General features: G+C 38.6%; 1 pseudogene and 13 gene segments (V, D, J or C); all 14 read left to right on the plus strand.

Annotated features, from left to right (window-relative positions):
- Positions 1 to 2855: 2855 nt before the first annotated feature.
- On the plus strand, positions 2856 to 4487 carry LOC115363709 (immunoglobulin heavy variable 3-43-like). The segment is given in 3 exon segments: positions 2856 to 2904; positions 2994 to 3292; positions 4299 to 4487. Coding segments are annotated over 3 exon segments (537 nt in total).
- A 1865-nt stretch (positions 4488 to 6352) lies between these two features.
- Positions 6353 to 6778, plus strand: LOC115363597 (immunoglobulin heavy variable 3-23-like; the record flags this gene model as incomplete). The annotated part of the segment is given in 2 exon segments: positions 6353 to 6395; positions 6498 to 6778. Coding segments are annotated over 2 exon segments (324 nt in total), but the record flags the coding sequence as incomplete, so codon positions are not given.
- A 2408-nt stretch (positions 6779 to 9186) lies between these two features.
- On the plus strand, positions 9187 to 9703 carry LOC115363574 (immunoglobulin heavy variable 3-30-3-like). The segment is given in 2 exon segments: positions 9187 to 9264; positions 9384 to 9703. Coding segments are annotated over 2 exon segments (366 nt in total).
- A 6294-nt stretch (positions 9704 to 15997) lies between these two features.
- LOC115363710 (immunoglobulin heavy variable 3-48-like) lies at positions 15998 to 16545 on the plus strand. The segment is given in 3 exon segments: positions 15998 to 16046; positions 16136 to 16434; positions 16513 to 16545. Coding segments are annotated over 3 exon segments (381 nt in total).
- A 2063-nt stretch (positions 16546 to 18608) lies between these two features.
- On the plus strand, positions 18609 to 19058 carry LOC115363590 (Ig heavy chain V region XIG14-like). The segment is given in 2 exon segments: positions 18609 to 18651; positions 18754 to 19058. Coding segments are annotated over 2 exon segments (348 nt in total).
- Positions 19059 to 20198: 1140 nt separating this feature from the next.
- LOC115363712 (Ig heavy chain V region 914-like) lies at positions 20199 to 21525 on the plus strand. The segment is given in 3 exon segments: positions 20199 to 20269; positions 20366 to 20701; positions 21518 to 21525. Coding segments are annotated over 3 exon segments (387 nt in total).
- A 501-nt stretch (positions 21526 to 22026) lies between these two features.
- On the plus strand, positions 22027 to 22514 carry LOC115363581 (immunoglobulin heavy variable 3-43D-like). The segment is given in 2 exon segments: positions 22027 to 22072; positions 22195 to 22514. Coding segments are annotated over 2 exon segments (366 nt in total).
- A 2123-nt stretch (positions 22515 to 24637) lies between these two features.
- On the plus strand, positions 24638 to 25086 carry LOC115363585 (Ig heavy chain V region 6.96-like; the record flags this gene model as incomplete). The annotated part of the segment is given in 2 exon segments: positions 24638 to 24686; positions 24776 to 25086. Coding segments are annotated over 2 exon segments (360 nt in total), but the record flags the coding sequence as incomplete, so codon positions are not given.
- Positions 25087 to 26390: 1304 nt separating this feature from the next.
- LOC115363580 (Ig heavy chain V region 3-like) lies at positions 26391 to 26877 on the plus strand. The segment is given in 2 exon segments: positions 26391 to 26436; positions 26558 to 26877. Coding segments are annotated over 2 exon segments (366 nt in total).
- A 3435-nt stretch (positions 26878 to 30312) lies between these two features.
- Positions 30313 to 30854, plus strand: LOC115363713 (Ig heavy chain V region 914-like). The segment is given in 3 exon segments: positions 30313 to 30361; positions 30451 to 30743; positions 30822 to 30854. Coding segments are annotated over 3 exon segments (375 nt in total).
- A 4188-nt stretch (positions 30855 to 35042) lies between these two features.
- On the plus strand, positions 35043 to 35503 carry LOC115363586 (immunoglobulin heavy variable 3-23-like). The segment is given in 2 exon segments: positions 35043 to 35085; positions 35196 to 35503. Coding segments are annotated over 2 exon segments (351 nt in total).
- A 1664-nt stretch (positions 35504 to 37167) lies between these two features.
- LOC115363584 (immunoglobulin heavy variable 3-21-like) lies at positions 37168 to 37617 on the plus strand (annotated as a pseudogene).
- A 5224-nt stretch (positions 37618 to 42841) lies between these two features.
- Positions 42842 to 43319, plus strand: LOC115363582 (immunoglobulin heavy variable 3-30-3-like). The segment is given in 2 exon segments: positions 42842 to 42887; positions 43000 to 43319. Coding segments are annotated over 2 exon segments (366 nt in total).
- Positions 43320 to 54077: 10758 nt separating this feature from the next.
- Positions 54078 to 54535, plus strand: LOC115363591 (Ig heavy chain V region XIG14-like). The segment is given in 2 exon segments: positions 54078 to 54120; positions 54231 to 54535. Coding segments are annotated over 2 exon segments (348 nt in total).
- Positions 54536 to 59117: the final 4582 nt, after the last annotated feature.

Consider the following 59117-nt stretch of genomic DNA (forward strand, 5'->3'; position numbering starts at 1 on the left):
TTTTTCCTATATTATCATGTATTTTGCGCTCAAGGCCTTCCGTTGAAAATAGTGAATGACTGAAAAAATCAATGGATCAATGATGGAATGAATGAAGATTTTAATAATAAACAAACAAACAAACAAATTAATGAATAAATAGAAGCATTAATCACAACTGATTATAACTTAACATTATTCAGTAAAGTGTTCCCTGTTCATAAAAATGTATATGTACTCAAATGGTATGTGATCCACGTAATGCAGAGGGACATCCCAATCTGATTTGATTATTTAATAATAATAAAAAAGTGTAACTTTCAGAAACGTTCAGTCGTGTGATTGTTTTGTTCAGTCACTGGCAGTGGGTTTGAAGTGTCACATCATAACCATGTTCATCCTGCACAATAATGGACCTTTACTTGTTTGAGCCTTTACTGTACGTGTTCATACAAAGGAAGTAATTGATGCAATTTTATAGATTTCAGTGTTCACAAAAAGCAAATCATATCCACCCATGTGTAAAAAGATGGAAATGCACAGAGCCTGTGATTATTCAGAGCCAGATCCACCACTTGTGCTGCAGCGGAGTGTTTTCCACCCACATGATGCACAACTCAAAACAATTAGTTTCTAATCCCCCCTCTCTCACAGCATTTTCTCAATTCTTTGGAAATTGAATTCAAGACAAACATCTTGCCAAGATAATTCAGCTCAATCATTTGAACAAATTATGGCTTCAATTTTAAATGTTAAACTGAGTCTAGTTTTCTGGTTTTCAGTCCCGTGTCTTTCACCATTGTACCATGGAAACCACAGTATATGTGTGCTAAGATTGACTGATACACATGTCGGTGTTATCAGTGTAAATGTGATATTTTGACATGTGGTCGTTGTCATGATGAGTGCATCTGACTGCAATAAGACACACAAGGAGTTTCCTAACGGACTAATCAATCAGTCAATCACTCGATCAATTCATCAAAAAACTTCACATTCCAGTGCCACCTGATTGCAAGAATACAGCACTGTCAGCAATTCAGTGAACCATATGAAGTTACAAAGACTGCTGTTGACACATTTATGAAATTAATGAACATTTTTCTTTCACTTTTTAATGATTATTGGTAATTAGAATTCAAATTCAATTCATGACTTAAATATTTGTAACACAGTCCATCCTTCTTTTATGTCATGTGAGTGTTATGCTGTATGCAAAGCTGACTTCCTTCTAGTCTGCTATAAACACTTGATATCACACTGTCAGCTGAGGCAGACCAAGAGAAGCTCCCACCAGTTGACCTTCAACACCAAGCATGTTCTCTGTAGCTCTGCTGCTGCTGCTGGCTGCTGGATCCTGTGAGTCTCTTTGGAGGGACAAACACACACTCTATCATCACACTGCACCACTTTTTTATTATTATTCCACTGTTAAATACACTGATATGTTCAATCTTTTCTCCTCCACAGGTGTGAAATGTGAAACGTTGACACAGCCAGCGTTGTGCCAGAGAGCCACAGTGATACAAACCATTGGTAGAGCTGTACAAAAACCCCTCAGTCCCTGAACACTTGGAACATGAAGCCACCAGAGGAGGCAGCCTCACACCACCAACACATTCAAGGCCACTTCCCTGATAAGGAGGCAAAATGTTTCAAATTCAAAATATATTTATTTGGTCATTATTTTCAATCAAAGTCTGAAAATGATGGGACGTTAAGTTATTTAATTGTAATAAACCCTTTTACTGTAGCACAGTATATAATGGAATGATATGATTGCATGATATGATAAGACATCATTGTGTTTAATGATTAGTTGCTGACTTTTATCTGATTCTCTTTTATGCTGCTTCTGTTGTCCTTATTGGTTTTAGTTGCTTGTTAAATAATTTCTTTTTTTACTTTTTAATACATATTTATGTTGCCTGTATTGTTTTATTGTTTTTAATTTTATTGTTTTTAATTTATTAACACTCACCCATTTATTACACTTCATTTTTTTTATATTGTTTCTTTTTTTTCTATCCCTTTTAGTATTGATTGTATTTTACTCTGTTGTCTTTTAGTTTTTAGCTCCAGGAGCTGTGTCTGGCCTGCCTGCGGGGGGTGCCGTCCTGGGGGTTGTCCTGGCCTGGATGGTTGGGGGCCCTGCTCCAGGGCCTTATGGCCGTGGTGTGGGCTCCTGTCTGTCTGGGTTGGGGCGGTCTCTGCAGTGGCGCTCCGTGTAGTCGTGAGCTGGGACGCCTCTCGGTGTGGATGGCTCCCAAAGAATGAATGGTGTTCCCTCATCTGGTCCTTCAGCGCTCAGCCATGTTTTATTTTATTTTTGGGTTGGGTTGGGGTGGGCTGGGGTGTGGTGGGGTGTATGCCTGGGGATGTATGCATGTGCGAAATATGTTGTACTTGTGTGTGTGTGTGTGTGCGTGCGTGAGTGTGTGTGAGGAGGTGGGGGATTAGGGTTGTATGTTTTTTTAATGTAAAGCACTTTGCGTTGCATTTGTTTTATGTATGAAAGGTGCTATATAAATAAAGTTTGATTTGATTTGATTTGACTAATTACAACTTTTCTTATTCTCTTTTCTTATTGTGATGATGGGCTGTATAGGCTAAATAAATTAACTTGAACTTGATAGTATAGTATTTATCTTGGGGTTCTACAAAAAAACATGTTTTATCCAGATTAAATCCAATCCTTAGAGACTCTGCACAATGACATTCATTCTTAAATTGTACAAAATGACTGAGAAACCAATCCACTGCAGTGCTATCGTCCCTCCCCGTGAGGAGGAGTCAATGCAAAACTTTGATGTCTCCCATCTCTACTTATGTGACTGCAGAGAGGATGACAGACAACAGTGGCCACACACTTAAACATGATGGGCTATAGGACAGGACTGCTGCTTTTAACTCTCTGCTGGGCAGGTCAACATTTTCACTCACCTGGATTTGACAGCGTCTTCATTCAAATCCGTACTTCATGCATGTGATGCTTTTCTGTTTTGTGTTGCCAGGTGTTGATGGTCAGACTCCGACACAATCTGAACCAGTGGTTAAAAAGCCTGCAGAGTCCCACACATTGACCTGCACAGCCTCTGGATTCACATTCAGCAGCAACTGGATGGTCTGGATCAGACAGGCTCCTGGAAAAGGACTGGAGTGGATCACTACTATCAGATATGATGGTGGCACCACCTACTACTCCCAGTCAGTCCAAGGCCGCTTCAACATCTCCAGAGACAACAGCAGACAGAAGGTGTATCTCCAGATGAACAGTCTGAAGACTGAAGACTCTGCTGTTTATTATTGTGCTCGAGAGCCACAGTGACTGGAGTTGGTGGAGCAGCTGGACAAAATCCTCTAGTCCTCCCTGTTTGAATTAGCTCTTTGCTTCCAGTGTAAGAAAATATGAATATTTATATTCACAAACACACACACATACTCAAACCACAATTAATAACAAGATAGTTAAACGTTGAAGGGAAAAAACAAACAAACAAACAAAAAAAAAAAAAACAACTAGAGCTGAGCTCATAACATAACATGAAAGTGCTTTTCATGAAAAAACTTTGTCAACAACGATCGTGAGAAAAGACAATCAGTTAATCAAAAAGAAATTTTATTTTTAAGTTTGTTCTTCATCTCATCCACATGACAAATTCCCAGCTTTTTTATTCATCCTGAGAAGCTTGTTTTACACTTTGTACAGGAAGGAGGCTTTTATTGTATAAGTCATATGTAGAAAAAAATGTGCAAACTTTTTTTTTTTGCAAGGTAGCTCTACTGATTCATGCGTAGTTACAGTGCAATTAGATAATTAACAACAACAAAATCGTCATCGTCATCATCATCATCATCATCAACAACAACAACAGCAAGAAAAAACACCAACAATAATAATAACACAAAGATATAAACAAAAAATGCTTCTGAATATGTTCAAATTTACTCCAAACTTTTTTTTTTCTGTGCAACCACATCACAAACTTCTTAGTGTCATATCTGCAACTGTTTTTCAGTTGAATTTACACTTATAATTTTGTAAATATTACATGCAAATAAGATGCAAATAAGGAGCCAGCATCACAGTCTCCTCCCCTCCTCCTGCACAGTATATATGTTTTGTCCTCTCAGTCTCATGTTAGCCTCTCTCAGCTGACTCCACAAATTTCCACCATGGCAGCTGTAGAAAGTGTCTTCCTCCTGGCTCTCATTTCAGGTGAGTGAAGCGTACTTGTCTGTATCCAGTGGAGGAAAAGAGGAAAAGAGCTTTGATTGTCTGCTGGCTTCCCACCGTCTAAACTCTGTGTCTCTCTCAGCTGCTCAGGGCCAGTCCTTCACCTCCTCAGAGCCAGTGGTCAAGAGAGCTGGACAGTCAGTCATTCTGTCCTGCAAAGTGTCTGGACTTCCTCTTGCTTGGCTGCACTGGATTCGCCAGAAACCAGGCAGGGGACTGGAATGGATATTTTGTAGTAGAAATCATGCTGCAGTTCTTCTTTGAACATTAGAGGGCAGCAAATGTTTGTCTCTTCTTTCAGCTCCAGGTTTCTCATGAGTCTTAAATGACTTTGGAGCCTTGGAGCATAAAGACTGGCTAGAGTTTAATCCTCCGACTACAACATGATCATAACTTGACCACAGTGATGTGTGTTGACAATTTCTGATATTTGTTAAGCCTGATTGCTCCGAAACATCATGAATGGCAAAATGTGACTGATGGTTTTGACTGATGGATATTCTGTATCATTCAGTGAAGATTTCATTGTTTCGCATATCAAAGTGTCTTTTCCGACATGTTGTCACACAGATTTCAGTTCCTGAGCAGCTGCTTCCTCTACAGGCTGCAGGTTACTGTGTGTGTCCATGGCTTCCAGCAACACACAAACACTGAAACCATTAAAACTCTGTCATGCTAAACCAGCTGACTGAGAATAATTACTATCATATGCACAACAAGGTATATGGGCAAAGCATGTTGCAATATAGATAGAAAAGCATATTCAACTACTTTAGAACATGTTAAACTTAGTATGTAAATGTCCTGAACACAAAGATCTGAATGTACTGAAACAATAAATAACAATGCACATTTAATAAATATACTAATATAAATAAATATTTAAATAGGTATCAATATAGTTTCTCTATAAAAGGAACACATTACAAATAAAGTGCAACCTTTATCAGACCATGTTACTTTGGATCCACCATCGTACTGTGTTCATTCATTTGAATTGAATCAGAAACCCCAAAACTGAGGGGAGGAGCTTGCAGTAAACAAATTCTCTCAGAGATTCAGTTCATGTCATATTTATCGGAGTTTCATGGATTTGAGGACATACTGATCACACTGCAGACATGGCTCACAGAAAAGTAATGCTGCTGGTGGTTGCTGTGTTGGTTTCCATGGGTGTTGAGGCTCAAACCATAACAGAGTCTGAACCAGTGGTTAAAAAGCCTGGAAGATCCCACAAACTCACCTGCACAACCTCTGGATTTAGCTTTTCAGGCTCAGTGTGGAGCTGGATCAGGCAGGCTCCGGGTAAAGGTCTGGAGTGGATTGCCTTTATACACACAGCTAGTTCTCCTATCTACTACTCCCAGTCAGTCCAGGGTCGATTCACCATCTCCAGAGACGACTCCAGCAGTAAGGTGTATCTCCAGATGAACAGTCTGAAGACTGAGGACACAGCCGTGTATTACTGTGCCCGAACAGACACAGTGAGAGACAGTCATAGGAAAGACGTACAAAAACTACTTCCTCTATTTAGCACCAGTACACTCACACTGGGATTATTCAGATCCTGGATTATTGTTTTCATCCATGGAGCTGACTGTAGAGAAAATAACAATGATAATGAAATATAGCATCTATTAATGACATTCCCATACAACAATTAATAATAATGTAATTCTGTACTGCCCGCTTTTGAATTCAAAACATGTCAAATAATTTCAAGTGAAAAAATCAAGCACAATGAATTTCAGTGGACATGTTGGTGTGATATTAATAAAAAAAAATTTAGTAGCTCTGGAATTGTATCCTTGACAGGCTTCCATACAATTAGAACTATACAACAGGATATGTGTTGATACCAGAGCAGGAACTGATTAAGGAGAAAAAGGTGGAAAACAATGAATCACACACTGACCATTATTGCAGATGAAGACATAATTAGATTAGACGGCTGTAAGACTCGAGACAAAACGACTTCAGATTAGATCCACTGCTGAGTAGATCCTCTTCAGTCATATGTTTGATTGTATGCAAAGTGTCCTTCCTGGTTCCTCTGCTATAAAGAGTTGATATGAGGCTGTAAGTTGAAAGAAAAGAGGAAGAGCAGCTCCCACCAGTTCAGCTTCAACACAAACCATGTTGTCTGTAGCTCTGCTGCTGCTGCTGGCTGCTGGATCCTGTGAGTCTCTCTGGATTTGACATCACATTTACAAAACCAGCAGCTCTTCTGATGCCATGTAACTGGATAGTTTGTTTTAAAAAATGTTTGTGTTTTCCACAGGTGTGAAATGTGAAACACTGACACAGCCAGCGTCTCTGACTGTCCGGCCTGGTCAAACTCTGACCATCAACTGTCAGGTCTCTTATTCTGTTAGTGACTATGCCACAAATTGGATCAGACAGCCTGCAGTGAAAGGACTGGAGTGGATTGGAGAGGTTCAGGGAAGCAGCACAGCTTACAAAGATTCACTGAAAAACAAGTTCAGTATGTCCACAGCCTCTTCCAGCAACACAGTGACTCTAACTGGACAGAATGTGCAGCCTGAAGACACTGCTGTGTATTATTGTGCCAGAGAGCCACAGTGACACAAACCATTGGTAGAGCTGTACAAAAAGCCCTCAATCCCTGAACACTTGGAACATGAAGCCACCAGAGGAGGCAGCCTCAGACCACACATTAATTTAATGCCATGTGGTTCCCTGGTGGCTTCTAAAATGAATTCATGTGCCATTCAGGAGAAGTCCTTTTCACAGTGGACCAGGTTTGAGTCCAGCCAGGGCGCAACTTCATATATGTGGAACAATTATGTGCTTCTTTCCTTCAAAACATACATCAATCAGTCTGATTTCCATTATAATGACAAAGTGACAAGAATGTTTAGTGTGACCACAGACACATCCAGTCCAACACAGACACTTAGAGGACAGAGTGTGTGGACTGAAGATGCAGCTGTGTGTTTGTGTGAGCAAGAGACTCTGTCCCCTGGAGACACAGAGCTACAAACAAGTGGCTCACATGGAGAAAGAAGATCAGACAAACATGCAGCCAAACATCATATTCATGTGTTTATTAACAGAGACAGTTTGGCAGCGATGTAATGCAACAATTATATATTGATCATGAATACTGTACATCTGTGTTAGTCAATGTATTTGAAGAAAGTGGTGCCAGGAGGCTTACTTGGTATATATTGTCTTTAACTTTGCATTAGTTCCTAAATAGCTGTGTTAAGACTGTGAGTAAAAAACATTTTTACATATTAGTAAATTAGTAAGCTCAGTGGTTTGACTTCACTGAACAACTGCACAAAAATAATGTTTTTTTTTTGTTTTTTTTTCATCTCATGTGTCAATTCCTTGTTTGTCAATCACTACACTACAAAGCACCAGAAAAACAAAATTTGTTCTGAAATTTCATTTTTGTCTAAATTACAAGTATTCCTATTGTGAGAATTTGATAAGAAATTGCACTTATATTGTAACTGTATGTCATTGCGAGTTTAATTTTAGTCTATGCTGTTTATTCAAATGTAATTAAATGATCATACTTTTTCTCCTCAACACGCAAATGAGTGTGTGAGTCTGAGCACATAAGGAGGAGAAATGTGTGTCTGTGTCAGTCAGAGGACAGAAGAGTTGACATCAGATCAGCTTCAGCATAAACCATGTTCTCTGGAGCTGTGATACTGCTGCTGGCAGCTGGATCCTGTGAGTAGCTTTCAGTGGATTCCTACTAATAAACCCATCATAAAGGCTGCAGAGTGACATGAATGATGTGGATCATCCTGATGTTTGTCTCCACAGGTGTGTACAGTATTGATCTGATCCAGCCAGACTCAGTGGTTGTGCAGCCTGGACAGTCTTTGTCCATCACCTGTCAGCCCTCTGGCTATGCCTTGACAACAGGTTGGATCAGACACTGTAAAGGAAAACCAATGGAGTGGATTTTCCATCAGTGGGGTGGAGGCAACTTTCCTCAAAAAAATGCTCTGAAGAACAAGTTCAGCTACAGCAGAGACACTTCTGCTGGAACGGTGACTATGAAAGGGCAGAATCTGCAGCCTGAGGACACAGCTGTGTATTACTGTGTTCGCCGTCCCACAGAGATACAAAACACCAGCAGACCTGCACAAAAACCCAGCACACTGCATCACTCAACCACACACACAAACACATGTTGTACTGGGTATAGATCTTAGTGTATGTTGAAGAATAAGCTTCTTTTATGATTTACTCTAAAAAGATTTGTCTGAACAGAAAAGTCTTTAGCAGGAAATAAATGTGTGTGTTTTTTTTTTTTTTTTTTCTTCTAAGAGGCTTTGAACATATGATTGCTGTGTTTCTATGTTTGTGTTTTCACTGGGTATGAGATAACTAAAGTTTAATCCTATTTGAACCACATAGTTACATTTTTTAATAGACGGGCAAATAAATACACAGAGCATTTTATTTTTGTTTACGTTTTGAGCATTTCATCAAGAAATCAAAACTTAATCATGATATTTAAGTCAACAACTGAAAGTAATTGTTTTTTATTTGCCAAGCCAAATCCAATGAATAAGATAAAAGTTAGGCAATGTCACATTTGTTTTTTAGTTGAATTTAGAGGAGGTGCTTCATTCGTGAAAATTAATCCAAATATTTTGTAGCACAATGTATTTGTTGATGAACATTATTAAATATACTTGGTGTAAAACAGAGAGGGGTATCCTAAACACAATGGATTTTATATGTATTAAAATTCATCTTTATTTTAACTTTTTTTGGCCTTGTATCCATCCAACTTCCATGTGCCTTACAGTCCCTTTCTTTGCATGATGTCCCCTTCTTAGCCAAAGACAGCACAGTCACTGATACTTTTCCTCTCTCCTGATAGAGAATCTCTCCCTCCTAAATTCCCCATGCAAATCCAGAGTGTCAGAGTGTGTACTTGTGTCCTCCTGCTGACTTGTTGTCTTGTTCTTTGGGGTGGAGCAGCTGAGTTCACATCTTCAGCCTCAGGATGATGGACAAACTCTCTCTTCTGCTCACAGCTCTCTGTCTGCCATGTGAGTTGTCATGTTTCATGTTGCTATACTGATATAATGACAAATATACTGATTGTTATGTTTTACTACTTCTGACTCTCTTTCTCTCTCCCCTGTTTTTTCTCCTTGTTCTCTGTCAGGCTTGAATGGCCAGGCTCTGGAGTCCATTCCCTCCAGTCCAGTGCTGAAAAAGCCTGGGGAAACTCTCAGTCTTTCCTGCAGGGGAACTGGCTTCACTTTCAGCAGCTTTGCTATGCACTGGATAAGAAAACCTGCAGGAAAAGGACTGGAATGGATGGGGCTTATTATCTATGATGCAAGTGAAACAAATTACGCCAGCAGTGTGCAAGGGCGTATTGAAATCACCAGAGATAACAGCAACAGCATGGTGTATATGAGACTGTCCAACTTAAAGCCAGAGGACTCTGCAGTGTATTTCTGTGCCAAAGAGCCTCAGTGATGTGAATGAGCAGAGGAGCTGAACAAAAACCTCAATCAATTTATTTTTACAAAGATCACCAGGGGGCAGCAGCAGATCAGACATGTGATGATGACACTAATCACACACACTTAAAGACAGCTTACCAACATGCACTGCAGCACTGGAATGGTTAATATGTCCGACAAACTCTTTATGGAGCAGATCTGAACCCAAATGGACATATTTGAATATGATTACTGTTAGACTATTTCATTCAAGAAAAACTGAAAAAGAATCATAAGGAGATGTGATGCCAGTCTAACATCCCTTACGGAAAGAAAATATATTTACCAATATATGAAATGCAATGTATTGTAATGTATTAGAATATATTACATTTAATATGCGAACAACAATGTATAGAAATATATTATATATCTGAAAATGTCTCAGAAATAAATGGTGTAATATATAGGTGAATCATATATGTGGCATATATTTATATATTGCATCAATATATTGCAATATATGTTAATATATGGAAAAATACAGCAACAATTGCGCATTTCATATATTTGCCATATATTGCAATAAATATATAATATATGTGTTCATATATTGACTTTTATATGTATAAAAGTCCTCCATAATGTATTTACATTTATGTGATGAACACTGGGTTAATATATTTATAAATACATGATCTATGACATTCCAATTATATGGGAACATGTATTGGAAATATACGTAAAATTACAGCTGCTGCGCAGCGATGGGGTCCAGGCATTTTTAGGAAGATGCTGCTCAGTGATCAGTCACACTCACGCAGTTTCGAGCGCATGATTAAGATGTTCACATTACAATGTGGATTCTGCACCAGTCGAGGTTTGAACCTGCAACCTCTGGAGCCAAAGACAGTCACTTACCTCTCTGAGCTAATTGGTAAGTAGCAGCTCAATAGCAGCTTGACAATTTGACTAAGCCACTGGTTACATCGTGTTTTCCTGAAACTGAATAGATACCAAACATAGCAAAATAAAATTGCTCTGCTCGCTCAATCATGTTGTAACTAGAATATCTGCTGGAAAAAAAAATATTTTTTTTTCATGGACTGATAATTATACTTCTACCGACTTCTCAGTCATTTTTAACTGGCAGATGTTTCATTTCAGCTGGGGGTGTCTCATTCCAATTTAACATCAACTCATAAAGACTAAACAAATGAATAACGATTAATAGGCTAATTAATAACTGATAACAATATATAGCCGCACATCTCCGTGGAAAATCTTACAGGTAGCCTACTGTCCGTGGTGCTGACTCCACTGAGGCACTTAATTATAGAAATTAAAATTCACGGAGGCTCTTGTTTAGCTCTTGTTTACTTAAGTTGAGAAATCAGCTGTTTGCCTGGTGTTTGTCAGGTAGTCTTGTAGACATTTGACAGATTGCTCGGTCGGATCTACGCAAGGTAGTCTCGTGTTATAATTTAAAAAAATCTCAAGTACCCCCTGGAGTTCCTCTAAGTAGCCTACCCCAGGCGTACGCGTACCCCCATTTGAGAAACACTGATCTAGACAACAGGGAGATGATGTTAATTTGTTTTTAACAATGATTGATTGGCTCCATAAGTGAAAAATTGATGTTTAAAAATGCAATTTTTACATTGACTCCAATTGTTTACATGAGAGCAAAATTCAAAATGCTGTCAAAAATTCAGTTTTTGAGATACAATTCTAAAATTTGCCACACATCATCGACCATGACTCCAGAATTTTGTCATTTTTTTCATGAACATTGAAGATTTATTTAGCAAGACTTTGCAGGTAGCATTTACAGTAGCGTTTCCAGTAAAACATTTTGATGCACTGTAGGCTTAATTTTTGATAAATCAAAAATCTGTGAACATCGTTTGTGTAGGACAGTCTGAAGATGCTCCGTAGCAGGTTTGGTGACATTTGAGCAAAAATTGTGGGAGGAGATAGGTTTAAGAAGTTTTACAGTTTTTGAAAAAAAAAAACAGAGTGATGGCTTCATAATTTTCAATAGGTTTAAATGTACAAAAGTTTCTTCTATATTGAGGCTACAGTTTGATGAAAGTTATGAAGCTGTAGCACATATGGTTGATTTGTTATGAATTTTCAAAGTTTTGAACTTTAGAGGCTTGCTATAGCGCCACCATCAGGACTACTGGCTTGAGTTTGCAGCTGGGGTAATCTGCCATGGAACTGGACCTTTGTGTAAAGTTTGGTCAGTTTTCACCCATGGGAAGTATGATTTCCTTGGAAGAAAGAAGAAGAAAGAAAGAAAGAAAGAAAGAAAGAAAGAAAGAAAGAAAGAAAGAAGACCTGGGAATACAATAGTGTCCGGTGTCCTAAGCTGCCCGGACCCTAAATATATGCCATGCGTGGTCCATGCATATGTTATGGTTGTTTATTGGAAAATATGCAATGTTAAGAAAAATCCCAATATATTCTTTTATATATTATGTTGCGATATATATACATATATGGTATATGCATATATTGCAGTATATTTGAACATATAAAGACAAACTATTGCATGTAAAAATATAGTGCCGTTTTTGGTCTTGATTGCAATATATTTTTTTTATATGTATCAATATATAGACATGTATGGTCTATGCATATATTTCAATATATTGTAAAATATAAAGACTAGTTCCCATATATAGAAATGTATTATCTAATATATCACATGATATTTTCCAGTATACTGCAATATATTTTTGTATCGTAAGGGATAGCGCCACCATCAGGACTACTGGCTTGAGTTTGCAGCTGGGGTAATCTGGCATGGGACTGGACCTTTGTGCAAAGTTTGGTGAGTTTTCACCCATGGGAAGTATGATTTCCTTGGAAGAAAGAAGAAGAAAGAAAGAAAGAAAGAAAGAAAGAAAGAAAGAAGACCTGGGAATACAACAGTGTCCAGTGTCCTAAGCTGCCCGGACCCTAAATATATGCCATGTGTGGTCCATGCATATGTTATGGTTGTTTATTGGAAAATATGCAATGTTAAGAAAAATCCCAATATATTTTTTTTATATATTATGTTGCGATATATATACATATATGGTATATGCATATATTGCAGTATATTTGAACATATAAAGACAAACTATTGCATGTAAAAATATAGTGCCGTTTTTGGTCTTGATTGCAATATTTTTTTTTTATATGTATCAATATATAGACATGTATGGTCTATGCATATATTTCAATATATTGTAAAATATAAAGACTAGTTCCCATATACGGAAATGTATTATCTAATATATCACATGATATTTTCCAGTATACTGCAATATATTTTTGTTTCGTAAGGGATGATAAGGGCCTCAACAGGCACAGTCAGAGATCAGACATAAGGACATTGTAGAGCAGGTCAAAAAAAGGAAGAGAGGCTAGAAGCTGTGCATAGATGCAATGTTTTCAAAATTAAGGATGACATTAAAGCACAGGAGTGAAATTAAAACTCTCCCTATTTGCAGAAAGTTCAGGGTGTTAAAGATTCTTGTTTTCACCTCTTGATGGTGCTCTTAAAGTCTTTAACATATTCAAGTTAATTTTGTATTTTTCTTTCTAATTTTCACCACACAGCAGATTAGATACTCTAAAAAAAATTGCATTTCTACAAACTCCTCTATACATATAGAGAGTTGTATATACATACTTTTCCAGCCTCTCCTTCCTCACTTCATATTTTCTAAACTTAATTATTTTCCAAAGCATGCAAAATTTCAGCCTGTATTAGATACCAATTTATCATTTTACAAAAAAGCTAATTTTTCTGTTTAAATGTTAAAAAGTGGAGTAGCCTAAATAAACAGTTTGTCATTCACTTCATAAGAAGAGACAGCAATTGACAATTCATGATTTAAATGCTTGTAATACGACAGTCCATCCTCCTTTTATGTCATGTGAGTGTTGTGCTGTATGCAAAGCTGACTTCCTTCTAGTCTGCTATAAACACTTGATATCACACTGTCAGCTGAGGCAGACCAAGAGAAGCTCCCACCAGTTGACCTTCAACACCAAGCATGTTCTCTGTAGCTCTGCTGCTGCTGCTGGCTGCTGGATCCTGTGAGTCTCTTTGAGGGACAAACACACACTCTATCATCACACTGCACCACTTCTTTATTATTATTTCACTGTCAGTTACACTGATATGTTGAATATTTTCTCTTCCACAGGTGTGAAATGTGAAACGTTGACACAGCCAGCGTCTCTGACTGTCCGGCCAGGTCAAACTCTGACCATCACCTGTCAGGTCTCGTATTCTCTTAGCAGCTATTGGACAGCTTGGATCAGACAGCCTGCAGGGAAAGGACTGGAGTGGATTGGACAGAAATATACTGGCAATGAAATCTACAAAGATTCACTGAAAAACAAGTTCAGTATTTCCTTAGACTCTTCCAGCAAGACAGTGACTCTAACTGGACAGAATCTGCAGCCTGAAGACACTGCTGTGTATTATTGTGCCAGTGATCCACAGTGACACAAACCATTGGTAGAGCTGTACAAAAACCCCTCAATCCCTGAACACTTGGAACATGAAGCCACCAGAGGAGGCAGCCTCACACCACTAACACATTCAAGACATCTTCCCTGATGAAAAGGCAAAATGTTTCAAATTCAAAATATATTTATTTGGACATTATTCCCAATCAAAGTTGATTTAAGAAAAAAATTGATGGGTTAAATTATTTAATTGTAATAAACCATTTTACTGTAGCGCAGTATTTAATGGAATGATATATTTGCATGATATGATTACACATCATTGTGTTGTATGATTAGTGGCTGAAATATTACAACTTTTCCTATCCTCTGACACATGCTTGTGATGATGGGCTATATAAATTAAAAAAAAAAAAAAAAAAAAAAAAAAAAAAAAAAACTTGAATAGTATTCATTGTGGGGCTCTACAAAAATCCAAATTTTATCCAGATTACATCCAATCTTTAGAGTCCATTTGCACAATAAACATTCGTTCTTAAATTGTACAAAATGACTAAGAGACTAATACACTGCAGTGCTGTCGTCCCTCCCTGTGAGGAGGAGTCAATGCAAAACTTTGATGTCTCCCATCTCTACTTATGTGACTGCACAGAGGATGACAGACAACAGTGGCCACACACTTTAACATGATGGGCTATAGGACAGGACTGCTGCTTTTAACTCTCTGCTGGGCAGGTCAACATTTTCACTCACCTGGATTTGACAGCGTCTTCATTCAAATCCGTACTTCATGCATGTGATGCTGCATGTGCGTCCCACACATTGACCTGCACAGCCTCTGGATTCACATTCAGTGACTATGACATGCACTGGATCAGACAGGCTCCTGGGAAAGGACTGGAGTGGATTGCAATTATCAAATATGATAGTGGTGAGATCTACTATTCCCAGTCAGTCCAAGGCCGGTTCACCATCTCCAGAGACAACAGCAGAAAGCAGCTGTATCTCCAGATGAACAGTCTGAAGACTGAAGACTCTGCTGTTTATTATTGTGCTCGAGAGCCACAGTGACTGGAGTTGGTGGAGCAGCTGGACAAAATCCTCCAGTCCTCATCCTCACTGCTCTCTTATGGTGGCAGCATTTTATGACTGGGATTTTAAGGATTTTTCCAGAACAAATAATTATACCAAAGTTGAAAACATCATATTACCTTCATGACAGAGCATCATAAACACATTTTCGATATCACGTAAATAGGTGATGGACAAATCTAAACAATGAAAGGGAGCCTCAGACCATCAACACATTCAAGGCCACTTCCCCGCAGAAGAGGCAAAATGATAATGAATATTGAAATATATATATTTGGTCTTCATTCTCAATCAAAGTTGATCAAAAAAATACTGATGGGAGGCTAATTTATGCAATTGTAATAAATTATTTTATTGTAGCACAGTATGTAATGAAATGCTGTATTTGCATGATATGATAACACATCATTGTGTTGTATGATTAGTTGCTGACTAATTACAACTTTTCTTATCATTTGACAGATTCTTCTGATGATGGGCTGTATAAATTTAAAAAAAAAAAAAAAAAAAGAACTTGGAAAGTATTTACCTTGGGGTTCTACAAAAATCCATGTTTCATCCAGATTAAATCCAATCCTAAGAGTCCCTTTGCAAAATAAACATTCATTCTTAAATTGTACAAAATGACTGAGAGACTAATACACTGCAGTGCTGTCCTCCCTCACTGTGAGGAGGAGTCAATGCAAAACTTTGATGTCTCCCATCTCTACTTATGTGACTGCAGAGAGGATGACAGACAACAGTGGCCACACACTTGAACATGATGGGCTATAGGACAGGACTGCTGCTTTTAACTCTCTGCTGGGCAGGTCAACATTTTCACTCACCTGGATTTGACAGCGTCTTCATTCAAATCTGTACTTCATGCATGTGATGCTTTTCTGTTTTGTGTTGCCAGGTGTTGATGGTCAGACTCTGACCCAATCTGAACCAGTGGTTAAAAAGCCTGCAGAGTCCCACAGATTGACCTGCACAGCCTCTGGATTCACATTCAGTGACTACGGGATGAACTGGATCAGACAGGCTCCTGGAAAAGGACTGGAGTGGATTGCCTATATCAGCAGCAGTGGTGGCAGCACAACCTACTATTCCCAGTCAGTTCAAGGCCGGTTCACCATCTCCAGAGCCAACAGCAGAAAGCAGCTGTATCTCCAGATGAACAGTCTGAAGACTGAAGACTCTGCTGTTTATTATTGTGCTCGACAGCCACAGTGACTGGAGTTGGTGGAGCAGCTGTACAAAATCCTCCAGTCCTCATCCTCACTGCTCTGTCAGATCAACAACACTCCTACATCTGAGCAGCACTGAAAGCTTTAAATGTATGTTTACAAAAAGAAAAATAATTCATAACAAATAATTACAACAAATGATTTCAACACATCAAAATTCTTTCAAAAATTCAACAAATATTTAATGAATAAATGTAAATGATCATATGATGATGAAAAAAACAACAACAACAACAACAACAACAACAACACATAACTATCAAAACCAATACAGCACTTTGGTAACTGAAAGCATCACTGAAAAATATAAAAAAAAAGGAAACTCTTGCTTCAGTCACTACCATCTATGTACAATATGGTGGGTTGAAAGTGAGTGATGTTATTTTGAAATAGAAATGACACTACATTTCTTCTTTGAAACATTAGAGGGCAGTAAATGAATTTTCTTTTTCTTTTCTTTTTCATAACAAGAAGTTCAGCTCCAGCTTTCTTCATGAGTCTTTAATGACTTTTGAACCTTGGAGTTTAACGACTGGCTAGACTTTAATAATGAGACTATCCAAATGAAAAGGGGAAATTAACACTTTGAAGAAAATCGGACATTTTTCTTGTTACGAAAGTAGGTCCATAAGTATTTGGACAGTGACACAATATTTATAATTTTGCCCTTGTTCACCACCACAGTGGGTTTGAAATGGAGTAATCAAGACGTGATTGAAGTGCAGACTTTCAGTTTGAACAAAAATATGGCATTAACCATTAAGGAATTACAGACTTTTTCATACATTGTCACCCCATTTTCAGAGGCTCAAAAGTAATTGGACACTTGACTAAAAAGCAGTTTCATGTCCAGGTGTGGCCTTTTCCCTCATTATTTCATGACAAATTAAGAAAAGAAAAAAGAGGTCTGATGTTTATTCCAAGTGTTTGCATTTGCATTTGGTAGCTGTTTTTCAAACCCTAAACATGCGATCCAAAGAGGTGTCTATCCATGTGAGGGAGGCCATCATCAGGCTCAAAAAGCAAAAAAAAAAATAAATAAATAAATAAATAAATAAATAAAATAAATAAATAAATAAATGATCAGACAGATAGCAACAACTTAAGAGAGACCAAATCAAAAGTTTGGTGTATCCTGGAGTACGACAATGATATACCTACCTCTCGAGAAGGTTGGCATATCATTGTCCAAATCTACAGTCAAGAGACATTTGTGAGAAAATAAATACAGAAGGTGCACAGCAAGGTGCAAACCACTGGTGTCACTCAAGAACAGGAAGACTAGATTTGACTTTACAGAAAAAAGCATCTAAAAAATCCTGCCCAGTTCTGGAACAAGGTTCTTTGGACTGATGAAAGGAAGATTATCTTGTACCAGAAAACTTGTTGTAATTACTAAACAGATAAAGCTATATTTTTGTTTAACCCTTTAATTAAAGCTCAAAGTCTGCAGTTCAATCCTGTCTTCATCACTTATTTTCAAATCCACTGTGGTGGTGTACAAGGGCAAAATTATAAATATTGTGTCACTGTCCAAATACTTATGGACCTAACTGTATATGCATACTGTTGAAACAAGATCACATTTAATATATGAAATCAGCCTCAATAATAAAATAGTGATAAATGAATTTCAGAGAACATGTTGGTTTAGTCTGATTTAAAATTTAGCTTTATGGAACTATGTCCTTCACAAGCCTCAGTAAAACTAGAACCATACAACAGTATATGTATTGTTATTGGAAAAGGAAACTGATCAGGTAAAATGGCTGCAATACAGTGAATCACACACTGAGCAGATTATTGGAGAAAAAGACATAACAGGTTGATTTAAAACCCAAACAGCAGGCAGAGCTGATTTCCAGGCAACAAAAAGTGTTTTCTCTCTCTCCAGAGATCCCAGCAGTCAGCAGGTGGATTAAAGTGATGTGGCACAGTCACACACATTAGAGGACTGTCACACTTGGGACAAAACTACTACCTCAGTTTAGATCCACTGCTGAGTAGATCCTCTTCAGTCGTGTGTTTGATTGTATGCAAAGTGTCCTTCCTGGTTCCTCTGCTATAAAGAGTTGATATGAGGCTGGAAGGTGAAAGAAAAGAGGAAGAGCAGCTCCCACCAGTTCAGCTTCAACACAAACCATGTTGTCTGTAGCTCTGCTGCTGCTGCTGGCTGCTGGATCCTGTGAGTCTCTCTGGATTTGACATCACATTTACAAAACCAGCAGCTCTTCTGGTGCCATGTAACAGGATACTTTGATTTAAAAAATGTTTGTGTTCTCCACAGGTGTGAAATGTTACACGTTGACACAGCCAGCGTCTCTGACTGTCCGGCCAGGTCAAACTCTGACCATCACCTGTCAGGTGTCTTATTCTGTTAGCACCTATTACACACATTGGATCAGACAGCCTGCTGGGAAAGCAATGGAGTGGATTGGATGGGTTCGGGGTAGCAGCACAGGCTACAAAGATTCACTGAAAAACAAGTTCAGTATGTCCTCAGCCTCTTCCAGCAACACAGTGACTCTAACTGGACAGAATGTGCAGCCTGAAGACACTGCTGTGTATTATTGTGCCAGACAGCCACAGTGACACAAACCATTGGTAGAGCTGTACAAAAACCCCTCAGTGCCTGAACACTTGGAACATGAAGTCACCAGAGGAGGCAGCCTGAGTCCACAGATTAATTTAACACCATGTGGTTCCCTGGTGGCTTCAAAAATGAATTCATGTTCCATTCAGGAGAAGTCCTTTTCACATCGGGCCAGGTTTGAGTACAGCCAGGGTGTTTTACTATTATCACTTACATATATGTTTAATAATTATGTGCTTCTTTCCTTCAAAACATAAGCGACTCAGTCTTTGAATAGTCTATCAACAATCAGCTGATCTATCCACACTGTAAAGCATCACCTGCAGAGTCTGATTTCCATTATAATGACAAAGTGACAAGAATGTTTAGTGTGACCACAGACACATCCAGTCCAACACAGACACTTATAGGACAGAGTGTGGACTGAAGATGCAGCTGTGCGTTTCTGTGAGCAAGAGACTCTGTCCCCTGGAGACACAGAGCTACAAACAAGTGGCTCACATGGAGAAAGAAGATCAGACAAACATGCAGCCAAACATCATATTCATGTGTTTATTAACAGACACAGTTTGGCAATGATGCAATGCAACAATTATATATTGATCGTGAATACTTTAAATCTGTGTTAGTCAATGTATTTGAAGAAAGTGGTGCTAGTAGGCTTACTTGATATATACTGTCTTTAACTTTGCATTAGTTCCTAAATAGCTGTGTTAAGACTGTGACTAAAAAAAAAAAAAAATTACATGTTGTGAAAATGTAATGTCACAAAAAGTGCACGTTTTAGTTTTTCATTAAGAGGAAATTTTCAGTGAAGGCTGCAGACTGTGTATTAAATTACTGAGCTCAGTGGTTTGACTTCATTGAACAACTGCATAAAAAATCATGGACTTTTTTCATCTCATGCATCAATTCATAGTTGGTAAATAAAAACTATTCCTATTGTGAGAATTTGATAAGAAATTGCACTTATATTGTAACTGTATGTCATTGCGAGTTTAATTTTAGTCTATGCTGTTTATTCAAATGTAATTAAATGATCATACTTTTTCTCCTCAACACGCAAATGAGTGTGTGAGTCTGAGCACATAAGGAGGAGAAATGTGTGTGTGTGTGTGTCTGTCAGAGGACAGAAGAGCTGACATCAGATCAGCTTCAGCATAAACCATGTTCTCTGTAGCTGTGATACTGCTGCTGGCAGCTGGATCCTGTGAGTAGCTTTCAGTGGATTCCTACTAATAAACCCATCATTAAGGCTGCAGAGTGACATGAGTGATGTGGATCATCCTGATGTTTGTCTCCACAGGTGTGTACAGTATTGATCTGATCCAGCCAGACTCAGTGGTTGTGCAGCCTGGACAGTCTTTGTCCATCACCTGTCAGCCCTCTGGCTATGCCTTGACTGATAGCAGCTATGCAACAGGTTGGGTCAGACACTGTAAAGGAAAACCAATGGAGTGGATTTTCCATCAGTGGGGTGGAGGTGGCTTTTATCAAAATGATGCTCTGAAGAACAAGTTCAGCTACAGCAGAGACACTTCTGCTGGAACGGTGACTATGAAAGGGCAGAATCTGCAGTCTGAGGACACAACTGTGTATTACTGTGTTCGCCGTCCCACAGAGATACAAACCACCAGCAGACGTGCACAAAAACCCAGCACACTGCATCACTCAACCACACACACAAACACATGTTGTACTGGGTATAGATCTTAGTGTATGTTGAAGAATAAGCTTATTTATCATTCATTCTAAAACGATTTGTCTGAACAGAAAAGTCTTTAGCAGGAAATAAATGTGTAATTTTTTTTTCTTCAAAGAGGCTTTGAACATAAAACTGTTGTGTTTCTATGTTTGTGTTTTTACTGGGTATGAGATGACCAAAGTTTAATCCTATTTGAACCACATAGTTACATTTTTTAATAGACAGGCAAATAAATACACAGAGCATTTTATTTTTGTTTACATTTTGACCATTTCACCAAGAAATCAAAACTTAATCATGATATTTAAGTTAACAATTTAAAGTATTTGTTTTTTATTTATTTGCCCAACCAAAACCAATGATATTGCTTGTTACTTTTTATTTATTATGCTTTATATTTTGCTATCCACTTTGCTGCTGTAATACTGGAAATTTCCCCACTGTGTGACTAATAAAGGGATATCTTATCTTATCTTATAAGATAAAAGTTAGGCAATGTCACATTTGTTTTTTAGTTGAATTTAGAGGAGGTGCTTCATTTGTAAAAATTAATCCAAATATTTTGTAGCACAATGTATTTGTTAATGAACATTATTAAATATATTTGGTGTAATTATTGTCACACAAATATTTGCTGCTCTGCCAGTCTGCTGCAGCATGTTGCCTCCTGCCTCGTTCTGCGTCTGATGTTTCAGCCTTTTTGTTCCATTATTTCCTGATTCACATAAACTTTGAATTCCTGATTTCCTACAGAGTTTTAAGTTTCAAGTTTTTAATGTGGCTGCTCTCCTACTCAACAGCAGGGTCTGATTTGATTGACTGTTATTTTCACATCATATGTACTGTTACTTACCAGTCAAATGAATTCAAATGAATTTAATTAATTGATATGACCTTCCTCTTGTTTCTGAAATCCTGATGCAAATCACAGTGAAGAGGAAACTTGGGATGTGCAAAACAGAGAAGGGTATCCTAAACACAATAGATTTAATATATATTAAAATTCATCTTTATTTTAACTTTTTTTGGCCTTGTATCCATCCACCTTCTATGCGCCTTACAGTCCCTTTCTTTGCATGATGTCCCCCTCTTAGCCAAAGACAGCACAGTCATTGATATTTTTCTTCTCTCCTGATAGAGAGAGTCCCTCCCTCCTAAATTCCCCATGCAAATCCAGTCAGAGTGTGTACATGTGTCCTCCTGCTGACTTGTTGTCTTGTTCTTTTGGGTGGAGCAGCTGAGTTCACATCTTCAGCCTCAGGATGATGGACAAACTCTCTCTTCTGCTCACAGCTCTCTGTCTGCCATGTGAGTTGCCATGTTTCATGCTGCTATACTGATATCATGACAAATATACTGATTGTTATGTTTTACTACTTCTGACTTTCTTTCTCTCTTTCTCCTGTGTTTTTCTCCTTGTTCTCTGTCAGGCTTGAATGACCAGGCTCTGGAGTCCATTCCCTCCAGTCCAGTGCTGAAAAAGCCTGGGGAAACTCTCAGTCTTTCCTGCAGGGGAACTGGCTTCACTTTCAGTGACTATGCTATGCACTGGATAAGACAACCTGCAGGAAAAGGACTGGAATGGATAGGGCTTATTAACTATGATGCAAGTGTAACAAATTATGCCAGCAGTGTGCAAGGACGTATTGAAATCACCAAAGATAACAGCAACAGCATGGTGTATATGAGACTGTCCAACTTACAGCCAGAGGACTCTGCAGTCTGTTTCTGTGCCAAAGAGCCACAGTGATGTGAATGAGCAGAGGAGCTGAACAAAAACCTCAATCAATTTATTTTTTACAAAGATCACCAGGGGGCAGCAGCAGATCAGACATGTGATGACACTAATCACACATACTTAGAGACAGCTTACCAACATGCACTGCAGCACTGGAATGGTTAATATGTCCAACAAACTCTTTGTGGAGCAGATTTGAACCCAAATGAACATATTTGAATATGATTACTGTAAGACTATTTCTGTAAAGAAAAAATGAAAAAATCAGAAGGAGGTGTGATGCCAGTCTAACATGATAAGGACTTCAACAGTCACAGTCAGTGATCAGACATAAGGAAACCGTAGAGAAGGCCAAACAAAGGAAAAGAAGTTATAAGCTGGGATGCAATGCTTTCAAAATTATGGATGACATTAAAGCACAGGAGTGAAATTAAAACTCTCCCGATTTGCAGAAAGTTCAGGGTGTTAAAGATTCTTGTTTTAACCTCTTGATGGTGCTCTTGAAGTCATTAACATATGAAAGCTATTTTTGTATTTTTTTTTTCCATTTTCACCACAAAGCAGATTAGATACTCCAAAACAAGTTCCATTTCTACAAACTCCTCTATACATACAAAGAGTTTTATACACATACTTATACAAACTAGGTATGGAAAAAAGGAGTTTTCCAGCCTCTCCTTCCTCACTTCATGTTTTCTAAACTTATTTGCTTTCCAAAATATGCAAATATTTTAGCTTGGATCAGGTACCAATTCATCATTTAAAAAAAGGCAATTTTTCTGTTTAATTGTTAAAAAGTGGAGAAAAATGAACAGTTTGTTGTTCCTTCTTCATAAGAAGAGACAACAATTGGCAATCAATGATTTTTAATGCTTGTAATGCAACAGTCCATCCTCCTTTTATGTGATGTGAGTGTTGTGCTGCATGCAAAGCTGACTTCCTTCTAGTCTGCTATAAACACTTGATATCACACTGTCAGCTGAGGCAGACCAAGAGAAGCTCCCACCAGTTGACCTTCAACACCAAGCATGTTCTCTGTAGCTCTGCTGCTGCTGCTGGCTGCTGGATCCTGTGAGTCTCTTTGAGGGACAAACACACACTCTATCATCACACTGCACCACTTCTTTATTATTATTCCACTGTCAGATACACTGATATGATCAATATTTTCTCCTCCACAGGTGTGAAATGTTTCACGTTGACACAGCCAGCGTCTCTGACTGTCCAGCCAGGTCAAACTCTGACCATAACCTGTCAGGTCTCTTATTCTGTTGACAGCTTTTACACAGGTTGGATCAGACAGCCTGCAGGGAAAGGACTGGAGTGGATTGGAGTGAAATCAACTAGCTATGAATTCTACAAAGATTCACTGAAAAACAAGTTCAGTATTTCTGTAGACTCTTCCAGCATGACAGTGACTCTAACTGGACAGAATGTGCAGCCTGAAGACACTGCTGTGTATTATTGTGCCAGAGATCCACAGTGACACAAAGCATTGGTAGAGCTGTACAAAAACCCCTCAGTCCCTGAACACTTGGAACATGAAGCCACCAGAGGAGGCAGCCTCACACCACTAACACATTCAAGGCCACTTCCCTGATGAAGAGGCAAAATGATAATGAATATTGAAATATATATATTTGGTTTTAATTCCAAATCAAAGTTGATCTAAAAATACTGATGGGAGGCTACCGTAATTTATTCAGTTGTAATAAATCCTTTTACTGTGGCATAGAATGTAATGGAATGGTATAATTGCATGATATGATAACACATCATTGTGTTGTATGATTAGTTGCTGACTAATTACAACTTTTCTTATTCTCTTACAGATGGTTGTGATGATGGGCGACACAAATAAATTAACTTGAACTTGAATGGTGTTTTTCTTGGGGTTTTAAAAAAAAATGTTTTATAATGTATAATGTTTTATACAGATTAAAATTAAATCCTTAGAGTCCCTTTGCAAAATGAACATTCATTCTTAAACTGTACAAAATGACTGAGAGACTAATCCACTGCAGTGCTGTTCTCCCTCACTGTGAGGAGGAGTCAATGCAAAACTTTGATGTCTCCCATCTCTTCTTATGTGACTGCAGAGAGGATGACAGACAACAGTGGCCACACACTTTAACATGATGGGCTGTAGGACAGGACTGCTGCTTTTAACTTTCTGCTGGGCAGGTCAACATTTTCACTCACCTGGATTTGACAGCGTCTTCATTCAAATCCGTACTTCATGCATGTGATGCTTTTCTGTTTTGTGTTGCCAGGTGTTGATGGTCAGACTCTGACACAATCTGAACCAGTGGATAAAAAGCCTGCAGAGTCCCACACATTGACCTGCACAGCCTCTGGATTCACATTCAGTAACTACTGGATGTACTGGATCAGACTCCTGATCCAGGCTCCTGGAAAAGGACTGGAGTGGGTTGCAACTATCAGCAGGGATAGTGGCAGCACCACCCGCTACTCCCAGTCAGTCCAAGGCCGGTTCACCATCTCCAGAGACAACAACAGACAGCAGCTGTATCTCCAGATGAACAGTCTGAAGACTGAAGACTCTGCTGTTTATTATTGTGCTCGAGAGCCACAGTGACTGGAGTTGGTGGAGCAGCTGGACAAAATCCTCCAGTCCTCATCCTCACTGCTCTGTCAGAGCAGAAGTACGACTGGGCTTTAAATGAATGTTTTTTTAAACAGAAAGAGAGAGGAGAGTAGGGGTGGGATTTGAACACATTATATGTCTCCCATGATAAAGAAGCATAAACACATTGAAAAAAAATATGATGAAGACATCTAAACGATCAAATCATGATGATGATTTCTTCACCAAAACCATGCTGAAGACATCACACAAACTGTAAATAAAGTAAAAAAAAAAAAAAAAAAAACCTGCTCCACAACATTCAACCACAAATAAATTCAGGTCCTGGATTATTGTTTTCATCCATGGTGCTGACTGTAGAGAAAATAACAAAGATAATAAAATATAGGATCCATTAATGACATTCCTGTACAACAATGCATAATAAGGCTGGTCATTTTCACAAAGTAGTTCCTGTCCTGATTCTGCACTGCCCACTTCTGAAAGTCTGACAATAAACTTAAGGTCAAACCTATGTCTTTATATGAATGAAAAAAAAAAAGAAATTAACAATTTCAAAAATATCTGAAATATCTGAAAATACCTGAGAATACTGAGATTTTCATTTCAGAGAGCATGTTCTGAATAAACCTTTAGCTTTATGGAATCGTGTCCTTCACATGCCTCAATAAAACTATAACTATACAACAGTATATGTATTGTTACCAGAACAGGAGCAGTCTCACGCCACAGATTAATTTAACACCATATGGTTCCCTGGTGGCTTCAAAAATGAATTCATGTACCATTCAGGAGAAGTCCTTTTCACAGTGGGCCAGGTTTGAGTCCAGCCCGGGCATTTTACTATAATCAACTACATACATATGGAACAATTATGTGCTTCTTTCTTTAAAAACACAAGCCACTCAGTGTGTGGATAGTCTATCAGCAGTCAGTTGATCTATCCACACTGTAACAGATCAGCTGCAGAGAAACCAGCAGTGGATCTGAGGGATGTGAATCAGACGTAATGTTCCTTTATTTCCTGGCTCACATATAACTTTGACTCCCTGATTCTCTACTGAGTTTTCATGTTTCGTTCAGGTTTGGCTTCTATTGCCCTCCTACTCAGCGTCTGTTTTGACTGACTTTGAGTGACCTGTGAGCTCAGTACATTAGTCCCTCCCTCCTAAATTCCCCATGCAAATCCAGAGTGTCAGAGTGTGTACTTGTGTCCTCCTGCTGACTTGTTGTCTTGCTCTTTTGGGTGGAGCAGCTGAGTTCACAACTTCAGCCTCAGGATGATGGACAAACTCTCTCTTCTGCTCACAGCTCTCTGTCTGCCATGTGAGTTGTCATGTTTCATGCTGCTATTCTGACATAATGACAAATATACTGATTGTTATGTTTTACTACTTCTGACTCTCTCTCTCTCTCTCCCTGTGTTTTTCTCCTCGTTCTCTGTCAGGCTTGAATAGCCAGGCTATGGAGTCCATTCCCTCCAGTCCGGTGCTGAAAAAGCCTGGGGAAACTCTCAGTCTTTCCTGCAGGGGAACTGGCTTCACTTTCAGCTGCTGTGTTATGAGCTGGATAAGACAACCTGCAGGAAAAGGACTGGAATGGATAGGGAACGGTTACTCTGATGCCAGTCGCAACACTTACACAAGCAGTGTGCAAGGACGCATAGAAATCAGTAGAGATGACAGCAACAACATGGTGTATATGAGACTGTCCAACTTACAGCCAGAGGACTCTGCAGTGTATTTCTGTGCCAGAGAGCCACAGTGATGTGAATGAGCAGAGGAGCTGAACAAAAACCTCAATGAATTTATTTTCACAAAGATCACCAGGGGGCAGCAGCAGATCAGACATGTGATAAAACTAAGAACACACACACACACACACACACAAACACACACACACGCACACACACGCATACTTCCAGTTTTTTTCAATCGCTTTACCTCCTCTGTCAACTCAGAAACAAAACAGTTAATCCATAGGCCTAATGAGAGGCGCACTTCCCAAAATAACACATTTTGTTTGCAAAAGGCTCTTACCATGACAAAACATTTCAAACATGCAGCAAAAGCACATTTTGTCACCGCCCAATACAACTCGCAGTCAAGCGACATAATCCAGCCACTCACTCACTTCATACTCAACACCAAAATGCAACACACCCTTTTTAGTCTGAGCAGGTTCAACCTTACTTTTTTCCTGTGTGTAGTGCAGTCATATTTTTGACAATTTACATAGTTACATATTGTAAAGCAAGTAGCAAAATCCAATATTTCCCTCAAACAACTCAACTTCTGCCCAAATGAGTAGATTCCTTCAGTCAGCTCTACTGTACTGTAACACAGCTGACAACACAATACAAAATACAGCTATTAGTTTGAACAAGGTTCTCCTGTGAGCTACACATTCAAATGTGAACTTACAATAAAGAATTGCATCCAAACTCAGAAAGACTTTGAAGTGAAATTGTACTGTATTGATGGGGAAAACTGAAATACGGTAAGTCACATACAGTATTACACAGAAAAACTCAAAGGAGTTGAGAAAATAAAACACAGAATACAATTTATAGGCCGCTTTTTTGTAGGTGCATACTGATTGATTGGTGAATGGTGATTTGTGGAAAGGGTAGTGATGCAGGTGCACTAGTGGTTTCACAGTGGTGCAGGTCATTTCTATCAGCTGTGAGCAGATGTTTTGCTTTTGACTACCATAGTGAAGTCAATGGAGTCAGGGCCATGTAAATGACACATGTGAGAAGTGTTGTGCAAAAGAGTGTGAAAAATGTGTGAATCCAATGAAAAGGTATGAACACATTTGCAAAAGAAAACTTCTGCTGTGGTTTGGAGGTGAAGATGACAACAAAGTGGATCCCAGTTTCATTACACTGGAAAAAGCGAATGAAAAAAACTGTAATATCATTTGAGGGTCCTACCAGCATGCACTGCAGCACTGTAATGGTTAATAACATGTCCAACAAAATCTTGATGGGACAGATTTGAACCCAAATGAACATATTTGAATATGATACTTTATGACTATTAGTTTAAAGCACCATGTGGGTTGTTGAACAAAATGCTTAGCTGAATTTGATCAAGATGAAAAATAAAATGAAAATGTTGAGGAGAGTCTCCATTATTATGAGGATAGGAGGAGTTTTAAATACTATACATGCACAAATCATGCAGAAAACGATAAAATACTTTTTCAGCCTCTCCTGCCTCACTACATATCGTGTACTCTTCTAATTTCAATTTCATTCCAAGGTATGCAAATATCATTCAGCCTGGCTTGGTTACCAAACCATGGTGTTAAAATTATACAAACTGTTAGAAAATTGATTGAATAAACAGTTTTAAGACAACAATTGGCAATCCATGCTTTCAGTGCACGTAATGCGACAGTCCACCCTCCTTTTATACCATGTGAGTGTTGTGCTGTATGCAAAGCTGACTTCCTTCTAGTCAGCTATAAACACTTGATATCACACTGTCAGCTGAGGCAGACCAAGAGAAGCTCCCACCAGTTGACCTTCAACACCAAGCATGTTCTCTGTAGCTCTGCTGCTGCTGCTGGCTGCTGGATCCTGTGAGTCTCTTTGAGGGACAAACACACACTCTATCATCACACTGCACCACTTCTTTATTATTATTCCACTGTCAGATACACTGATATGTTGAATATTTTCTCCTCCACAGGTGTGAAATGTTACACGTTGACACAGCCAGCGTCTCTGACTGTCCGGCCAGGTCAAACTCTGACCATCACCTGTCAGGTCTCTTATTCTGTTGGCAGCTATTACACAGCTTGGATCAGACAGCCTGCAGGGAAAACATTGGAGTGGATTGGATCTAAACGTGGCGATGGCAGTGAATACTACAAAGATTCACTGAAAAACAAGTTCAGTATTTCTGTAGCCTCTTCCAGCAACACGGTGACTCTAACTGGACAGAATGTGCAGCCTGAAGACACTGCTGTGTATTATTGTGCCAGAGATCCACAGTGACACAAAGCATTGGTAGAGCTGTACAAAAACCCCTCAGTCCCTGAACACTTGGAACATGAAGCCACCAGAGGAGGCAGCCTCACACCAACAACACATTCAAGGCCACATTCCTAATGAGAAGGAAAAACAGCCACTGAGTATATGTTTGTTGGAACAGATGTTCCAGAAATAAGAAAAAAAGAACAAAATGAAAAAAAAAAAAAAATCAAATCAAATAAAAGTCTTTAGTTATAGATATGAGTTTAATCATACACTGATATTGATTCATGAGTCACTCTGTTTTGTTTCTTGTTGTTGTTATTGTTGTTTCGTATCTTAAAATCTGAAAAATTCAGCAGTTGTTCCTTATTTTTCCAATAGGCACACTGTAAAATTTTAGTTTGCTCAGATGGATACTTTTAGAGATGTTGCCAATTTATTGAGGGGGGTTATGTGTTGATTTTGGTGTGATTTTCGCCCGTCCTTATTTTTCCTTCATTTTCAGGTGTCATTATCTCAGGAACTACACCACATAGGAAACTGAAATTTGGTACAGTAATACACTTCCACTTACTCTCTCAGAATATACAAAAACATCTGTAATACATCATAACTGGTAAGCAGCCTACCAGTTATGATGTATGACAGAGGAGGCAGCCTCAGACCACTAACACGTTCAAAGACACTTCCCTGATGAAGAGGCAAAATGTTTCAATTTCAAAATATATTTATTTGATCATTATTCCAAATCAAAGTCAATCTAAGAAAAAAAATGATGGGAGGCTAATTAATTCAATTGGAATAAACCCTTTTACTCTTGCGCAGTATGTAATGGAATGATATAATTTTATGATATGATAACACATCATTCTGTTGTATGATTAGTTGCTGACTAATTACAACTTTTTTTATTTTCTGACAGATGCTTGTGATGATGGGTTATATGCATAATAATAATAATAATAATAAACTTCAATAGTATTTATCGTGGGGTTCTACAAAAATCCATGTTTTATCCAGATTCAATTCAATCCTCAGAGACCCTTTGCACAATGAACATTCATTCTTAAATTGTACAAAATAACTGAGACACTGATCCACTGCAGTGCTGTCGTCCCTCCCTGTAAGGAGGAGTCAATGCAAAACTTTGATGTCTCCCATCTCTACTTATGTGACTGCAGAGAGGATGACAGACAACAGTGGCCACACACTTTAACATGATGGGCTATAGGACAGGACTGCTGCTTTTAACTCTCTGCTGGGCAGGTCAACATTTTCACTCACCTGGATTTGACAGCGGCTTCATTCAAATCCGTACTTCATGCATGTGATGCTTTTCTGTTTTGTGTTGCCAGGTGTTTATGGTCAGACTCTGACACAATCTGAACCAGTGGTTAAAAAGCCTGCAGAGTCCCACAGATTGACCTGCACAGCCTCTGGATTCTCATTCAGCGGCTACTGGATGGGCTGGGTCAGACAGACTCCTGGAAAAGGACTGGAGTGGATTGCAACTACTGACACTGGTAGCAGCACCTACTACTCCCAGTCAGTCCAAGGCCGGTTCACCATCTCCAGAGACAACAGCAAAGAGCAGCTGTATCTCCAGATGAACAGTCTGAAGACTGAAGACTCTGCTGTTTATTATTGTGCTCGAGAGCCACAGTGACAGGAGTTGGTGGAGCAGCTGTACAAAATCCTCCAGTCCTCATCCTCACTGCTCTGTCAGATCAACAACACTCCTACATCTGAGCAGGACTGAAATATGACTGAGCTTTAAATGTATATTTAGAGAGAGAAAAAAAAAGAATTAATAACAAATAATTACTACAAATGATTTCAACTCATCAAATTTCGTTCAAATATTCCACAAATATTTCGTGAATACATGTAAATGATCAAATGACAATGAAAAAAAAAAAAAAAAAAAAAATCACACAACTACCAAAACCAATACAGCATTTTGGTAAGTGAAAGTATTACTGAAAAATTTAAAAAAGGAAACTCTTGCTTCAGTCACTACCATCTATTTCCAGTATGGTGGGTTGAAAGTGAATGATGTTATTTTGGAGTAGAAATTACACTACAGTTCTTGTTTAAAACATTAGAGGGCAGTCAATGAATTTTCTTTTTCTCTTCTTTTTCATAACAAGAAGTTCAGCTCCAGCTTTCTTCATGAGTCTTGAATGACTTTTGAACCTTGGAGTTTAACGACTGGCTAGACTTTAATACTGAGACTATCCAAATGAAAAGGGGAAGTTAAAACTTTGAAGAAAATCTGACATTTTTCTTGTTAGGAATGTACAGGTTGGTCCATAAATATTTGGATAGTGACACAATATTTATATTTTTGCCCTTGCTCACCACCACAGTGGGTTTGAAATGGAGTAATCAAGACATGATTGAAGTGCAGACTTTCAGCTTGAACAAAAATATGGCATCAACTTATATGGAATTACAGCCTTTTTCATACTTTGTCACCCCATTTTCAGAGGCTCAAAGTAATTGGACACTTGACTAAAAAGCAGTTTCATGGCCAGGTGTGGCCTTTTCCCTCATTATTTCATGACAAATTAAGAAAAAAAAGGTCTGATGTTTATTCCAAGTGTTTGCATTTGCATTTGTTCTGGAACAAGGTTCTTTGAACAGATGAAAAGAAGATTAACTTGTACCAGAAAACTGGTTGTTATTACTAAACAGTTAAAGCTATATTTTTGTTTAACCCTTTAATTAAAGCTCAAAGTCTGCAGTTAAGTCCCGTCTTCATCACTCATTTTCAAATCCACTGTGGTTGTGTACAAGGTCAAAATTATAAATATTGTGTCTCTGCCCAAATACTTATGGACCTACCTGTATATGCATACAGTTGAAACAAGATCACATTCAGTAATGAAATCAGCCTCAATAATAAAATAATGACAAATTAATTTCAGAGAACATGTTGGTTTAGTCTGAATAAAAATTTAGCCTTAAGGAACTGTGTCCTTCACAAGCCTCAGTAAAACTATAACCATACATCAGTATATGTATTGTTATTGGAACAGGAAACTGATCAGGTAAAAAGGCACATACAGTACATACAGAACATACAGTACATACAGTGAATCACACACTGAGCAGATTATTGCAGAAAAAGACGTAACAGGTTGATTTAAACCCTCAACAGCAGGCAGAGCTGATTTCCAGGCAACAAAAAGTGTTTTCTCTCTATCCAGAGATCCAAGCAGTCAGCAGGTGGATTAAAGTGATGTGGCACAGTCACACACATTAGAGGACTGTCACACTTGGGACAAAACTACTACCTCAGTTTAGATCCAATGCTGAGTAGATCCTCTTCAGTCGTATGTTTGATTGTATGCAAAGTGTCCTTCCTGGTTCCTCTGCTATAAAGAGTTGATATGAGGCTGGAAGTTGAAAGAAAAGAGGAAGAGCAGCTCCCACCAGTTCAGCTTCAACACAAACCATGTTGTCTGTAGCTCTGCTGCTGCTGCTGGCTGCTGGATCCTGTGAGTCTCTCTGGATTTGACATCACATTTACAAAACTTTTGATTTAAAGATTTAAAAAATGTTTGTGTTTTCCACAGGTGTGAAATGTGTCACGTTGACACAGCCAGCATCTCTGACTGTCCAGCCAGGTCAAACTCTGACCATCACCTGTCAGGTCTCTTATTCTGTAACTGGCACTTGGACAGCTTGGATCAGACAGCCTGCAGGGAAAGTAATGGAGTGGATTGGAAGTGTTGCTGGTAGCAGCACAGCTTACAAAGATTCACTGAAAAACAAGTTCAGTATGTCCTCAGACTCTTCCAGCAAGACAGTGACTCTAACTGGACAGAATGTGCAGCCTGAAGACACTGCTGTGTATTATTGTGCCAGAGATCCACAGTGACACAAACCATTGGTAGAGCTGTACAAAAACCCCTCAGTCCCTGAACACTTGGAACATGAAGCCACCAGAGGAGGCAGCCTCAGTCCACAGATTAATTTAACACCATGTGGTTCCCTGTTGGCTTCAAAAATGAATTCATGTACCATTCAGGAGAAGTCCTTTTCACAGTGGGCCAGGTTTGAGTCCAGCCAGGGCGTTTTGCTATTATCAACGACATATATGTGGAACAATTATGTGCTTCTTTGACATAAGTTGACATAAGTCAATCAGTCTGATTTCCATTATAATGACAAAGTGACAAGAATGTTTAGTGTGACCACAGACACATCCAGTCCAACACTGACACTTAGAGGACAGAGTGTGTGGACTGAAGATGCAGCTGTGTGTTTGTGTAAGCAAGAGACTCTGTCCCCTGGAGACACAGAGCTACAAACAAGTGGCTCACATGGACAAAGAAGATCAGACAAACATGCAGCCAAACATCATATTCATGTGTTTATTAACACACACAGTTTGGCAATGATGTAATGCAACAATTATATATTTATCATGAATATTGTAAATCTGTGTCAGTCAATGTATTTGAAGAAAGTGGTGCCAGTAGGCTTATTTGGTATATAGTGTATTTAACTTTGAATTAATTCCTAAATAGCTGTCTTAATACTGTAACAAAAAACAAAAAACAAAACAAAACAAAAAAAATGTACATATTGTGAAAATGTAATGTCACAAAAGTGCACACGTTTTAGTTTTTCATTATGAGGAAATTTGTGTGTGTGTGTGTGTGTCAGTCAGAGGACAGAAGAGCTGACATCAGATTAGCTTCAACATAAACCATGTTCTCTGGAGCTGTGATACTGCTGCTGGCAGCTGGATCCTGTGAGTAGCTTTCAGTGGATTTATACTAATAAACCCATCATAAAGGCTGCAGAGTGACATGAATGATGTGGATCATCCTGATATTTGTCTCCACAGGTGTGTACAGTATTGATCTGATCCAGCCAGACTCAGTGGTTGTGCAGCCTGGACAGTCTTTGTCCATCACCTGTCGGCCCTCTGGCTATGCCTTGACTGATAGCAGCTATGCAACAGGTCGGATCAGACACTGTAAAGGAAAACCAATGGAGTGGATTTTCCAACAGTATTGTTTCTGAAATCCTGATGCAAGTCACAAACACAGACACACTTAGAAATTAATGTATGAATTAATTAAGAAATTAATGTAATACTATTACTGTGAAGGAAAACTAAACAAAAGAAGAGAAGGAGATGTGATGCCTGTCTACATGATAAGGACTTCAACAGTCATAGTCATCTATCAGACATAAGGACGTTGTAGGGCAGGTCGAACAAGGGAAGAGAGGACATAAGCCTCTGAGTGTTTTGGAAATTAAAGATGACATTAAAGCACAGGAGTGAAATTAAAACTCTCCCTGTTTGCAGAAAGTTCAGGGTGTTAAAGATTCTTGTTGTCACTTCTTGATGGTGCTCTTGAAGTAATTAACATATCACAGTCAATGTTGTATTTTTATTTTATTTTATTTTATTTTATTTTATTTTCACCACACAGCAGATTAGATCCTGTCCAAAAATTGCATTTCTACAAAGTCCTGTTTACATATATGGAGTTTTAAATACATACTTATACATACTGTACTAGGTAGAACAAAACCAACAGAGTTTTTCAGCCTCTCCTTGCTTGCTTCATATTTTCTAAACTTAATTCCTTTCCAAAGCATGCAAATAATTCAGCCTGGATTAGGTACCAATTTATCATTAAAAAAAAAAAAAAAAAGCTAATTTTTCTGTAAAATTGTTAAAAATTGGAGTAAATAACAGTAAAAAACAGTTTGTAGTTCCTACTTCATAAGAAAAGACAAAAATTGGCAATTCATGCTTTAAATGCTTGTAATGCAACAATCCACCCTCCTTTTATGTCATGTAAGTGTTGTGCTGTATGCAAAGCTGACTTCCTTCTAGTCTGCTATAAACACTTGATATCACACTGTCAGCTGAGGCAGACCAAGAGAAGCTCCCACCAGTTGACCTTCAACACCAAGCATGTTCTCTGTAGCTCTGCTGCTGCTGCTGGCTGCTGGATCCTGTGAGTCTCTTTGAGGGACAAACACACACTCTATCATCACACTGCACCACTTCTTTATTATTATTCCACTGTCAAATACACTGATATGTTGAATATTTTCTCCTCCACAGGTGTGAAATGTGAAACGTTGACACAGCCAGCGTCTCTGACTGTCCGGCCAGGTCAAACTCTGACCATCAACTGTCAGGTCTCTTATTCTGTTAGTGACTATGCCACAGCTTGGATCAGACAGCCTGCAGGGAAAGGACTGGAGTGGATTGCATGGGGTGGAGTGGGCTACAGCACATACTACAAAGATTCACTGAAAAACAAGTTCAGTATTTCCTTCGACTCTTCCAGCAACACAGCGACTCTAACTGGACAGAATCTGCAGCCTGAAGACACTGCTGTGTATTATTGTGCCAGAGAGCCACAGTGACACAAACCATCGGTAGAGCTGTACAAAAACCCCTCAGTCCCTTAACACTTGGAACATGAAGCCACCAGAGGAGGCAGCCTCAGTCCACAGATTAATTTAATGCCATGTGGTTCCCTGGTGGCTTCAAAAATGAATTCATGTACCATTCAGGAAAGTCCTTTTCACAGTGGGCCAGGTTTGAGTCCAGCCCAGGCGTTTTAGTATTAGCAACTACATATATGTTTCATAATTATGTGCTTCTTTCCTTCAAAACATAAGCCACTCAGTCTGTGGATAGTCTTTCAACAATCAGCTGATCTATCCACACTGTAAAGCATCACCTGCAGAGAAACCAGCAGTGGATCTGAGGGATGTGTATCAGACATCATTGACATTATAATGACAAAGTGACAAGAATGTTTAGTGTGACCACAGACACATCCAGTCCAACACAGACACTTAGAGGACAAAGTGTGTGGACTGAAGATGCAGCTGTGTGTTTGTGTGAGCAAGAGACTCTGTCCCCTGGAGACACAGAGCTACAAACAAGTGGCTCACATGGAGAAAGAAGATCAGACAAACATGCAGCCAAACATCATATTCATGGGTTTATTAACAGACACAGTTTTGCAACTATGTAAAGCAAAAATTGTATATTGATCATGAATACTGTGAATCTGTGTTAGTTAACATAAGATCATGCATTTTAACACAGTGGCAACTTGAGGCTTATTTACTAAATAGTAATGAAACACATTTGATACAGCACAGTGATATAAGTATAAGCATTTATGTTGCATGATGCAAGTAATTTCCACTTCAACAAGCTTTATTTAATGTAGTTTCCCACTTCATCCTCTGTGTCCAGTGGCAGCTTCTGGGCTTGTTGGATTTGAGACAAAGAAGGAACAAACTACAAGGAGAAAAGCCCACTAACTGGTGTGCTATGATGAATCTCACTAAGTGACCTGCACATCCTCTGGGTCCAGTGTTTTTATTAGAACAGGTGAGTCTTGGTCTGCAGACTGGAGTGTGTTTTCACCATCAGTCGCTGTAGCTCCATCAAATCCTCAGCTGTCAGTCCAGTTGCTTGGTTCACCATCTCATCTTCTGTAGTGAACAATAGGAGGCTCTTTGGTCTGATTTTACTATTTATTCTTTTGCTTGTCAGACACAGTGAAAAATATTGAATGAGCAGCTGTAAAAAAAAAAATCCACATAACATATAGAGACATATTGGGTGCTTGGAGCAAATAGTAGTGAACAATTCTCCTTACCTGCCCATACTCAAATCTGAAAATGTATGAAAAATTTGTCTTAACTCACATCATTTAACTCCAAGAAATAATGTTAATGCTGTTTCATACAAAATCTTGAAAATCTGTTTTCAGCAACAGAAACTCTGAGCTAACATTGCTGACCCCAGTTCACATGATTGATGCTAACTGTGTTTCTAGTGTAGCCAAGCATGTTTGATTACCTGTGGGTCACATTTTATTGCATTAGTCACTCTGTACAGTGAACATTCATTCTCCACTGCATGAAATAAGAACTGAGACACTGATCCACTGCAGTGCTGTCGTCCCTCCCTGTGAGGAGGAGTCAATGCAAAACTTTGATGTCTCCCATCTCTACTTATGTGACTGCAGAGAGGATGACAGACAACAGTGGCCACACACTTGAACATGATGGGCTATAAGACAGGACTGCTGCTTTTAACTCTCTGCTGGGCAGGTGAACATTTTCACTCACCAGGATTTCACAGCGTCTTCATTCAAATCCGTACTTCATGCATGTGATGCTTTTCTGTTTTGTGTTGCCAGGTGTTGATGGTCAGACTCTGACACAATCTGAACCAGTGGTTAAAAAGCCTGCAGAGTCTCACACACTGACTTGCACAGCCTCTGGATTCACACTCAGCAGCTACTGGATGAACTGGATCAGACAGGCTCCTGGAAAAGGACTGGAGTGGATTGCAATTATCAACGGTGATAGTAGTGAGATCTTCTACTCCCAGTCATTCCAAGGCCGGTTCACCATCTCCAGAGACAACAGCAGACAGCAGCTGTATCTGCAGATGAACAGTCTGAAGACTGAAGACTCTGCTGTTTATTATTGTGCTCGACAGCCACAGTGACTGGAGTTGGTGGAGCAGCTGGACAAAATCCCCCAGTCCTCATCCTCACTGCTCTGTCAGATCAACAACATTCCTACATCTGAGCAGCACTGAAAGCTTTAAATGTATGTTTACAAAAAGAAAAATAATTCATAACAAATAATCACAACAAATGATTTGAACACATCATAAACATAATTTGATATTTCCTAAATATTTCATGAACAAATTTAAATGATCAAATCACGATTATGCTTTTTTCACAAAACTACCAAACCCAGAACAACACTTTGGTCACTGAAAGCATCACTGAAAATATAAATAAAGTACATTTCTGTACAAATTTCAACCACATCCATCTCTGTACATGATGGAGTGAAAAGTGAGTGACATTATTTTGTAGTAGAAATTATGCTGCAGTTCTTCTTTGAAACATTAGAGGGCAGCAAATGTTTGTCTCTTCCTTCAGCTCCAGGTTTCTCATGAGTCTTAAATGACTTTGGAGCCTTGGAGCATAAAGACTGGCTAGAGTTTAATACTCAGACTACAACATGATCATAACCTGACCACAGTGATATGTGCTGACAGTTTCTGATATTTGTTAAGCCTGATTGCTCCGAAACATCATGAAGGGCAAAATGTGACTGATGGTTTTGACTGATGGATATTCTGTATCATTCAATGAAGATTTCATTGTTTTGCATATAAAGTGTCTTTTCTGACATGTTGTCACACAGATTTCAGTTCCTGAGCAGCTGCTTCCTCTACAGGCTGCAGGTTACTGTGTGTGTCCATGGCTTCCAGCAACACACAAACACTGAAACCATTAAAACTCTGTCATGCTAAACCAGCTGACTGAGAGTAATTACTATCATATGCAAAACAAGGTATATGGGCAAAAAATGCTGAATTATAGATAGAAAAGCATATTCAACTATTTTAGAACATGTTTAACATAGAATGTAAATGTCCTGAACACAAAGATCTGAATGTACTGAAACAATAAATATCAATGCAAATTTAATAAATATACTAACATAAATAAATATTTAAGTAGGTATAAATATAATTTCTCTATAAAAGGAACAAATTACAAATCAAGTACAACCTTAAAATAAAACATTTCTGTTACTGAATTTCAATTTCAATGGACTATTATTAGGTTGATGAACTTTATCAGGCCATCTTACTTTGGATCGTACTGTGTTCATTCATTTGAATTGAATCAGAAACCCTGAAACTGAGGGGAGGAGCTTGCAGTAAACAAATTCTCTCAGAGATTCAGTTCATGTCATATTTATCGGAGTTTCATGGATTTGAGGACATACTGATCACATTGCAGACATGGCTCACAGAAAAGTAATGCTACTGGTGGTTGCTGTGTTGGTTTCTATGGGTGTTGAGGCTCAAACCATAACAGAGTCTGAACCAGTGGTTAAAAAGCCTGGAGGATCCCACAAACTCACCAGCACAACCTCTGGATTTAGCTTTTCAAGCTCAGTGTGGAGCTGGATCAGACAGGCTCCTGGTAAAGGACTGGAGTGTATCGCCTTTATACACACAGCTAGTTATCCTATCTACTACTCCCAGTCAGTCCAGGGTCGATTCACCATCTCCAGAGACGACTCCAGCAGTGAGGTGTATCTCCAGATGAACAGTCTGAAGACTGAGGACACAGCCGTGTATCACCGAACAGACACAGTGAGAGACAGTCATAGGAAAGACGTACAAAAACTACTTCCTCTATTTACCACCAGTACACTCAGCGTGGGATTATTCAGCTCCTGGATTATTGTTTTCATCCATAGAGCTGAAAATAACAATGATAATGAAATATAGCATCTATTAATGACATTCCCATACAACAATGCATTTTCACAAAGTAGCTACTGTTTCTACGATCAAATCATGTCAAATCATTTCAAGTGAAAAAATTGAGCACAGTAAATTTCAGTGGACATGTTGGAGTGATATTAATAAAGATTTAGTAGCATTCGAATTGTATCCTTGACAGGCTTCCATACAACTAGAACTATACAACAGGATATGAGTTGTTACCAGAACAGGAACTGATTAAAGAGAAAAAGGTGGAAAACAATGAATCACACACTGACCATTATTGCAGACAAAGACATAATTAGATTAGACGGCTGTAAGACTATAGACAAAACGACTTCAGTTTAGATCCACTGCTGAGCAGATCCTCTTCAGTCGTATGTTTGATTGTATGCAAAGTGTCCTTCCTGGTTCCTCTGCTATAAAGAGTTGATATGAGGCTGGAAGTTGAAAGAAAAGAGGAAGAGCAGCTCCCACCAGTTCAGCTTCAACACAAATCATGTTGTCTGTAGCTCTGCTGCTGCTGCTGGCTGCTGGATCCTGTGAGTCTCTCTGGATTTGACATCACATTTACAAAACCAGCAGCTCTTCTGGTGCCATGTAACTGGATAGTTTGTTTTAAAAAATGTTTGTGTTTTCCACAGGTGTGAAATGTGAAACGTTGACACAGCCAGCGTCTCTGACTGTCCGGCCAGGTCAAACTCTGACCATCACCTGTCAGGTCTCTTATTCTGTTGACAGCTATTACACAGCTTGGATCAGACAGCCTGCAGGGAAAGGACTGGAGTGGATTGGAAGCAAATATACAGGAGATCAAGCATACAAACAATCACTGAGAAACAAGTTCAGTATTTCGGTAGACTCTTCCAGCAACACAGTGACTCTAACTGGACAGAATGTGCAGCCTGAAGACACTGCTGTGTATTATTGTGCCAGAGATCCACAGTGACACAAAGCATTGGTAGAGCTGTACAAAAACCCCTCAGTCCCTGAACACTTGGAACATGAAGCCACCAGAGGAGGCAGCCTCAGACCACAGATTAATTTAATGCCATGTGGTTCCCTGGTGGCTTCAAAAATGAATTCAGTTGGCCAGGTTTGAGTCCAGCCAGGATGTTTTACTATTAGCAACTACATATATGTGGAATAATTATGTGCTTCTTTCCTTAAAAACATAAGTCAATCAGTCTGATTTCCATTATAATGACAAAGTGACAAGAATGTTTAGTGTGACCACAGACACATCCAGTCCAACGCAGACACTTAGAGTACAGAGTGTGTGGACTGAAGATGCAGCTGTGTGTTTGTGTGAGCAAGAGACTCTGTCCCCTGGAGACACAGAGCTACAAACAAGTGGCTCACATGGAGAAAGAAGATCAGACACACATGCAGCCAAACATCATATTCATGTGTTTATTAACAGACACAGTTTGGCAATGATGCAATGTCACAATTATATATTGATCATGAATACTTTAAATCTGTGTTAGTCAATGTATTTGAAGAAAGTGGTGCCAGTAGGCTTACTTGATATATACTGTAACTTTGCATTAGTTCCTAATAGCTGTGTTAAGACTGTGACTAAAAAAAAAAAAAAAAAAAAAAAAAAAATTACATGTTCTGAAAATGTAATGTCACAAAAAGTGCATGTTTTAGTTTTTCATTTTGAGGAAATTTTCATTGAAGGCTGCAGACTGTGTATTAAGTTAGTGAGCTCAGTGGTTTGACTTCACTGAACAACTGCACAAAAAATCATGGACTTTTTTCATCTCATGCATCAATTCATAGTTGGTAAATAAAAACTATTCCTATTGTGAGAATTTGATTAAAAAAAATGCACTTATATTGTAACTGTATGTCATTGCGAGTTTAATTTTAGTCTATGCTGTTTATTCAAATATAATTAAATGATCACACTTATTCTCCTCAATATGCAAATGAGTGTGTGAGTCTGAGCACAAAAGGAGGAGAAATGTGTGTGTGTGTCAGTCAGAGGACAGAAGAGCTGACATCAGATCAGCTTCAACATAAACCATGTTCTCTGGAGCTGTGATACTGCTGCTGGCAGCTGGATCCTGTGAGTAGCTTTCAGTGGATTCCTACTAATAAACCCATCATAAAGGCTGCAGAGTGACATGAGTGATGTGGATCATCCTGATGTTTGTCTCCACAGGTGTGTACAGTATTGATCTGATCCAGCCAGACTCAGTGGTTGTGCAGCCTGGACAGTCTTTGTCCATCACCTGTCGGCCCTCTGGCTATGCCTTGACTGATAACAGCTATGCAACAGGTTGGGTCAGACACTGTAAAGGAAAACCAATGGACTGGATTTTCCATCAGTGGGGTGGAGGCAGCTTTCCTCAAAATGATGCTCTGAAGAACAAATTCAGCTACAGCAGAGACACTTCTGCTGGAACGGTGACTATGAAAGGGCAGAATCTGCAGCCTGAGGACACAGCTGTGTATTACTGTGTTCGCTGTCCCACAGAGATACAAACCACCAGCAGACCTGCACAAAAACCCAGCACACTGCATCACTCAAACACACACACAAACACATGTTGTACTGGGTGTAGATCGTAGTGTATGTTGAAGAATAAGCTTCTTTTATGATTCACTCTAAAAAGATTTGTCTGAACAGAAAAGGAAAGGACAGGAACAGGAGAAACAGGAAATAAATGTGTGTGTTTTTTTTTTTTTTTTCTTCTAAGAGGCTTTGAACATATGATTGTTGTGTTTCTATGTTTGTGTTTTTACTGGGTATGAGATAACCAAAGTTTAATCCTATTTGAACCACAAAGTTACATTTTTTAATAGACGGGCAAATAAATACACAGAGCATTTTATTTTTGTTTACATTTTGAGAATTTCACCAATAACTCAAAACTTAATCATGATATTTAAGTTAACAACTGAAAGTATTTGTTTTTTAATTTATTTGCCCAACCAAATCCAATGAATAAGATAAAAGTTAGGCAGTGTCACATTTGTTTTTTAATTGAATTTAGAGGAGGTGCTTCATTTGTGAAAATTTATCCAAATATTTTGTAGCACAATGTATTTCTTGATGAACATTATTAAATGTATTTGGTGTAATAAAAGAGAGGGGTATCCTAAACACAATGGATTTTATATATATTAAAATTCATCTTTATTTTAACTTTTTTGGACCTTATATCCATCCACCCTCTATGCGCCTTACAGTCCCTTTCATTGCATGATGTCCCCTTCTTAGCCAAAGACAGCACAGTCACTAATGCTTTTCTTCTCTCCTGATAGAGAGAGTCCCTCCCTCCTAAATTCCCCATGCAAATCCAGAGTGTCAGAGTGTGTACTTGTGTCCTCCTGCTGACTTGTTGTCTTGTTCTTTTGGGTGGAGCAGCTGAGTCCACATCTTCAGCCTCAGGATGATGGACAAACTCTCTCTCCTGCTCACAGCTCTCTGTCTGCCATGTGAGTTGTCATGTTTCATGTTGCTATACTGACATAATGACAAATATACTGAACTCATTCTTATTATATTTCCCTCTCTCTCCCCTGTGTTTTTCTCCTTGTTCTCTGTCAGGCTTGAATGGCCAGGCTCTGGAGTCCATTCCCTCCAGTCCAGTGCTGAAAAAGCCTGGGGAAACTCTCAGTCTTTCCTGCAGGGGAACTGGCTTCACTTTCAGCAGCTTTGCTATGCACTGTATAAGACAACCTGCAGGAAAAGGACTGGAATGGATGGGGCTTATTATCTATGATGCAAGTGTAACAAATTATGCCAGCAGTGTGCAAGGACGTATTGAAATCACCAGAGATAACAGCAACAGCATGGTGTATATGAGACTGTCCAACTTACAGCCAGAGGACTCTGCAGTGTATTTCTGTGCCAAAGAGCCACAGTGATGTGAATGAGCAGAGGAGCTGAACAAAAACCTCAATCAATTTATTTTTACAAAGATCACCAGGGGGCAGCAGCAGATCAGACATGTGGTGATGACACTAATCACACACACTTAGAGGCAGCTTACCAACATGCACTGCAGCACTGGAATGGTTAATATGTCCAACAAACTCTTTGTGGAGCAGATTTGAACCCAAATGAACATATTTGAATATGATTACTGTAAGACTATTTCTGTAAAGAAAAGATGAAAAAATCAGAAGGAGGTGTGATGCCAGTCTAACATGATAAGGACTTCAACAGTCACAGTCAGTGATCAGACATAAGGAAACCGTAGAGAAGGCCAAACAAGGGAAAAGAAGTTATAAGCTGGGATGCAATGTTTTCAAAATTATGGATGACATTAAAGCACAGGAGTGAAATTAAAACTCTCCCGATTTGCAGAAAGTTCAGGGTGTTAAAGATTCTTGTTTTCACCTCTTGATGGTGCTCTTGAAGTCATTAACATATGCAAGTTATTTTTGTATTTTTTTTTTTCCATTTTCACCACAAAGCAGATTAGATACTCCAAAACAAGTTGCATTTCTACAAACTCCTCTATACATACAAAGAGTTTTATATACATACTTATACATACTAGGTAGGGGAAAAAAAGGAGTTTTCCAGCCTCTCCTTCCTCACCTCATATTTTCTAAACTTATTTGCTTTCCAAAATATGCAAATATTTTAGCCTGGATTAGGTACCAATTCATCATTTAAAAACAAAGCCAATTTTTCTGTTTAATTGTTAAAAAGTGGAGAAAAATGAACAGTTTGTTGTTCCTTCTTCATAAGAAGAGACAACAATTGGCAATCCATGATTTAAATGCTTGTAATGCCACAGTCCATCCTGCTTTTATGTGATGTGAGTGTTGTGCTGTATGCAAAGCTGACTTCCTTCTAGTCTGCTATAAACACTTGATATCACACTGTCAGCTGAGGCAGACCAAGAGAAGCTCCCACCAGTTGACCTTCAACACCAAGCATGTTCTCTGTAGCTCTGCTGCTGCTGCTGGCTGCTGGATCCTGTGAGTCTCTTTGAGGGACAAACACACACTCTATCATCACACTGCACCACTTCTTTATTATTATTCCACTGTCAGATACATTGATATGTTGAATATTTTCTCCTCCACAGGTGTGAAATGTGAAACCTTGACACAGCCAGCGTCTCTGACTGTCCAGCCAGGTCAAACTCTGACCATCACCTGTCAGGTCTCGTATTCTCTTAGCAGCTATTGGACAGCTTGGATCAGACAGCCTGCAGGGAAAGGACTGGAGTGGATTGGAATGAAAGCAACTGGAGCAGAATACTACAAAGATTCACTGAAAAACAAGTTCAGTATTTCCTTAGCCTCTTCCAGCAAGACAGTGACTCTAACTGGACAGAATCTGCAGCCTGAAGACACTGCTGTGTATTATTGTGCCAGAGATCCACAGTGACACAAACCATTGGTAGAGCTGTACAAAAACCCCTCAGTCCCTGAACACTTGGAACATGAAGCCACCAGAGGAGGCAGCCTCACACCACCAACACATTCAAGGCCACTTCCCTGAGTTAAAAAAAAAAAAAAAAAAAAAAAAAAAAACTGCTCAGTGTATTTGTTTGCAGGACAGGGAAAAAAATCTTTGAGGGTCAAAATAATCTTTTAATGACTGAAAAAAAATATATAGTAGTGTTTTATGAAGCACTGATTTAATTCATAAGTCATTAAATTTAGTTAAACTGTTTTCTTGATGTTTATGGCAACACCAAGAGTGACTCTATATCAAAAAACAAAAAGGTTTTGCTCTCAACATTTTTACAGTGATTCCTAAATTTGTTGTCAGTCTTTTCTATATCTTTCATGTCAACATCTTTTTTTTCCTTTTTACTTATTTTTGAATAAATCTCTGCACTTTTCTGGCCTTCTGAGATTCCCACCGAGGAGGCCTCAGACATCACCTATCTCCCATTTACAATGTTGTCCATTCATCCCTTCCCAGGAGATTGAAACACCAATCACACTTGACCTCATGCGACAACGGTCGACCACACTTAACACCAGGTGACTCCAGCGACTCTTCATGATGATTGTTAACACCAAAATGTCTTCTGAAATCCTACTATCAAGTCCAATCAACTTTGTTTTTAACCTTACTTGCGATATTCCCACCAGTTCACCTGAAACACCAGCATTTTTGTCTTTACTGCCACTGCCAGTTTTGAGATAGGGTCAACTCTCTTTTCGCTTTTTATGGAAATTATTTTTGAATAACAAACAAACAAAAAAAAAAACATCCATTTGAAAAAAAAAATAAAAGGTTAATATATCTTTAATAAAATACTAACAACAAAAGATGTCCTTTCAGATTGAAGTCCTCTGTCTATATAGTAAAACAACAGTTTGAACATTGCATCCATTTAGAAGCACGTTCAAGCACACCTTATTCCTGTAGGCCTATTAACCGGAATATTCGCAATATTCCGGTTGCGCACGTGTCATGTAAACACGCACGAACCCGATTAAGATCATATTCCGGTTGGAGAGAATTCCGAATAACACCCCTGGCATATGCCTGTTCCAACCGGAATATTGGGGCATGTAAACACCTTAGTTGGAAAATGCCCCGAACCGGAATATTCAGTCACGACTGCGCATGCTCGACTCGCAAGGAATTCTGTGGCGTCTTTGTTGCTATGGTTACCTGCAAGCGGAGAAAATGGCATGGAGAACAGCATGGCGAACAGCAGCAGGAGACTGCAGTCCGCCTTCAGCTAATGAAAGACTTAAATATCATGGAGGATATTGATGGGAGAAAACATAGAACTAGCGACAGAAGAAAAAGAAGAAGACTTCTTCGTCTGTTTTTCCGGCAGACCAGACGCCTATACGTGTACTGCTGCCCCCCGTGGCTGAATGTTGCATTACGTAAGAGAGTGGAATACACCGAAACATGGGAACATGCCAAGTAACATGTAAACAGGATATTCCAGTTGCCGCGGCGCAGTTACCTTAGCCGGAATATTGACCCGAACCGGAATATGGTGTGCATGTAAACGTAGTCAACGTAGTCTTAAACCTCCCACCAGTCACATGATGTAACACCTGGGTCTGCACTCTAAAGACACTTGGGTTATTTCTTTAACCCAACTCCTGCTTTACTTGTGTTGGGTTACATTTCTGGGTTATTTTTCCAGAGCCATAACCATTTCTTGGGTTATAAGGATTTTATTTTGACCCAATTTGTGTGTTTTTCGAGTTGGGTAATATTTCTGGCTTATTTTTTCTGAGAGTAACCCATTGTTGGGTCAGAGACTATCAACAATCATTTGAACTATCCACACTGTAAAGCATCGCCTGCAGAGAAACCAGCAGTGGATCTGAGGGATGTGTATCAGACATCATGGACATTATAATGACAAAGTGACAAGAATGTTTAGTGTGACCACAGACACATCCAGTCCAACACAGACACGTAGAGGACAGAGTGTGTGGAGTGAAGATGCAGCTGTGTGTTTCTGTGAGCAAGAGACTCTGTCCCCTGGAGACACAGAGCTACAAACAAGTGGCTCACATGGAGAAAGAAGATCAGACAAACATGTAGCCAAACATCATATTCATGTGTTTATTAACAGACACAGTTTGGCAATGATGCAATGCAACAATTATATATTGATCATGAATACTTTAAATCTGTGTTAGTCAGTGTATTTGAAGGAAGTGGTGCCAGTAGGCTTACTTGATATATACTGTCTGTAACTTTGCATTAGTTCCTAAATAGCTGTGTTAAGACTGTGACTAAAAAAAAAAAAATACATGTTGTGAAAATGTAATGTCACAAAAAGTGCACGTTTTAGTTTTTCATTTTGAGGAAATTTTCAGTGAATGCTGCAGACTGTGTATTAAATTAGTGAGCTCAGTAGTTTGACTTCATTGAACAACTGCACAAAAAAATCATGGACTTTTTTCATCTCATGCATCAATTCATTATTGGTAAATAAAAACTATTCATATTGTGAGAATCTGATAAAAACAAATTTGCACTTAAATTGTAACTGTATGTCATTGCGAGTTTGATTTTAGTCTATGCTGTTTATTCAAATATGATTAAATGATCACACTTATTCTCCTCAATATACAAATGAGTGTGTAAGTCTGACCATAAAAGGAAGAGAAATGTGTGTGTGTGTGTGTGTGTGTGTGTGTGTGTGTGTCAGTCAGAGGACAGAAGAGCTGACATCAGATCAGCTTCAGCATAAACCATGTTCTCTGGAGCTGTGATACTGCTGCTGCCAGCTGGATCCTGGGAGTAGCTTTCAGTGGATTCCTACTAATAAACCCATCATAAACCCATCATAAATGATAAATCATCATCACATTTTTACATATTGGGAAAATGTAATGTCATGAAAGTGCACATGTTTTAGTTTGTCAATGTGAGGAAATTTTCATTGAAGGCTGCAGACTGTGCATTAAATTAGTGAGCTCAGTGGTTTGACTTCACTGACCATCTGCACAAAAATAATGATTTTTTTTTTTTTTAATCTCATGTGTCAATTCATCGTTAGTGAATCACTAGTCTACAAAGTCCCAGAAAACAAAATTCATTCTGAAATTTCATTTTTGTCTAAATGCAAACTATTCCTTTTTTGAAAATTTGATAAGAAATTGCACATACATTGTAATTGTATGTCATTTTGAGGTTATTTATTTCTATGCTGTTGATTCAAATATAATTAAATGATCACACCTTTTCGCCTCAACATGCAAATGAGTGTGTGAGTCCGAGCACATAAGGAGGAGAAGTGTGTGTGTGTGTATGTGTGTGTGTGTGTGTGTGTGTCAGAGGACAGAAGAGCTGACAACAGATCAGCTTCAACATAAACCATGTTCTCTGGAGCTGTGATACTGCTGCTGCCAGCTGGATCCTGTGAGTAGCTTTCAGTGGATTCCTACTAATAAACCCATCATAAAGGCTGCAGAGTGACATGAATGATGTGGATCATCCTGATGTTTGTCTCCACAGGTGTGTACAGTATTGATCTGATCCAGCCAGACTCAGTGGTTGTGCAGCCTGGACAGTCTTTGTCCATCACCTGTCAGCCCTCTGGCTATGCCTTGACTGATAGCAGCTATGCAACAGGTTGGGTCAGACACTGTAAAGGAAAACCAATGGACTGGATTTTCCATCAGTGGGGTGGAGGCGACTTTTATCAAAATGATGCTCTGAAGAACAAATTCAGCTACAGCAGAGACACTTCTGCTGGAACGGTGACTATGAAAGGGCAGAATCTGCAGCCTGAGGACACAGCTGTGTATTACTGTGTTCGCCATCCCACAGAGATACAAACCACCAGCAGACCTGCACAAAAACCCTGCACACTGCATCACTCAACCACACACACAAACACATGTTGTACTGGGTGTAGATCTTAGTGTATGTTGAAGAATAAGCTTCTTTTATGATTCACTCTAAAAAGATTTGTCTGAACAGAAAAGTCTTTAGCAGGAAATAACTGTGTGTGTTTTTTTCTTCTAAGAGGCTTTGAACATATGATTGTTGTGTTTCTATGTTTGTGTTTTTACTGGGTATGAGATAACCAAAGTTTAATCCTATTTGAACCACAAAGTTACATTTTTTAATAGACGGGCAAATAAATACACAGAGCATTTTGTTTTTGTTTACGTTTTGAGAATTTCACCAATAAATCAAAACTTAATCATGATATTTAAGTTAACAACTGAAAGTATTTGTTTTTTATTTATTTGCCCAATCAAATTCAATGAATAAGATAAAAGTTAGGCAGTGTCACATTTGTTTTTTAGTTGAATTTAGAGGAGGTGCTTCATTTGTAAAAATTAATCCAAATATTTTGTAGTACAATGTATTTGTTGATGAACATTATTAAATATATTTGATGTAATTATTGTCACACAAATATTTGCTGCTCTGCCAGTCTGCTGCAGCATGTTGCCTCCTGCCTCATTCTGTGTCTGATGTTTCAGCCTTTTTGTTCCATTATTTCCTGATTCACATAAACTTTGAATTTCAAGTTTTGAATGTGGCTGCCCTCCTACTCAACAGCAGGGTCTGTTTTGATTGACTGTCCTTTTCACATCATCTGTACTGTTACTCACCAGTCAAATGAATTCAAATTTATTTAATTAATTAAAATGACCTTTCTCTTGTTTCTGAAATCCTGATGCAAATCACAGTGAAAAGGAAACTTGTGATGTGCAAAACAGAAAGGGGTATCCCAAACATAATATATTTAATATATATTAAAATTCATCTTTATTTTAACTTTTTTTGGCCTTGTATCCATCCACCTTCTATGCGCCTTAGAGTCCCTTTCTTTGCATGATGTCCCCTTCTTAGCCAAAGACAGCACAGTCACTGATACTTTCCTTCTCTCCTGATAGAGAGAATCCCTCCCTCCTAAATTCCTCATGCAAATCCAGAGTGTCAGAGTGTGTACTTGTGTCCTCCTGCTGACTTGTTGTCTTGTTCTTTTGGGTGGAGCAGGTGGAGTTCACATCTTCACCTAAGGATGATGGACAAACTCTCTCTCCTGCTCACAGCTCTCTGTCTGCCATGTGAGTTGTCATGTTTCATGTTGCTATACTGACATAATGACAAATATACTGATTGTTATGTTTTACTACTTCTGACTCTCTCTCTCTCTCTCTCTCTCTCTCTCTCTCTCTCTCTCTCTCTCTCTCTCTCTCTCTCTCTCTCTCCCCTGTGTTTTTCTCCTTGTTCTCTGTCAGACTTGAATGGCCAGGCTATGGAGTCCATTCCCTCCAGTCCAGTGATGAAAAAGCCTGGGGAAACTCTCAGTCTTTCCTGCAGGGGAACTGGCTTCACTTTCAGCTGCTGTGGCATCAACTGGATAAGAAAACCTGCAGGAAAAGGACTGGAATGGATAGGGAGCGGTTACTCTGATGCCAGTCGCAACACTTAGACAAGCAGTGTGCAAGGACGCATAGAAATCAGTAGAGATGACAGCAACAGCATGGTGTATATGAGACTGTCCAACTTAAAGCCAGAGGACTCTGCAGTGTATTTCTGTGCCAAAGAGCCACAGTGATGTGAATGAGCAGAGGAACTGAACAAAAACCTCAATGAATTTATCTTTACATAGATCACCAGGGGGCAGCAGCAGCTCAGACATGTGATGACACTAAGAACACACACACACACACACACACACACACACACACACACACACACACACACAAACATTTAATATCATTTGAGGGTCCTCCCAGCATGCACTGCAGCACTGTAATGGTTAACAAAATCTTGATGGGGCAGATTTGAACCCAAATGAACATATTTGAATATGATACTTTATGGCTATTAGTTTAAAGCACCATGTGGGTTGTTGAACAAAACGCTTAGTTGAATTTGATCAAGATGAAAAATAAAATGAAAACGTTGAGGAGAATCTCCATTATTATGAGGATATGAGGAGTTTTAAATACTATACATGCACATATTATGCAGAAAACAATAAAATACTTTTTCAGCCTCTCCTGCCTCACTAGATATCGTGTACTCTTCTAATTTCAATTTCATTCCAAGGTATGCAAATATCATTCAGCCTGGCTTGGTTACCAAATCATGGTGTTAAAATTATACAAATTGTTAGAAAATTGATTGACAGTCCATCCTCCTTTTATGTGATGTGAGTGTTGTGCTGTATGCAAAGCTGACTTCCTTCTAGTCTGCTATAAACACTTGATATCACACTGTCAGCTGAGGCAGACCAAGAGAAGCTCCCACCAGTTGACCTTCAACACCAAGCATGTTCTCTGTAGCTCTGCTGCTGCTGCTGGCTGCTGGATCCTGTGAGTCTCTCTGGATTTGACATCACATTTACAAAACCAGCAGCTCTTCTGATGCCATGTAACTGGATACTTTGATTTAAAAAATGTTTGTGTTTTCCACAGGTGTGAAATGTTACACGTTGACACAGCCAGCGTCTCTGACTGTCCAGCCAGGTCAAACTCTGACCATCACCTGTCAGGTCTCTTATTCTGTTAGTACCTATTGGACAGGTTGGATCAGACAGCCTGCAGGGAAAACACTGGAGTGGATTGCATTGGGTAGAGTGGGTAACAGCCCAGATTACAAAGATTCACTGAAAAACAAGTTCAGTATTTCCTTAGCCTCTTCCAGCAACACAGCGACTCTAACTGGACAGAATGTGCAGCCTGAAGACACTGCTGTGTATTATTGTGCCAGATATCCACAGTGACACAAACCATTGGTAGAGCTGTACAAAAACCCCTCAGTCCCTGAACACTTGGAACATGAAGCCACCAGAGGAGGCAGCCTCACACCACAGGTTAATTTAATGCCATGTGTTTCTGTGAGCAAGAGACTCTGTCCCCTGGAGACACAGAGCTACAAACAAGTGGCTCACATGGACAAAGAAGATCAGACAAACATGCAGCCAAACATCATATTCATGAGTTTATTAACAGACACAGTTTGGCAATTATGCAATGCAACAATAATATACTGATCATGAATACTGTAAATCTGCGTTAGTTAACATAAGATCATGCATTTTAAGACAGTGGTGACTTTAGGGTTATTTACTAAATAGTAATGAAACACATTTTATGCAGCACAGATATAATTATAAGCATTATAGCCCACTAACTGGTGTGCAATGATGAATCTCACTAAGTGACCTGCACACACTCTGGGTCTAGTGTTTTTATTAGAACAGGTGAGTCCTGGTCTTCAGACTGGAGTGTGTTTTCACCATCAGTCGCTGTAGCTCCATCAAATCCTCAGCTGTCAGTCCAGTTGCTTGGTTCACGAAGAAAGCCCCTTATACATGTTTATGTTTGATTTTTAACTCATGAAGTCCCTAAGTGACATCTACTCAACATCCTGGTACAGTCATGTGACATGTTATGTGAGTCTGTGTATCCATGACAACATTTCCAACATGGTGGTCAGCATAGCTGGCACATTTCACAGAGGCAGCTAATTTCAAAAAGCTTGCCTTTTGTCAATAAAGTGATCCACCACTCATTTCACAATGCAAATTGTTTTATGACATGTAATTGCTGTATTTGACCTGTTCTGAGCTCATTTTTTGAAGAAACTCATATAAAACAACTTAGGAAAACATTGCTGTGACATATATGTCACATCGGGCCTTTAGTCTTAAAAAAGTTATGTAAAATTCTATGTAACACCTATGTCACAATAAGAAAAATGGCAATGATATCTGCTATCATATCTGCTATCAGATATGATAGTCATGAGATCTACTACTCCCAGTCAGTCCAAGGCCAGTTCACCATCTCCAGAGACAACAGCAGACAGCAGCTGTATCTCCAGATGAACAGTCTGAAGACTGAAGACTCTGCTGTTTATTATTGTGCTCGAGAGCCACAGTGACTGGAGTTGGTGGAGCAGCTGTACAAAATCCTCCAGTCCTCATCCTCACTGCTCTCTTATGGCGGCAGCATTTTATGACTGTGACTTTAAGGATTTTTCCAGAACAAATAATTATACCAAAGTTGAAAACATCATATTACCTTCATGACAGAGCATCATAAACACGATATCACGTAAATAGGTGATGGACAAATCTAAGCAATGAAATCATGACGATGAATTTTTCACCAAACCACCAAAACCAATAGCAACATTCTGCTTGCTGAATGATTCACCCAAACCCTGAATAAAGGAAACACCAGTTGAACATACCAATCAAAAATATCTCTCTATCTGATGGGGAGTCACTGGTGAGTTACATTATTATTTGTTGAGATCATGCAGCGGTTCTTTTTTTCATTAGAGGGCAGACAACACAACGTTGTGTCTCTCCTTGATTTCCTTAGTGAGACACTCCAATCAGCTCTAGTCTGTCACTGAATCTTACCTGACTTTTGAACCACAGCACAAAAGACTGGTTAGAGTATAATACTCAATAAAGGCCATATCTGGTCAAGAGAGGTGCTTTCATATTTATTTATTTTTTTATTTTATTTTTTATTTGTTTTTTATTTTCTCAAATTGGATTCCTCTGAAATATCAGTTTGACTGACCGTGTAATGTTCCTCTGTCAGTGACAGACACTCACTGAGCCTCAGCCAGACGTCAAAAGTCCTGGTGAATCCCACTAACTGAGCTGCACATATTCTGGGTCCAGGGATTTTTTTCTCCTTAGCTGTTATTCTCTTTCTCCCCACTGCCTTTCCTGATGGTAAATCACATTGAACATATTTGTTTATAAAAGAAAAAGATGATTGCGTGTATACACTTTCATGTGCATAGATGACATAAATACATAAATGCACATATGTACGATGGAGAAAAAAATACAAATGAAACACTTGTCCAACCTCTTCTGCCTAATTACATATAGTGTACTCTTCTAAACTTGATGTCTTTCCAAAGCTTGCCAAGATAATAAAGCTTGGCATAATTATCGAAATAAATTTTAAAAACTGAGCCAAAATATCTTAGCTGTTAAAGGTCTTGTGAGAATAAACTTTTTCATTGATATTTTATAAGAAAAGAAAGAAATTGCCTATTCATACTGTAAACTCCTTACACACCAACCCATCTTCCTTTTCTGTCATGAGAGTGTTGTGCTGTATGCAAAGCTGACTTCCTTCTAGTCTGCTATAAACACTTGATATCACACTGTCAGCTGAGGCAGACCAAGAGAAGCTCCCACCAGTTGACCTTCAACACCAAGCATGTTCTCTGTAGCTCTGCTGCTGCTGCTGGCTGCTGGATCCTGTGAGTCTCTTTGAGGGACAAACACACATTCTATCATCACACTGCACCACTTCTTTATTATTATTTCACTGTCAGTTACACTGATATGTTCAATATTTTCTCTTCCACAGGTGTGAAATGTGAAACGTTGACACAGCCAGCGTCTCTCACTGTCCGGCCAGGTCAAACTCTGACCATCACCTGTCAGGTCTCGTATTCTCTTAGCAGCTATTGGACAGCTTGGATCAGACAGCCTGCAGGGAAAGGACTGGAGTGGATTGGACAGAAATATACTGGCAATGAATACTACAAAGATTCACTGAAAAACAAGTTCAGTATTTCCTTAGACTCTTCCAGCAAGACAGTGACTCTAACTGGACAGAATGTGCAGCCTGAAGACACTGCTGTGTATTATTGTGCCAGAGATCCACAGTGACACAAACCATTGGTAGAGCTGTACAAAAACCCCTCCGTCCCAGAACAATTGGAACATGAAGCCACCAGAGGAGGGAGCCTCACACCACAGATGAATTTAATGCCATGTTGTTCCCTGGTGGCTTCATAAATGAATTCCTGTACCATTCAGGAGAAGTCCTTTTCACAGTGGGCCAGGTTTGAGTCCAGACAGGGCGTTTTACTATTATCAACTACATATATGTGGAACAATTATGTGCTTCTTTCTTTAAAAACATAAATCAATCAGTCTGATTTCCATTATAATGACAAAGTGACAAGAATGTTTAGTGTGACCACAGACACATCCAGTCCAACACAGACACTTAGAGGACAGAGTGTGTGGATTGAAGATGCAGCTGTGTGTTTGTGTGAGCAAGAGACTCTGTCCCCTGGAGACACAGAGCTACAAACATCATATTCATTTGTTTATTAACAGACACAGTTTGGCAATGATGTAATGCAACAATTATATACTGATCATATATTGATCATGAATACTGTGATATTTGAAGAAAGTGGTGCCAGTAGGCTTACTTGGTATATAGTGTCTTTAACTTTGCATTAGTACCTAAATAGCTGTGTTAAGACTGTGAAAAAAAAAAAAAAAAAAAAAAAAAAAAAATCATATTGTGAAAATGTAATGTCACAAAAGTGCACATGTTTTAGTTTGTCATTGTGAGGAAATTTTCAGTGAAGGCTGCAGACTGTGTATTAAATTAGTGAGCTCAGTGGTTTGACTTCACTGAACAACTGCACAAAAATGTTTTGTTTTTTTTTTTCATCTCATGCGTCAATTCATCATTAGTGAATCACTATACTAGAAAGCCCCAGAAAACAAAATTAATTATGAAATTTCATTTTTGTCTAAATTACAAGTATTCCTATTGTGAGAATTTGATAAGAAATTGCACATACATTGTAAATGTATGTCATTGTGAGGTTATTTATTTCTATGCTGTTGATTCAAATATAATTAAATGATCACACTTTTTCTCCTCAACATGCAAATGAGTGTGTGAGTCTCAGCAAATAAGGAGGAGAAATGTGTGTGTGTGTCAGTCAGAGGACAGAAGAGCTGACATCAGATCAGCTTCAACATAAACCATGTTCTCTGGAGCTGTGATACTGCTGCTGGCAGCTGGATCCTGTGAGTAGCTTTCAGTGGATTCCTACTAATAAACCCATCATAAAGGCTGCAGAGTGACATGAATGATGTGGATCATCCTGATGTTTGTCTCCACAGGTGTGTACAGTATTGATCTGATCCAGCCAGACTCAGTGGTTGTGCAGCCTGGACAGTCTTTGTCCATCACCTGTCAGCCCTCTGGCTATGCCTTGACTAATGACAACTATGCAACAGGTTGGGTCAGACACTGTAAAGGAAAACCAATGGAGTGGATTTTCCATCAGTGGGGTGGCGGCACTCTTCGTCAAAATGATGCTCTGAAAAACAAATTCAGCTACAGCAGAGACACTTCTGCTGGAACGGTGACTATGAAAGGGCAGAATCTGCAGCCTGAGGACACAGCTGTGTATTACTGTGTTCGCTGTCCCACAGAGATACAAACCACCAGCAGACCTGCACAAAAACCCTGCACACTGCATCACTCAACCACACACACAAACACATGTTGTACTGGGTGTAGATCTTAGTGCATGTTGAAATATAAGCCAATCCAAGAAGATTAATCTGAGATATCTTTATCTTATGTGTATTTTCCTCTATTAAGCTTTGAATGCATAACTGTTAAGTTTCTGTGCTTGTGTTATCACTTGGTATGAGATGAGTGATAAAGTTTTTTTTAATCATAATTTGACCACAAAGTTACATTATTTTCAGAATCAGAATAGCCTTTTTTTCATTGTATATAAACATATGTCCAACAAAAGTGGTAGTGGCACTCAAGTGGTGCATTTCTTTTTTTATATAAATATCTTTATTGAGTTTTTTCATTTGGCAATACAGTCAAAAAAACAAACAGACATAGAAATAACTTCTTCATTTCATTATCCCATCCCTTCCCTATATTGTACATATCTTCTCAGGTCAAGTTGTCACAGTTACCAACAATCCATCATAGTCACAAGTCAGAATATCCAAAAAACAAAACTAGAACAAAAACAAACACATACAAAGCTTAATTCATTAATATCGACAACTGTCCCTCTATTATTAGTATGTTATTGATAAGTTTACCCCATATCCTGTTAAACTTTGCTGGTTGCCCTTCAATGCTATACATGTTTGTTTTTTTTTGTTTGTTTTTGTTTTTTTTTATTTCTGGATGCAATGTGATAGTAATTCTCTCCACCATTGTATAATTGGAGGTGAATGATTGGATTTCCAGTTGATTAATTTTTTCGCTGCTGTCATCATTAATAGTATTAATTTCTTTTCATCATTGTTGACATCTTTCAGTATTTCTACATCTCCTAATAATGATATGCGTGGATGTGGAGTAAATTCTTTCTGTGATATATCTAACAGATATTTATAAATGGATTATTTATTAAACTAAGGGCTTTCAAATTCATGGACCTAGTGGACTACAAAATAGCATTGATAATGTACAAGGCATATAACAATCTGTTACCTTTAAAATATTCAGCATGTTTTAAAAAAAAAAGGAATGTAGATACGAGCTCCGAGGGAAACATATGATTGAGAAAATAAAATCCAGGACCAAAATAAAAGATCAATGTATTTCTGTGAGGGGTGTGGATTTATGGAATGGTCTAGATGACGAATCGAAGATGTGCCAGTCAGTCCCCGAATTTAAACGCTTGTTCAAAAATAAGGTATTTGAAAAATATGAGAAAAGTATTTGATGATTCTGATACCATTCTGAAGTTATATTTGGGATCTTTTGTGTAAAATGCTATAATATTTTGTTTAAGGTTCTGATTAATTTTGATCTGATCAAGCTGATCTGGTAAGAAGGGTAGACCAAAATAAGCCTATGCCTTTTCGGTTGTGGTTATTTTCAGTTATACTGACAGAATGTGTATTTATTTGTTTATTTATTTATTAATTTCTTCTGGTAAACAGTGTAAATTTAAATGACATGACCGAAATATTTTTTTTTTCATTCATTCATTTCATTCATAAATGTTATTCCAAAAAGAGACCAAGGTATATACCTCCAAAACATGTGAATGAGATCGCTATTATCTACATTACATCTTGGGCATTTAGAAGATGTATTGGGGTTGAACTTATGGAATCTGTGCAGGGTATAATATACACGATGAAATATATTAAATTGCATAAGTCTATGTTTGGTATTGACCAGGGTTTTTTGTGCTTTTCCAGTAGTTCTTCCCTTTCTTCCAGCGTATAATTATATCCAACGTCTTTCCCACTTTCCCACATGTTTATGCTGAGCAGAGTTATGATTTCTTCCACTCTTCATAGCATTATATAACTTTGAGATTAATCCTTTTTGTGACTTTGTATTCAAAATAACTTTTTCGATTGGAGTTACCGATATAGTAGGATAGTTCCTAATAATGTTTGGTTTGACCCAGCTCCTTATCTGCAGAAATTTCAAAAAATGTCCACCCCTGCTAATTGATATAGATCTTTCACAGAAGTAAAGTCCACAAATATATTATTATTACAAAGATCACCTATTTTATTAATTCCTTTTTCTTTCCATCTGGCAGTGATACCGTCTAGTAGATCATCTGGGACTCGGGGATTATTCCTTGGAGGAGTGTATTTGAATAAGATGTTGCATAATCCCAATATTTTATGGCTTTCCTTCCAACACTCAAAAGTATGACACACAATCTGGTTTTTGGTAAATTTATGTGAGTTTTTTAGTGAGCCTATAAATGGGACTGAGCTCAAAGAGATAGGATCAACCATCTGTTGTTCTATGGTTATCCAGGTTGGATTTATGGCATCATCTGAAGCCAGAACCATACTGCCCGTAGTTGCGACACCAGGTAATATATTTTAAAAATTGGCAAGTTTAAGCCTCCTTTAGATATTGGAGCTCGTAATGTTGCTACCTTTACTCTGACATTTTTGCAGGCCCATACGAATTTAGAAATCATTTTATTTATTTCTGTGAACATTTTGGCAGGACATTGTATTGGGATTGACTGGAACAAATACATGAACTTCTGTATAACACCCATTTTAATGATATTTACCCTACCAATGAATGATATAGATAAATTTACCCACCTCTGTAACTCATGCTTAACCTTCTCCTGTAGTAGTGAATAATTTGATTGATATATTTTGCTTAAATTATTTGTTATAAAAATGTTTCAAAACTTTTGGTTGGCATTTGAATTGCGAAAGAAATTGGTGATTTTTAAAATGTGTGTGAGCATTTAGCAGCATCACTTCTGTTTTTTTTTTTCTTTGTAATTAAGTTTATATCCTTGATCCAAAGTATGCAAAGATAATTCAGCCTGGCTTGGTTTCCAATTTATGGTGTAAATACAAAGCAAATTGCTTGAAGATTGAGTGAATAAAAATTTTTTCTTTCTTATTTTTTAAGACAATAATTGGCAAGTCATGCTTTAAATCAGGGCTACGCAACTTG

The sequence above is a fragment of the Myripristis murdjan genome, chromosome 8 (assembly GCF_902150065.1).
Source record: "Myripristis murdjan chromosome 8, fMyrMur1.1, whole genome shotgun sequence".
In the NCBI taxonomy this organism is placed as follows: Eukaryota; Metazoa; Chordata; class Actinopteri; order Holocentriformes; family Holocentridae; genus Myripristis; species Myripristis murdjan.